Source organism: Populus trichocarpa, chromosome 2 (genome assembly GCF_000002775.5).
Source record: "Populus trichocarpa isolate Nisqually-1 chromosome 2, P.trichocarpa_v4.1, whole genome shotgun sequence".
Taxonomy (NCBI): Eukaryota; Viridiplantae; Streptophyta; class Magnoliopsida; order Malpighiales; family Salicaceae; genus Populus; species Populus trichocarpa.
The window spans coordinates 3,875,034-3,946,159 of NC_037286.2; the positions used below are offsets into that span (position 1 = coordinate 3,875,034).

Below are 71,126 nucleotides of genomic sequence, written 5' to 3' on the forward strand. Positions count from 1 at the left end.
TTTTATGTTTTAAAATTATTTTAAAAAATATATTTTTTAAAAAAATTAATATTTTTTGATGTTTTTATATCATTTTGATATGCTGATATCAAAAATAATTTTTTTAAAAAAAAATATTATTTTGATGTATTTTTAAACAAAAAACAATAACTATCAAACTCTAAAACATCTTTTTTATTTGTTTGTGCGGTTTAAAAAGAAACTAATAAAACCATGTAAAAATTTAGGATCTATTTATTGATATAATATTTTTCCTTTTCAAATTTTTTTTATTATTTTTATAAAATATTAAAAATCTTGTTCACTTGTCATTAACGAATACAAAATTGTTCATCAAATTTTTAAAAACAAATACATCAAAATCATGGCTATTCATCATAAAAAGTCAAACTATAATTTATAACAGTCATACTAATATTTTATACCCATGGTAGTCTAATTATAGAATATTAATTTTATTTTATTCAAATTATCATGAAAAGTTATCAAAATATAAAAAATTTAACTATAATGTTTTACATTGCCCAAAGGTGTTTGTATATATATATATATATATAAATGTATTGTCCGTGTCTTTTTTTATTTAAAAAAAAATGAAAAAGTTGTAAATGAAAATTATAAAAACTTTAAAATGTGTTTTTCAAATTCATTGTAAATTTAAAAAATTAAAAAACTAAATTTTCAGTTTTCTAAATAGAAAAATATTGTATCTGGATAGAGAGTTCTAGTTTTTCCTTTTTCTAGCTCCAATTTTCTAGAAGATTTAAATATTACTATGTTTGTAAACAATTTCTTAATATTTACAAATTTCCCCAGGTTTCAAAAATTTAATGCTGAATTGTAAAGTCCTTGTGATAAAGATAGTCATCCTAATCGCTGGGAAATTTCCTCCCGTTCTAACTTTGAAAACTAGTTGGAATCCTAACAGCACTGCTTTGTAATAATTCTTATCGATTTTTATACCATCTCTCTTTGCAGTCTTTTTGGAATGTGTTTGACTATGCAGCCACGTGTTTTTTAATTATTTTTTTAAACTAATTAGTTTTTTATATTATTAAATCATCTTAACATATTGATATAAAAATAATTTTTAAAAATTAAAAATATTATTTTAGTATATCATAAAAAATATTTTAAAAAATAATTATTACCATAATAATAAATATTACTTAATGTAATAGGTTAATAATCCCTGTTGGTGTAAATTTTGATGTAATTAACTGGATAAAAATTAGACAAGTATTTTTCTATCCAGACATGTAGGGTTGTATTTTAAAATGATTTTTATTTTAAAAAATTAAAATAATAATTTTTTTATTATTTAAAATTTATTTTTAACACTAGTATATCAAAATAAAAAAAATATATAATTTTTTTTAAAATAAAAATAGTTTAAAAGTGACAGGAATAATAGGTAAATAATGCCTGCAGACTCTTCTCCCATTTGTCAACTGCAAAGACTTGACAATGGATCACCGGTGACCGTAGCTTCTGCTGTTCTTTTTTTTTTATTATTTTATTTGTTTTTATATTTTAAAAATATTTTAAAAAAAAAATTATTTTTTTATTTACTTTAAAAATATTTTTTAATTTTTTTATATATTTTAATGTGTTAATATTAAAAATAATTTTTAAAAAATTAAAAAAATATTATTTTAATATTTTTTAAAATAAAAAATACTTTTTAAAAAAAATACAATCATAACTTTAATATCATTATTATTGGTTGGATTATCGAGGAGGAGGAGAATTAGCCTACCACCATGGACTTCTTCATTCTTCCAGCGCCACCAGCTGACGCGACCATCGCTCACGGTGCCTGATCATTTACAGTAGAAAAAAATTAGTGTTAGAGTCAACATGGCGGTTTTAAAAAATATAATTTAAAAAAACAACGACGACGACTATAGTATAAAACAGACTCTGCGATCATGGGAAGAGTTATTATGAGAATCAGAAAGCTTCTTGACGCGAGGAGAGGCAAGGGGGCTGTGTGGAGCAATTTGACATGTAGCCAATTTTAACGTGGGTTTCGTGTGAGATGCATGCCTGCACTAGAAATGTCGAAACAAAACAAAACAAGTAATTATGTGATTTATGCCACTATATGTATAGCTCTTGGTATTTGTCCTGTCAGTCCAACCCATGCACAATAATATAGCATGTGGCACTCGTCATCTTTTTTTTTTATTATTATTGCCTATCCGGCCAGGTCTCCCTTGCAGAATCTATTATATCTAATAAAATTATAATTTTTTAATGTGCTAGAAAGTGAATATCTTATCCTTTTTATATAGAAAAAGTATAATTTTTATTTATTTTTATTTGCCTTATATGGTATTCTTTCAAAATAGCGCTATGGTTATGATATATAAATTGTGTATATTAAAGTTTAGTCAATACAATCTTGATATTTACTATAAAAAAAACTAAACTAGTACAAAGTCCATCTTGTCACATGTAATTAAAAATAAAAAAATATTAATAACAAGTTGAAAAAAATCATGAACTTTTTTTCAACTAGATATTTTGGATAATATTTTATTGATGTAAATTTATTTTATACTGTTTTTCTTAAACCAGTAAAAAGCTTATATTATAAGTGCATGAGTTCACTTTTACATTATTTTATTTGATTCTTTATTATTTTCAATTATTTTTTTAATAAAGTTATGAAATCAAATAATACAATAGTATTTTTTTTAGAAAACTGAGAATAGTTAAGAATTTAAATTTGATATATCACGTGGTTTTTTTTTTTAATTTTTTAACCTTTCCTTTTTTTTTTTAAGTTAAAAATTTTACGAATTGAATTTTAAAAGATAAAAAGAAATTAAAAAAATAAAATGCAAAAAATTTAAACCAAAAAATTTTAAAAAAATTTAAATTAAATTTTTTTTAAAATTATTAACCTTTGCTTTTATTTTTTAAGATAAAGATTTTACGAATTGAATTTTAATAGATAAAAAGAAATTAAAAAAATAAAATGCTATAAATTTATAGCTATAAATTTATACAAAATCTAGATTAAATGTTTTATGAATATGAAATATTTGATATTTTATTCAAATATATATAATTATAATGAATACGATAATACACAAACAGGATTAAAATAATATAATCAAATTACTCAATAATTAATTATATATAAATAATTGAATCCCTCTCTCCACTGGACTCTCGAGTGATGAGTGGCTATCCTTTTTCTATTCCAATCAGTAATGTCAATAAATCACAGTATTTCTAATCAGTAATTATATATAAAACTGATTATGTGGTTTTTCTCGCATACACATCAGTGAAGATGCATCGCTGGCTGGCTGGCTACTTTTCCACAGGCATGACCATTGATCCTTAACGTGGAGCCAGCATGTGTACAGGAAATTTTATTTATTTATTTTTTGTCTGTTTTTTAAAGCTGGAAAAAAGGGTAGAATAGGAAGATTACTACAATCACCTTTTTTTGTTTTTTTGTTTTTCGAGAATTACAACCCACCAACATGTGTGCGGGCTGTGCAGCTCCTAATCCTATACAGAAGTAAGCTTGGCCGTTGCTGTCACTTTCATTGCTTTTTTCTCTGTTACCGCAATTTCCAGCCACATCTTTTATTTTTTCCTTTTAATTAGCAAAATAAATAAAATACCATTTGCTCTCGCCCACGTAACAACACCGCAATGCGTGGATTTGAAAGTGTTGGAAATAATTGACTCTTGTGAAGTATGAACAAATTTGAAGAAGATGCCTAGGTTATGTTTAACCGATTTTTTTATTAATTTTTTTTTTTTTTTGTTTTGACTTATTTTTTTTAGTGATTTTTTATTATTATAATGTGTTGGTATTAAAAAATAAAATTTTAAAACATATTATTTTAATGCATCTCAAAAAAAAAATCAAAAAATAACCCCCAATTAAACTCACATACATGCCACTCTAGGCCTTAATTAGAGGTTTATTGTCACCCCCAGGCTTCTTCTAGAGTCTTATCCTTTATTAGAAAGGTTCGACTCCTATTTGAACAACTCAATTTACTGCTTCGATCCAGAATGTCCTGGGCATTTTGTTCTTGGAGAGCATGCTGCAAGCCTCCAACCAGAAAAAAAGTAAATTTGATGAGTGTTTTTAACAAAAAGACAGCAATTTCTTTGAATTTTAAGGACATCCTAGTCATTACATTATACAATTAAAAAAGAAGAACACATTCTAAACCATAGTTTTAAAACCCGATCCGATTCAAGACCCAGGTTTCGGGTTTTGACCGAGTCAGTTTTTTTTTAAATCAAAACGACGTCGTTTTAGTAAAAAACAAAATTCAACGAGTTTGCAACCGGGTCTTGATCGGGTCTTGCCGGGTTAATCCACCGAGTCACACCGGGTTTTTCTTTCCTTTGTTTTTTTTCAATTCGGTCCGGTTTTAGCCCCGGGTCGAGCCGGGTTTTAAAACCATGTTCTAAATCCCAATCAAAATAATAATGACCGATTAATCCCTGTACAATTACAATTGACCCATAAAGGCAGTTAAATGAGTTTTTTTATTTTAAAGCAAAATAATAAGTATACCATTCCCGTTCAAAAAGTACTGAGGAGTTTGTGTGTGCACTGTGCAGTAATTTTCCCGCATATTTTAGTTTTTTTTAAAAAAAATATAAAAGAAATTTGATAACAGGCCTACGGGAGCAGAATCGCAGAAGCCCACCCAAAGTTCCAAACAATAGTAAAGGACATATGACTATATGAGGGTGGATGCACAAAATTGTTCTTTGCCTTGCTTTCTTGAAAACAATGGCATAGCATATCAATATGGAATAGAAAAAAAAATAAAAAATAATAAAAACCGAGATAAATGATGAGAGAATATTTGGGATTGTGATTTTTTTTATTTTTTTATTCAATCATGAAGAAAAACTTGTTATAATAAGTTAAATAATTTTTGTTTTTTTACTAGATCTCGTACTAATTATATTTTAAATTTTGATATTATAGAAGCTAAAATAATATATATTTTATTTATAAAAACATGTTTTTTAATTTATTTTACATGCAAAAATCTATCTTACAATATTTTAAATCAAACATATATTTTTCAAAATCTACTTTTTAAAAACCACAACTAAAAATATTTTTTTAAAACTTATATTTTTTAAGCGTAATTGCAAAAGTCAGTGTTATGCCAAATATATTAAACTCAAAGTTTATTAGCTTCTGCTTTTAAATGCGTAAACGCTTTTAAAAGCTTTTAAGAATGCATTTTTTTTTGGAAAAAATTAAATGAAAAAAATCAAATTGATAACTTTTATAGTATTTTTAAGTGATTTTAATGTATTGGATATAGAAAATTAAAATAAAACAATTTTAATATATTTTTTTTAAAAAATATTTTTTAAAATAAACTTCACTAAAATACCAAATAAGCACTTAAAAGACTAATTTAGAAGTTATTCCTCGAAAGGAAAATTTGCAATAACACACCTCACACCCTGTGACGTCCATAATAGAGAAACACCCGCTCTTTCATCACAGGGATAATCCCGTAAATTCCAAAAACAAAATATCACAACCCACCAACGTGTCATGATCATGAAGCGAGTAGCACCATCATTTGCCTACCCATCAAGTACGGGAAACACTCAAAAACGTTTTCATTTCGGAGACCAGAAATCTTTCCCTCGTTTGGTTGGTTTCAAATTTCAAAAACAACCCAACAGCTATCTCCCCCCCCCTCTCACACCCTGATTATAAACCCCACAAGAACGAAAGAAAAAAAAAAGAAGAAAAAGGAAATAGATAGATGACAGTAACATGATATGTGCATCGTTGAAGCGTGAAATTGGATTGATTTTGGGAAAGGTGTTGCGGTTTCTTTTTAGATCGTTTTTAAGAGCTATGGGCTGTTTCTTTACCTGCTTCCGAACCAAAGACGATCGCTCTAATCGGTCTCGACCGCACGCCATCTCCTCCGATTCTCTTCGATCCAAACCTACTCTTGTAATCTTTCTTTTCTTTTCTTCCACTTTCTGTTTTGTTCCCCGTAAATATATATTTCTTAAAGCTGGAAAGAAGCGTTTCTTTTCTCTGTTTCTTGAAACTGAATTTTAGGTAATTGTAATCTTGTTCTTAGTTGGTTTTTAGGATTCTCTAGGATTTCTATTAGTTTTTTTTTGTTCGAGACGTGTTGGCTGAAATGGCTGCGAATCGATTACTGAGCGTTTAATTCCTTGATATCGGTGTTTTTTATGAGATAAAAGTAAAACAGAGAATTATCGAATTATATGATATTTACCGTCGTCGTCATTTTTTTCCTGGCTGAGTTGAGAATGGGAAGCAGGAAACCATGGTATCTAAAAATCGTTTAGCATCTCAATCTTTCTGTTTGGTTGCTGGGAATTTTTTTGTTTGATTGGAAGCTGAATTTTAGAAAAACAAGCGATTTCTTTAGTCTAATATTTTATAGGATTTTTGTTTTTGTTTAATATCTGTTTTGGTTGGATAGAAAATAAGTGTTTAATTTTTTGGTGTAATGTTTGCTAGAGATTAAACAGGTGATTATTGAATGATAAGATATTCACAACTTTTTTTTGGTGAGTGGGAAGCAGGAAGCTGGGGTGCTTAAAAATCGTTTATCATCTCTATTTTTATCTGAAGGTAAATAGCTGTTTAATATCTTTAATCATGTTTTCACTCTGATTTTTTCTTTTTTTGGTTTCTGATTTGTTTTTAATTGCATTTGTTTCCTCTTTGATAGAGAAAGAAGAATCTCCGCGTGGTGATATTGAGAATCCGTGTTTAGGATCCCCACAGATCAATAAGGGACTCAGGGATGAGGTGTGTACTGTTGTATCTATCAATGAGAATTTGTTTGTGCTATTCTTGCTACTTTCAAGCTGTAGTTTTAAACATTTATTTGTGATGATTGGTTTCTACATTACGTTTTTGAGACCGAAAGATGCGTTCAATCATGGGGCTTTCTTTTTAGCTCTGGGTAGTGGTTATGAAGAAAAGGATCAAACCAGGAATAGGGTTGAAAAGCAGTAGCGTTAAGAGCTTTTTATCTAGTATTAGCTCTGCTGCAGGGCCTCATCCTCCCATTGGGATAGGTCAGAATGTATTCATCCGTTGAACTATAAATTAAAGTCGCTTACAATTGTTAGAAAATTTGAATTAATTTTTTTGAATCGGGACTTAACAATTGTTGCTTGATCTTCAATCAGAATCTGTTTACCTTTTCTAAAACGGCACCCTTATGGCTTCCGAATTATCATTCTCAATGTTTAACTTCTATTACAAATAAAATGCACAAAGCCATTTAAATGCGAGAATGATTTATGATGATGTCTATTGTTTGTAGATGGTCGGACCTTTTAGAAGATGATAGTTGGGCATCCCATGGTAGATCCTATTATAAGATGATTATACAGTTTACATCAATATATAACATCCCGAAATACTATAATTAGTGTTCATATTTATGAAGGACAGTTGAACTCTTCATCTATTTGTTTTTCTGGATTTATCTTTCAGTTGTAAGCTCTTCAATAACATAATCTACCTAAACTTTCTAATGAGAGAGTTCGTTAATTAATTTAATTATTTTGGTCGTGACTTCTCTCTGCAGGCTAAATTTCTTAAAGCTTGTGGTACTTTGCCAGAGACTCCAACTGAAATTCGGAAAGCTTGCGATAAGTTTAAAGGTTCACCAGGGCTTGACAAATATTCAGAATCTTCAAAGTTCCATTCATGGCTTCCCAACACATCGATGGAGAAACTTCAGTTGGATAATCAAAATGAAGACTCCCGTACTCCGGTTAAACTTTGGGAAGAATTGGGGAAGGGTTCATTTTCTTCTGAGCAGACACCTAGCAGGTTGAACTTCTAATTACTTCTGTGAGTAGTCAAATGATTCACATGTATTTAACTTCTCTCTGTGCACATGGGACCTGGAAACTAAATTTGTCTCATTTTTCAAGCTTAAGAATTGCTTTGCAATCAGTTTGAAAACTGTTTGTAAATCTTATTCATTGACTCTTTTATGATGGTCTTGAGGAGTAACATGGCCTGTTGAAGGATCTGCATCTAATAATTGCATTTTTTTTCTTGGCTTGATGAGATCCATTAGAGGCTCATCCGGTCATGCAATATGTTCCTTTATTGTTTGCAATACTTGGAACTCATCCATGAAAGTTTTAGAACGGCTAATATTTCATGTCTTCTTTTCTGTAGCTGCATGACAAATGTACAATCCAGAGAAGATAGTGAGTCAGGGAGTCATAAAAGAATGATCAAGGTTCAACCAGATGAGATTGATAACGTTGCTACTGGTGCTCCTTGGCTTTCAGCTACAAAAGTTCAGAGCAGGAACAGGTCTGTTCGCTTTGAATGTGATTTTGATACATCTTCCTCTAAAGGGTCGTCTGAAAATGGTTGCCAAGTTCCTAGGAAATATGAATCTCCAGGGAATTTGAGTGTTTCAAAGCCTTCTCCTAGACCGACCCCGTTAAAAATTTCAGACGACATGCAAACTCCCGGTACTGTTTTTCCTGCAAACTTGGAAACTCTAGCAAATGGAAAGACTAGGATCAGGTCCCAATATGTTTATTCGGTCTTGAACCCTGTTGAAAATGCCTCTCAATGGAAGTTACTGAGGGAAGATGATTCTAACTCACATGAACAGTCAGGTGAGCTGTTCTCTCTTGAGCAGTCTGAAAGTGCAACTCCTAAACCAGAATGGGGAGTAAAAGAAACATCCTCTGGGAAAGATTTGAAGGTGGAAGCGAGCTTGTCTTCTTGGGTCAAACCACCACAATCCACAACTGGTGAAGATAATCCAAATATTGGCACTGCTGCTGGCAAAAATTTTAGTTCTGGTAGAACTCCTGGGGACAGGCCTATAATTGGAATGGTTGCTGCTCACTGGAATGAGAATGAAGCTTCTCGAATCTCCCCGAAGTGGTGGGATGGAAATGGAATTCCAAATTCGACAAACAAATATAAAGAGGTAAACTATATTTATTCTTCTCTCACTGCGTGCACTATTAGCAGCTGCATACCAGTAACCGTCTTTTGTTTTCAGGATCAGAAGGTAAGTTGGCATGCAACACCATTTGAGGAGAGGTTAGAGAAGGCATTGTCTGAAGAGAGTTTCATCTCACAAAGGTATTTTTATTTTCTGAGCCTTGTGGTTCCTGCCTGTGTTATTGACTATTTGTTGGCTATTGGAGTTAAACTGCCTTTCACCAAAAAAAAAACTGTGTCTGCCCAGTTTTATTACGATCTAACTTTCTGTCTCCTCCGAAAACATCTTCTTCCCCAGAAGAACAATGATTTGGCAACTGTCTGATTGGCGGCGCATCTTTTAACCTGATTTAGTTTAGCATATGGAGTCCCGTAATTTGTTTGTCTTGTAAATTTAGTAAGATCTGCGAGTACCTCTCCCCCGGCCAATGTTATTGCAGTTGAGTAATGATGGTGTTTGTACCTTCCCAATTGAAACTTAAACCAGGGTAGGAATCAGGGTAGTAAGATCAGACTGAAAAACTAGCAGTCTATTGGGTTAATCAAACGACGAGACAGTCACATGCTGTTTTTTAAGACTTGCAACAGCTATTGTTAATACTTTGTTGATTGTAATTTGAAATTTTAGAGCATGTATCCCTTTCATACAAGTTCTAATAAATTATTTGTCTGATCCACAGGAAGCCTATCAGCGGGAGACCCATAGTTTTTGACGAATGCGAGGAAAGTGACACTGCTCTATCTCGTTTGCAAGCTTCAACACAAGCCAAGTCAGTTGTTTCGTTCTGATGCTTGGTGGTAGACTGGTGGTTTTGTCTCTTTGCAATCTGTTTTTGGCTTGCAATTGATGTACTGCGAAAGCCATGTAGTTCTTAAACCTGAATCACTGTTTACACACCGTCACCATCCTTGGTTTGTATTGGGAGGCTGAACGATCAAACTGATAAAGAAATGCTCGAGGCTTGGCAGTAATGTCAGCAGCCGGGAACTGCTTGTGATGTACATCGGTAATGGATATTAGTATTGGTCCATTGGATTAACGATGCTAAGATTTTGGAATCTTTGCCAGTTTTTTTTTTATACCCTCGTATTGTTTTCTCCGCCGTTGAAATAGCACAGAAGCAACCCGTAGGGTCAAAGATGAAACTTTTACCGTCCCTAAAAGAATAGGGTAAATAATAATAATAATAATAATAATAATAAAGAAAAGAGAAAAAAAGAGTAAACTGAAATTCCAAAACCCCAAGATATAAAGAAGAGGTGCTCTTCCGTTTAGCTGATATGAAGGGGAGCGAGAGCAGTGCTGTGTGTGAGGGAGAGGATATGCAAGAGAAAGACTGGAAGCGGCAGAAAGAGAAGCATGTGGAAACGAAAACCTGAGGGGATAATCATGATGTCCTTTTTAGTTTTATATTAGTTTTCAATCTGAATTGAAACTCGTTTACTGCTCGTCTTTGTTCTTCATTCTCCCTCTCCCACCGCAGTTACTGCATGCCGACTCCTTTGGAGCCTCATGATGATTACAGATCTGAAGGTTCGACAATCTTGGTTTTTTTAGTTGTTCTTTCCAATTCGAGATCTTATGTTGTCGAAAATCTTCATATTAATTCATGGTTTTATCGAATTGTAAGAAAGTGGCAATTGAATCTTTTCATTTTTGCTTTGGTTTCTGGTTTCAGGTTTTTAACTTTTTTCTTTTATGAAGGAATAAATTCATCCATCATCCCTACAATGCAATACAATTTTTGTGTCTATCTATAAATTCCACCTTTTTCACAGAACTCAGAAAACCTGGCACTGTCCTTTGCTTCCTGGAGGATTTAGGTGCCGGTTAACCCAACCGAACAGACTGAATGAATAATCTTCCTCGCAATTTCACCATATGAAGATTTCGTTGCCTTGTTTATCCTCATATTCCTCTCCTTCCATGTGTTAAAAAGTTTAAGATCGCCGAGCCCATCTTAGCACATAGCCTGAAATCCATTTTTTTGTTGGCAATATTCCTCCTAGTCCAATTAAATTCTGCCCACCAATTTCCTACCGGTCTATCAATGCCAAAAAGCTGCAAAATAGGGCCCCAGATGTTCTTAACAGCAGCACAAGAGAACAATAAACGATCCCATTCTCCATGCTGGATGCACATTTCTGACAAGTCTGCAATGTTGCTCCCCAGTTTTAACAACTGTTCTCGTTGAGCATTTGATTTCACTAAATATGTCCCTCCAATCTTTGCCTGATTTGTTCCATTTTGGTAGCATCTGTTTTGCTTAGTTGTAAATGGGCTCCATGATTCGGCTGTTGAGAATTCGGAGAAAGTTTAAATTCTTAGCAGCCCGAATTACAGGCCCGGATCAATTAGAGGACGTTAACGTTTACCTTCATGGTCATGGTTAAGGGGAAAAGATCTAGCTGGACCATCAGGGTTCTAATTTCAGGTTAGGCGCCCAGAACTGCAGAGTAAAACTTTCATGGATTTAGAGGGGAGAGAAAAAATGGTGATAGATCAAATCAGTAACCAGAGAAAAAGCATGAAAAGGTAGTAAACTAGCACTCAGACAAGGAATTAATTTGCTTTGAATGGAAACTGAGAAATCCACAAGGGCGCAGTCCTAATGGAGGAGCATTATTCGGCTGTTGAGCAATATAGCCTTTTCGAGGAGTTGGGATCGCCCCCTTCAGAAGAAAAGAACACCAGGATGGAGTCCTCAAAGAATTCGAACTTTATTCATTTATTCAACTCAAAACAGAACAGAGTAATGTGATATTAGCAAACTGCACTAAATGTCGTAATTCTTTAACCACAAACCAAAACATGACTAAAACTGGCATTATGAGCCCATTAGAACACGGGTGAAGACATTCTACTCTGCCACTGTGGTTCGGAGAGGAAGAGCACTCTCGACTTCCTTAGCATCAGCACTCCTCTCAGCAACAATCTTCGACATTCCAAACATCTGAAAATGAACCAAAGTGTTAGGCCAGCTACCGATTCACACGCACTCACAGATTACATGATACATTTGTCAGTTGCCACTTGACAATTGAACTTAGAAGTTGGAATTAACCTTCTTGATAGTCTTCTTGAAACAATCCTTGTGCTCATCCATAGATGCATGGATGAACTCATCAATGTGATCCTTCACATCCACCAAAAAAGTGGCATCATCCTTCTTTTTCCGTCGACATGAGGTGACAGCAGGTGATTGCTGTTTTTCTGGTTGAGTTTTCTGTGTCTCCATTTGAAATATTCCTGCTACACATGAGATTGGTTTTGAACACCATTACAGCGAGAAGTTTAGAGGAAAGTTTAACAGGTTTCCTTTATCATGAATCTGCTTCAACTTGGAAATAAACAATGCTTTTCGGAACAACGCTCAATCATCATTAATATCCAATGAATAGCACAAGCTAAAGCACCACACATTTCAACCAGGCTAGGGATTGGTATTTGAGGTTCCAGCCCAAGACTTGCCTAAATATATTCCACTGCAATTTTTTTTGCGAGATATATATAGGAGTCGTGGTACATTTCTAATGGAAAATGTCATGCTATGATAATTAAGAGATTCTTAATTTGGAGAATGGTAACTTGACAGATGGACTATGTGGATCGTTATCTACTAGTAATCTCACTCCTTTCTCCCTGAGCCCTTGTATTGTGACCTTACATTTCATGTTCGCATTTTTATGAACCAGAAAAGTAGTGGTATGCAAACTTCATTTTCATTCTTCAAACCTCGAAAAATCACGAATCAACATTCCACTACTATTTTCAAAAATCAGGGCAGGTTTTCAAGCCAAAACATGCGATTTTTTTATCAAAAGAAAACAGTGGCAACACCAATCTCATCCAAAAATCAATCAAAAAGCAAATCTTTAGCTGAAAATCATCAGAATCATGAAAACACAAGCAAAGCACCTGTTTTTGTATCCACAAACAAATCAATACATGCGTGAACTCGTCATTGGAGATATCAATGTTGGTCTCAGTCTTGGGCCTTTGAGAAAACCCATATCACATCACAAAAACTCTCAAAACCATGCAATATTATCACTAGAGATGAAATCTTAATTATCCATGATCCACATCCCGATTGCTAAAAAATTCAGCACAGATAATCAAATTAAAACCACACCAATCCATGAAGTAAAACACGGAAGCAAGCAATTGAAGTTTTTTCTCAGCTCTAATTTGGCATCATTTTAGGCCAACATCAATTTCCCCTCAAGATTTTCACCAGAACAACACAAAAAAAGAAAAGAAATAAACCGAACACACAAACAAGCATGTTTCACATCTCCACCTCAAAACCAGGTGGCATGTGGACAGAAACAAAACAACAATTTCTAGCCTAAATTATTCTAAACTCTAAGTTTCAAGCTTTAACTTAAGTATTTGGACCCAAAAACTCGATCATTCAACACAAGACCCTCACACCGATTCGCAATTAGCCTTAAACCTTTGCAGAACTCACTTCTGTATGTCAAACCTCAAGCAAAGTTTTCTCGTTCTTTTTTTGATGGGTATGAACCCTCAAAGATATAAAATAATCTCTATTAGGTACCGGTAATAGGACTCATGAATTAGCATTTTCAAGCTTCCAACCAGTAAAGCATGGACATTTAGCAAACAAATAAAGGATCAAGGAAAGAAATGATACCTTCGAGACGTTTGATTAGTCAAGCGATTTGAACCCTTTTATCTCCGATGACCTCCTATCGCTTTAAAATATCACTCCTATCTCCCTGAACCCTCAGGTTGCAGCTGCCGTTGACAGTGGCTAGTATGGTGGTGCTAGCGAGGGTAGCGTCAGCGTTGTTCGTGCTCAAGGATGGCGGTGCTTTGGTGATCACTAGCGTCCGATGGTGCAGTGGTCGTCTCTGGTGATCTGAGATAGCGGCAGCCTCAAATCGCGAAGCTATGCCGTTATGGGCAGTGGCGCGGGTTTGTGGGGCGGTTGAGGAAGACAGAAGCGGTCTCGAAATGGAAAAACCTCAATTTAGTCCCCCAATATAACATTATTACCAATCGAGTCAAACACTTCCTGACTTTATCGATTTGGTTCCAAATATTGTCATGGACGTTAGACAAGGTCCCTTCATCCTTCACTATTAGTGAAATTTAAAAATCTCATCCAATTCGCATCTAATTGTGAGATACTCACATTAAAGGTCGATGAAGGGATTTATTATGATTCAACGCTAAGATTATCCTTCAGGATAAATTGACGAGCACCTAATGTTTGGCGATGGAATGATTGGTCGATGAAGGGATGATATTGTTAGGTATCGATTATATTTGGAGTAAAATTGATAAAATAAAAAAGTTTGAAACTCAATTAATAATGACGTAAGACTAACGTGGAACAAATTGAACTAAATGATTTTGTAATTATATTATTGGTTAAAGTCAATTGAAAATTCCAAAAAAATGGAGGAGTTTGGTTTCGGTTTAAAATCTTAAAAATAATAATAAAAAAGAAAATCCAAGCCGTAAATTATCTCAGGTAGCAGCCTATTATTGATTGAGCATGGAAAACAAAATATCGGTCCAAGCACACGACCAAACGGACTGAGTTAAAAGCCACTCTATTTGGGCCACAGCCCAGACGGGGTGAAAGAAGAAGCCACTCTATTTGGGCCACAGCCCAAACTGAGTGCAATAGAGACTGGAATAAAAAACACCCTTCTCCCATTCTCAGCGCAAAATGCACCCTTCTTCTTCACCTTTGCACAATTTTAATTCACTCCGTTCACTCTCTCACCCTGCACATTAATTGACGTATTCTTTGATATTTTTTTTGCAAGTAAATATTTTTATAAAAGGTTGATGCTATTTTTTTTTTTAGTATATTGCAAACATGGATTACATTCAATGCAAATCAAATAATCATATTATTGATAATCATCAACATATCCTCCAATTCAGTAAAAGATACTATAACCAAATATAAGCATCAATGTCTTCACTAATCAATTATTATTCAATTCTTTATTTTTTGAGGAGAGCTGCCATGATTAATATCTATAAATATTTAGATCACCAAGTAAACAAAACAAGTTCTCAAAAATCATGATTTTTCTCGGACTCTATATTTCACTCCTGTTATTAAATTTCTCATTTTTCTTTTCCATTTACTAACTTAAACATCATAAAATCCCTTATTCCACGATAGACTAATTTATTAAGGTATAATCAACCCAAACCCCAAGACCATATTCAAGCAAATACATCCTGGTCCATGATTGCAACCCGTGGAAAGCCCAAATTTCATGTGAAGTTTTTTTATGATTTCATCAATGGTTTTGTTTATGAAAAACTGAACAAAAAGATAGTTTATTTTTGTTTCACACTTTTCACCTTCCATGAAAACTCTTTCTATGACTGACGAAACTTTAGAACAAGAGAGAATAATTGATCTCTCTATCAAATGAATTCTAGTTTTCTTAAATCTCCAACAACTCACCTATCAAATGCAAGTGCACAACAATGATGTTTTGGTTATACAAGAACAACTTTACACTCTTTCATTCCACTAGCAAGAAATTCAACATATATCCATTATATGCATCAGAGGCACAAAGACAACTTCAATTTCATAAAAGAAATGAACAAAATAGCATATAAAATATGCATGATACTCCCACTCTCTTAAGGATTTGTTCTCGCCATAGAAAGCATTCCTCTACGGATCCTAGCCACAAACGTGATTGTTTCCATCAACCCTTCTCTGATTCTCACTCGCATGCTCTCTGATTAAAAAGACCTAGATACAAGACGATACCTACTTCTAAGACTAAACACTAATTCCACTAGTTGAGAGATTCTTCATTTTATTATAGAGTATATTACACACTTATTTTTTCAAAGAATATGTCTCGACGAAAGCCATCTTGGATGGTTATGATGACTTTATAGATCCTATAAAACACATATAAAATATCAGAAGCAGTTTAAAGCTAGTGACAACAAAGAATAATTTCATATTGTGCAAGAGTTTTTCTGTAATTTTTCATGTATTTGTTAGGGTGAAGCATCATGCCATATATTATTAATTATTTTTGTTTTGCTAAAATAAAAAACCATATTAGAAGATATTGCGTGATTGTTATTGAACATAAACAAGAAAAATGTTTCTCGTGTCGGATCAATCCATTTTAAAGTCCCCTAAGTTATTTAAAGCTTTATTTTTATTGAGTTTCAATTATTTTTGAATAAAATCCTTTATAGATAAAAGCATCTAATCATGTGATATAGCTTGTAGTATAATTAAGAATTTCAAACGAATAAGCATTGAACATATATATATTTGAAATAACACATCTATCTGCCCAAAATGATTACTTAGTAAAGATTAGTAAGTTTTTTTTTTATTATTATTAATGATTCATCTTGCAACTGTTTTAGTATTAAGCCAAGGCAATGTAATGTTTTAAGTTACATGTAAAGGTCTCTGAAAAAATAATCATTCCAAGTTATCTATAAAGATCGATCTTTACAAAATTCAAAGCGTCGACGTTCTAAGACATGAAATGTAATTATTTCTATCTTCCTATAATTACCTTTGATAAAAATATATTTAAAAAATGATTTTTCACAAATAGTTTACTAAAACAATATATTTAAAAAATGATAAAAATGATTATCTATCATCATAATCTGAAAGGAAGCAAGTTGTTTTTCGATGCACGAGTTTGGCCAATATGAATTGAAAATTCCCATAAGAGGGTGAAAGTCGTCCGAGCAGGCAAGCGCTGGCATTATTAGAAAACTTTTGGAAGGATTTGCTTGCCTCCTTTCACACACTACGAACCATATCCTTCTCATCTTTAAATCTTATCCCCTTGATATTTCTCCTTTAAATTTTTATTTCTATACCAAAATCCCAGCATTTATGACAATGAAAATAGAAGTTTTGTTTGGTATTGTCAGAATTTATTGTTCTTTTGACTTGCTGTGTTATGGTGCATTAATACAAGTTCAATTAATTTTAGTAAAAATAAAATAAAGCTATACGTGTTACAAAAACTGCATTAGGAAAATAAATTACATTTAAAAATGTATTAACTAACAACAACTTGAGTGATGAAATAGTTCAGAAGAGGATACGAGTCTTACCAAAGTTCATGGAAAACTGGGTTAACTTATTTTCTATGTTCTTGTCTAGATCTAGGTTTGGATTTTAAGAAGATTTAGTGTGTGTGCTTGTATATAGTTATAAATTAGGTAGATAGTCTATGTTACGCTACAAGTCAAGCCAAATATTTTCTAACATATTTTTTTTTCAAACGATACTATTATTTTTTAAAAAATAAGAAAAATAGACTACTGACTTAACTTGGTTCAATAACCTCGGTTAATTTAATAATATAATTAAAAAAAATCATTGACAATAAATTAAGCAAAAAAAAATAGAATTAATTAACTATAAAAAATGAGCTGTCAATATCATACTCAAGAGAAGAAAGAAAAAAAAACACATTGGAGACTCATCTTCGCTCTGCCGTGGACACCGCCCCACCACCAAAAATAGTTCATTGAGGTGGTTCTAACGTTATTGTGAAATGTTGTACAACAGCACCAAAAGAGCTCACAGGCACCATCATAGCAACGACTTGGAAATCAAACTAAACCAAATATCATGAAGTGAACATCTCATACTTATATTTAATCAATTAATTTGATTTAATTGAAAAAGGAATTCTTTAAAAAACAAATTAACAAAGAACAAGAAATAAAAAGACATAAGATAACTCATATCATATTCAAAATTATTGAAAAATCCTATAGAATTCAAATAAGAAAAATAACGGAGTCTAATCTTTAATTAAATAAATGCTGAAGGATGAAACTAAAAAAACATGAGCTTAAAAAAAAAAAAAAAAAAACAAGCAAATCCAAGCAAATCATTTTAACTTGAGTTAATATCCCAAACTTGTAACCCGTGAAACCCTAAATCCGGACTCAATCAAGAGAATGAGAATCAATTTTGATAGAAAAAAAATTGAAAGAGGATGAAATCGTAAAAAAAATCAATTTTAAAAATGATCTCAAATAAAACAAATACAAATTAAAAGAAAGGGAATCAAATATGACAGATAAAAAGAAATAAAAAAAACAAATAGTAATTAAAAGAACAATGACCAAATCTGAAGGAAAAACAAATTGAAGGGCTACTTTAAAAATTTAGAAGGTCAGACACATAAATCAAGGAAGAGAGAGAGAAAAAAAGACCGTCGACACCAAACCAGAGATCAGTCAGCCACACACGCCGACTAGGGATGGAGGTACTGTTGAGATGATTCGAATGCTGCCCTGAAAGCCACCATTTGGCTACAGAACACCTTCTAATTACACGTCACTCGAATGATGTGACCACAACCCACGCAAATGCACAAGTCAACTATTTTGTTTTAAATAATATTTATATTAATTAAATTATCAAATTGTACTTTTATCAACTTGATTATAACAAACAAAAAAAAGGGTAAGAATACAAAAAAAATCCTTGGATGTGAGTTAAAGAGATTTTACTTTTAAGAGTAATTTGATTATTTGATTCGGCTTCAAAAAGTGAAAATACAAAAAGTTATTTATTTATATTATGCTTTAAAAAATAAAAATACAAAAAGTCTTATAGAAATCAGTTTAATTTTTTTACTTTTAAGGATAATTTATTTATTTCATAGTGTTTTACAATGTTAAAAAAACCGATTTGTCCCTTAACAAATCAATTTTAAAAAGACTGATTTTTAAAAGGATATAATAGTTATTATATTGTTTCAACCTACCGTCTAATATATGATGATTTGCTTGGAAGGAATGAGCCATATTAGTTTTTTGTTTTTTAATTTAATATATGGCCGGCTTAAATAATAAGAAACAAAAGACGATGTCTTGGTGGAAAATAACAACAACACGTGAACACCAAGATCACACGTTAAATTAAAAAAAAAAAAAAGCAGAAAAGACAATTTTGGCATAGCTAGCAAGCTTGATTTTCTTGCCTCCTAGTCTTTATTTTTAGTAAAATGTAATTTTATTTTATTTTTATATATTGAATCCATCTTCACTTTGACTAGGATAAGTCTTGTAATTATTAAACATGTGAAATTAAATCCTAAAAGCAAGTACAACGATTTTAAAATTTTCGTTTAAAAGTTCTCTACATGCTATTTGACTCATTATTTTTTTATATAGTCCTTTTAATTTATTATATTTTTCTAAAATATATATGTTCACTGCTTCATATATGTTATTATTATTTTTTTGAAAATATTTCAACTTTGATCATTTTCTTTTTATTTATAATTGTTTTTTTTAGCTTTTTTGTCAAAGTTTTGCCTATTTTTTATTTAGCCTTTTAATTTCATTTTTTCATAATTTTTTTCTTTGACCATTTTATAAAGATTTTATTGGTTTTTAATTTTATCATTCAACCAAAATTTATGTTAAAGTTAATTTAGTTCCTTTTATATAGTTCTTATTTTTTTTTGTTAAAGTTAATTTTCTTTTCAATTTAACCATCCAACCAAAAGTTTTTAGTTGCTCTCAAATTTATTTTTTATTTTGAATTTTACTATCATTCTTTTAATTATTATTATTTTTTATTTTAGATCCTTTTATATAATTTTTTTTTTTCAGATTCTTCAGCATTTGATTTACTAGGAATTAGGCTTCCAATTGTTGCTTAATTTTTTTTTATCTTCTAATTAAAATAAAAACTAATATATTAAATTCAGTCAGGGTTATAACCCAAGTTGTTGTTTTTTCTTATTATTTTGAAATGCATTTTCAACGTTTAAATATAGTTTTTTATGGAAAAAATTTGGACGTGCTGCGTAGTGTGTGTGCCGTGTCTAATTTAAAACTAACCATAGTTTACTGAAATATTAATCCAAATACATTAATATTATAAAACCCTTTTTTTTATTATAAAAACATAACGAATCAAATGAATATAATGAACGAACAAATCTAAATCGCCACGGGTGAAGGTGTGGGGTAAAAAAATGGATACTAGTACTGTTATCAAACATAATATTCATGAATCAAATCCAATTTGAGGATTTGAGTTAGAAAAAAATACGAGTTGGGTTAAGCGTTTTTATTAAAATGATCATAATGTTTAGTTTTTTTCTTTACTGTAAACTTGATCGGGTTTGAATAAAGGCTGACCAGTTTAAACGAATCACTACAAACTTGTATGGATTGAACATGTATTTCCAGATCAATTAATTACAAAAACCTCGTCCCCATCAAATCTCGGGTCCTAAGTTTTTTTTTGAATTAATTACAACTATGCATTTAATTACAAAAGATATTTGAATTTGAATTTTTATTTTTTAAGACCAATATTTATTAAATTATTATGAATATATATATATCAAATAGATATGAGATGTGTTTTTAAAATTGTTCATAAAAAAGATTTAATCTTGAACTATGCATAATTTGACTTAAAAATATTCTTTATTATTGAATAATATTGTTTTTTTTAAATGATTGTATTTTGGCGAAAGGGTGCATTTTTTATTTTTAATAAAAAACTCAAGAGAGTTTTTTTTTTTCATTTTCACATAAATATATTATGAAAGAAAAAAATTAATTAATTTTTAACACTATTCGTTTCCTCTTCTATTTCATCTCCAAGTTCGTCATCTTGTTTTATTTTTTTTTATTCTTCGAGCTCCTTAAATTGTCACGTAGTTTTAATTTAATAATCATAGTAGATACACCTCACTATTTAAAATCGATGAATAGCAATATCTTTGAAGAAATCGTGAAGGTTTGGTGATTACAATTTTCAAAGAAAAGTTTCTATGTTCTTTACTTTGAATCCAATGCTAATAGTAGACAGTACACCTCACTATTTTCAAAGAAAATCTCCTATATTCCTTACTTCTCCAGTCTTGAATAAGTTAGGCTATCCAAACTTTGAAATCTATGATGTTGCCATGTTCCTTCTCGGGAGGGAAAACAATTTCCATGGTCATTTTGCTTCGCCAAACTTATTCTACTGTGCTTTTCGTTTTCGTTGTTCGTTGTTCGGTTGATTTCCATAAATGAATAGATTTCTTCTCTCATGCTTCCACAATAAGCAGGAAAATAGCAATCATTCTGTGACCTTTTCGTGATACAGATCTTTCCCAGATTAAAAAATAAAATTGTTTAAGTTTCTTGTCAAAGTGGAGGCAGACGACATCATGTAATTTCTCTCGTGCACGCAACAGGTTTTTCCTCCTTTATTTTATCCATATGAATCTTGTGTTTAAGCGAATTGAAGGTTTTAATTCGCTGAAAATTCGTGTCCCACAAAAAATAAATAGGAAAATAAAATATATTTGATCTCACGTCTACCCCCTAAAATCTTTAGATATCCTTTTACTAATGCATGCTGTTACGTTCCTCTTAAAATGCACAATATTTTCTTTAGGTGTGTTCTTGGCGAATTCCATTTCTGGATGAAGTATGGGGATATGAATGAAAGTTAAATATAATATTATTATTTTTATAGAGAAAGGTACGAATAAAAACAAAAAATATGGGTGGGTTTTTTAAAATAATATATATTTTTTCATTATATATATTAATTATTCATACCATCCTAGTCATCTCGCCTATTATCTTTGCCGCCACCATTGAGTGATGTTGCTGCTAGCTATGGCTGCACCATCACTCTTCCACCTCCATCATTTTCTTCCACCGTCACATTTCTTGAGGGTGACTTTCATGTTTAAATATTATTATTATTATTATTTCCATTCACTTCTCCTTCAAACCCATCATCACCGTCACAATTATTTTTACTATTATATATGATAGATCATTGATGAAATAATCTTTTAATCCATAATTATTCATTTTTATTTAAAGAAATAGGGTATTAATATAAATCTTAAATTTCATTCTGATTTCTTGTTATATAGTATTTCAAACAAATTATTACAATTAGAATAAGTTGTTTTGGTCTTTCAATTCTTATAATAATTTCTCTATTTCTATTTTAGGTATTTCATTCACAATAAATTAACCAAGCGGCAACCTAAGAATCTATTCGAGATGTTTCTATATATTTCTATTTTAGATATATAAAGATTTGGAACAATTCAGCATGCAGGATTAAAAAATATTATCGATAGACACCGAGGTTTGGTGTGATGGAGCCATGGAGGAGAGAAGGTTCTCAAAAGACTGGACTCATTGATTTGTTCCTTCCTAAAATTCAAATCATGGACTTTGACTGAATTTTTTGTTTAATGTCTCACGTAGTGCATAAATAAAAATATATTTTCTTTATTTGGTTGACTTGAATTCAAGTTTGGTGGCATGTACTAGTCGTTGCTACAACTCCCGATCTCACTCTCACAGCTCTCTCCTATTTTTTATTTTATTTAATTGATTTTGAACGGGTGATGATGATGTTAATATTAACGAAGATATAAATTCGACAATAATGAATAAAAAAAATACCCATTTAATTGTGATAAAATCTAGATTTAGAACAATTGTACTCAATTTAATAAAATTAAAAATACACATACTCAATTTGTTTGGTTAATATATTAGGTTCTTTTTCTTATAAAATAACGATAATAGCCATGACTGAGTGACTCGGTCTGGTTCTCATAATTTTTATTTATTTATCAAGTTTAGTATCTAAATTGTCTAGTCTCGATCGACCGTCAGAGTTGACTCACTCCTTTTTCAGAGGTCATTGGCTGATTTGCTTACTTGAAATTCTAGCCATAATAATAACAGGTCAACAAACTCAGCAAGAATCAATCAGGAGGTGCTTTTTATGACAAGTTCTATCGCACGCCAAAGCTATTGAATCTTCGTTCTTGTTTCACTGTGTAATGCGACAAATACTCTAATTAAACCCTATATTAATTTACTGATTATGACCCTATTTTACATGTATTTGTGTATTTTTTTAATGGAGTTATACTGTCACTGTCAAAAATCAAAGCCACGCTGTCTAGCTCACTATCTTCTAGCACTGTCATGAAATTAATACCATCTTAGAACACCCATATGATCACCCCTGCAGGATACCTTTCATGCCTAGAGGAGTATATTAATGCCACAACCGATCGCTTTCCTGATTCTGAGCTCCTAACTCCGCCAAAAAATCAGCACAGTACTGGTTCCCTTCACATAGAATATGAGAGAGTATGCACTTCCAATCTTATCTAAAAAGTATTCTAATGTCCTCAATGATGGCAAAGTAAGGATGACGAACATGTAAATGATATATATGGAAACGTGAGTCTTGAAGATTATCAGCAGGATAAAGAGATTGCAGAAGATCATCACAAGAGATTACACTAACTGAATCAATCTCTAACTCCTAAGTAATGATATGAATGGAAACTTGAAGATTATCAGCAGGATAAAGAGGTTGCAGAAGATCATCACAAGATTGCATTCACTGAATCAATCGCTAACTCCTCATGTGTAGCTAATTAAAGATAATTACCCAGGACAATGTTTAGGGAATGATTGATCTCTCAAAATCTGTAACTATTCTTGGCACTGGTACTTGTGCACTTCTTTTCTTTAGAAGCATTCTGTAAAACAACACAAAGGGATAGAAAAAGAAAAACAACTGTTCTTCCATCTTTTCCCTAAATTTCTACAAAACATTGGAAACATCCATGATTTGCCCGAATAGTCTCCTGGGAATTGGTCTCAACCATCACCTTCCTGCTGTAACCCAAAGACCAAAGCAATTATAAACCAAAACGAACAGCAGAAATTAAGCTCAGCTAGCATATGAGAGGCTCGACCCAAAGAACACCGAAAACAAACAGTCCATAAGTCCTAACTTACTGGATGTCTCTCTGGAAAAATAAATCTGCTTTATATATGTACAAATGATGCTAAATTATGACCACCCATATGGCAACTAGCCCTCAACATCAATTTCATCGTAATTTCAGGCCGGGCATCCTCCCCCTTCCTCGTGCGTTTCTAATTCTGAATCCACACGTACAAGATTAATCATTGACCGAATATGATATTATATTATAATCAAAATATGTTTTGTGAGTATTTTGATTTTTTTAAAAATATACTTAGAACGTTTCTTGTTTCAATTAATTGCAATAAACGGAAAAAACATGTAAATCTATGAGGGTTAATTTGCTTAATTTCCTTGGACAAAATTATGATGTCTTGGCTAGCTGCATGCACCTATGATACTTTGAAACATGAGTTTTTGATTGCGTAAAAAATTTTGCCACGCACACAAAGAATTAAGGAGGAAAAAAACGAGATTGCTTGCCTAACTAGCAGCATCTCCTGATCATTTCTGTGCATCTTCGAAGAACGAAAATTAAATTATTGACTGCCGTGCCGGCACAAGATTTTCTAGTTTTGAATATATAGAAATTAGTTTTCCTTTGTTGTATAACAAAAAATATATATGGAAATAAAATTTTGAGCTAAATTCCAATATTGCAGAGATCATGCATTCAGAACATTGGAGCTATGATCATAAATGATGAAACTGAATTATATATATACGTGCGCGCGCAAGCGATCTATCTGCTATGGGACAAGAACTGTGATGTAGATTCATATATTTCTAAGCATATTAAGAAACAATTATATATTTTTAATAAGACGAGGATGCTTCCAAGCTGACAATTCGTGTGGTATATATACTGGAGATTTCAAAGCTTTTGATCGATTCATAGCTTTGATGAAATCCGAATTGGTCCCCGTGCAACTGTACCTCAACACTAATTAAGCAGCCATTATTCGTTGATTGGATTATTATTTACGATAAATCATTGTTTAAGGTCTGAAAGTCAGCAATCTATCGTATATATGCCCTTCCCATCACTCTCCCCGAGCCTATCGATCTTGGAAAGAAAGACGAGGTCTTGTCGAGTATTTTGGCCCTTTTTGAACCAATGTTTTCAACCCAACGGTACTGTATACATACGTATTCCACCGGAACTGTTTGATGATAAATTTCCAAGGCAAGAAAAAGAAAAGGTTGCTAATGATATGTGACGTCTGTAATTACTGTCGTTTGTAAACAGACTACTGCTAACGCTACTGTTTTTCAGAGGATCTCGGTCCTTTTTATCATATTGGTAATTTTGATATTTGAAAATAAATTGTATAAATAATTTGTAATGTCATGAAAGATGAAAAATTTTATATATATATATATATATATATATATATATAGAGAGAGAGAGAGAGAGAGTGTTATCTTCTAATCTTTTTTTATGAAAGATTTTCAAAATATGATTGTTATCACAGCTCATCACTACATAAATTCTTGCAATAACAAATTGTCCTACGAGATTTAAGTGATGAAAGATTTTATATTTTTATAATGGTGAAACAATGTCAATTCCTTTAAAATTATAAATATAATCAATACCAATTTATTTAAAATAAATTTAAATATATTCAAATAAGATAACAAAAGTAGTATGTTTTTGAATGCATGAATCTAAAATCATCAGCAAAGTCAGAAAATTTGACATAAGGGGATAAAAAATTTATATAAAAAAAAAATAAGTGTATATATTTGACATTGTGATGCATGTTGTTTCTTTAAAATATTTTTTATTTAAAATATATTAATTTTTTTTATTTTTTATGATTTTTATTCAAAATCATAAAAAATTAAAATATTAAAATATCAAATCGATATTTTTATATACAAAACTCAGTCTTAAAACATATTAAAAAAATAAAAGCAACTCCACTAGTAAACATTTACGGGCTAAGAAGTTATAAGATAGGAATGGTAAAAAAAATGATATTTTTAAAATTATTCTTAAAATTAATTAATGGTTGATTTTGTTACATGTGGACCCTATCTAGTGGGTCTCACACGGAAAATTCTATCATAACTCCTTCAGCTGTCTTCGAGAACGAGAACTTCGGGACCCAACAGTATTAAAGGAAGGATACGTACGAAGAATTCCTATGAAGTAGTCGTTATGCAGAAGTCATGCTTACATAAGCACTTTCTACAGTTCGTTATATAGAAATCAAACAATTATGTGGTGTTTATTTTTTAAAATTATTTTTTATTTATAAATATATTAAAATAGTATTTTGTTTATTTTTTGAAAATTATTTCTGATATTAGCATATTAAAACGATCTAAAATATAAAATATTAATTTTAAACAAAAAAAAATTAAAACTTTCATGAAATGTCATTTGGAATGTCATTTTAAATTGCTTATTTAGTCGAAATACTAAATGGTTCAAATTAATTGTTTTAAAAAAGTTAAAATGAATATTAAAGTATAGCTAAAGTATTTTCAAGAAAAAAAAATTAATTATGTAGTGATTGATCTAATGTGACCTAGTTATCTTCATAGGTACAAAGACAAAACAAAAATAAAAATAGTTGCACTAAAAAAAAATTCAATACAATACTTTAAAAAAAAATAAGATAATAATATATTGGATCAAGCCAGATCAAATTAGATTAACATGTAAAATTTGTGACTCATGTCATGAAATAATAATAACCTCATAAAAAACAAATTAAAAAATATTTTGAAATCTAATTCTCAAACAACACAATGTTGAATGAGTAAATTTCAAAAGATTAATAAAAAAATACAAAAAAATGATAGAGTCGACCTAGATTAACTTGGCAAACACGGATTATGAGACCGAGATAACTCAGGAGAAATTAAATCAAAACAAATTATGAAACTCAATTTTCAATCAATCAAATCTTAAAAGATGAAATTGAAAAACATCAATTAAAAAATGACATAAAAAATACCCAAGTCAACCCGAGTTAACCCACTAAACCTGTGACTTAGGCCATGAAACTAAGATAACCTTATAGAAATCAAATCGAAATAAACTATGAAGCTTAATTAACTATCAACCTAATATTAAAGGATAAAATTGAAAAACAATCAATTACAAAAAATGACCAAAAAACCCGACTCAACCGAATTAACCAGTAGAAGTCGCGACTCTGGTCATGAGACTAAAATAACCTCATAGAAAACAAATTAAAATAAATTACATAACTTAATCCTAATAAATTCAATGTTAAATAATGAAATTGTAAAGATATACTTTGTAAGAATGAGACATTTATTTCTCCGCCTAGCTCTTGTTAATACGGTTGCTTATCCGCTAAATTTACTATTATAAGTATAATTTAATTTTAATTTTAGCTATTTTTGATATAAATTGAATTAATTTTAAATGATTTAGAGATTGGCCGGAGATAAAATACTAAAATGATATTATTTTTAATAATAATAATAATATATTTAAGTTGACCGCATAATTCATAAATTAATCTTTAAATCAGATTTTATACCTCATCAAACCACTACAATTCACGATCTGGGAAATGGTGAAGTAGGAATAGCTCCTTGCCAACATACAGGACACCCGTGATTAACGGTAGATTAAGGTTTTTAATTTTCATGCACTAATGGTTTATTTTTGATTGATTGTACTGAGCTTGTAATTTATTAGTAATTTTCAACACAAAGAAAAATCAGTGTTTTCCTTAAATTTAGTATAATCCTTTCACTGTTTCTGTACAATTTCAATTTTATTTATTTTTAAATCCCTAGTCTCAAAATCCTTTCTTACACTGCTCTCAAGGTCTAAGCAATCCCCTGGATATTTTGATTAACAGAATAAGAATTTCATTATAGAAGAATCACTCGATTCTCATGAACCACAACATTGATTAGTAGCTAGTTTGTGCAGTGAGTTCCTAATCCGAAAGGCCGACTTTTTCAATATATATATATATTATCGGTTGGTGCAATGACATGAAGTGATAGGATTGATTTTGTCCTTGTAAACAGAGATGATCGAGGCCAACAAAAATTGAAAAGGAGAAACAATTGGTGAGAAGTCAAATCTTGAAAGATCTTTGCCTGTCGATGAAAGTCAACAATATGTTCTACTGGGAATCCACCTGTGATCGTTCGTGTTTCCTTTCTAATATGAGGGTGGGTGGCTTCTTTTTTTTCCGTGTCGATCGAAGGTTTGAGCGCACTGAACAACAATGATGTAATTATCTAATCTATCTCTTCAAGTTCAATTAGCCTTTTAATGTGTTTATTAATTGATTAATGTGGTAGGGTATGTTATTTTTGTTTAGAAGTATACCAAAATATTTTTATAAATTTTTGACATTCTACGTCCTAAACGGACAACCTCACTAACTTATTTTATATATATAACTTGGTCTACAAAGGGGGCTAAAAACTATCCCGTGATGCATTACTAGACTTCAGGGAAAAAGAAAAATAAAATGGTCAAGAAGGCATAACCTGAGCTTACAGGGTGGCTTTTATATATATATATATATATATATATATATATATATATATATATAAAGAAGAAATTATGAATGCTTTCCGAATCGAATTGATGGCGGGGTTGAAATTGTCCCAAAAAACAAGGTGTAAACGAGGAATTTCCGTTTTCATTAGTCAAGGGGTATGCTCTCCGAGCTGGACTTTTAAATCGGTTCTTGTGATGCAGAATTTAAAACTTTCAAAGAAGTCCTGGGTCCCTTTGTTAACCTTTGGACCCCGAGATTTTAGTAGACTTCTTCCAGGACAGATCATTTGCCCTCGAGTACCTCCTTATAATCAAAGTCATGCCTTGACCGAACAAGCACAAAGTACGCAAGCATTCGTCGAAGGCACTGTGTGTTGTTTGTGTGTGTGTATATATAATAGCCCTCAACTTGGAGAGCAGTACTCTCGCGTGATTATACATGGTGTAAGAGAGAAGAAAGAGAGAAATAGATATAGAGATATGGAGGCCTTGTCAAAGATGAGTAGTTCTGATATTGATCATAACGAGGATGAGGAAGTGATGCTTCCAGGTTTCCGATTTCACCCCACTGATGAAGAGCTTGTTGGGTTCTATCTGCGGCGGAAGGTGGAAAAGAAACCACTTAGGTTTGAACTCATCAAACAGATCGATATCTACAAGTACGATCCATGGGATCTTCCAAGTAAGACGTCGTGCTCTTTTCAAGTGTATATATTTACCTAGTGATGTTCATCCATCACCTTTTTAGAGTTTATTCTTACCTAATTAGCTAGTGAAACCACAGAAATCTTTCGTTTCTCGCTTGTGATCAATCGCATCCGTGTTTGGTGCACAGAACTAGAGCTTCTTTCTGCCATTCAAACCCAATCTTAAATCTCATGGCCTCTTTTCTGTTCTTCTATATATATATATATACTTCTGGTACAACATTCAAAAAAGTACTTACGATAGATATATTCAACTCCTTTATGCTAATTAAGATCAGCACATGCTGACATATGTATAGTTCATGAGGTGTCCAGCTGCGGAAACTTCAACCTGATCTCACCGGGCCTGACCGACAGGAATGGTGTGTGTGTGTGTGTGTGTAGCTAGAGAGAGAGATCTTTTTTTTTTTATGATATAGCATGAGATCTTAGGGATCATAAGAACTTTGGAGTCACTATACGGTAATTATTTATCCAAATCTAATTCATTGTGTTTCAGAAAAGTTGCTTCCGTTACCAATATTAGCCAGTGCCCCGGAGGACCAAAATCGGAAACATTCATGAGTCTAATACATTCGATATGTGGCCGGATATGATTCATTTACTTTAAATATGCAGTACATCGATCCGGCTGTAATTGCAAAAATAAATAAATAAACAAAACAATTATTTATCATTCCATATATAAAAATGTAATTAAAAAAATTTAGAGTATGTAAGCTTGCGGAAAATAAGATTTCCTCCATAAAGAGGCATCTGCATTCAGTTCTCGGTGTAACAGTATGATTTCAATATTAGCAGATCATCATATCGTATTTGAGTTCATTAATTACATCCTGATAATGTCGTTGGCTTTGCCTCTAACCTTCTTTTTTCTACTTTTTTTACATGAAGAAGTTAGCAATGCGGGGGACAGGGAGTGGTACTTCTTCTGCATACGAGGGAGAAAGTATAGGAACAGCATAAGGCCTAACAGAGTCACAGGATCTGGATTTTGGAAGGCCACCGGCATCGACAAGCCCATATATTCAGTCAAAGAACCACATGAGTGCATTGGCCTCAAGAAATCCTTGGTCTACTACCGGGGAAGTGCTGGAAAAGGCACTAAAACTGATTGGATGATGCACGAGTTTCGCCTTCCACCAAACGGGAAGACCACAAACCCTAAGAACATTGCACAAGAAGCTGTAAGTTTCTTCATTCCACGTTATTCCTCATCGATATCACTTTCCATGGTTATTCTCGCCATTTTCATGTCGACGAGAATTCCCCCTCAAAATTAAGGGAGTCATCACCAATAACCTAGTTATCTATAACGTATAATGCATATTAATTGATCAGTGCATACATGCATCATGGTATGGATAAATTAAACCGACGACTAGCAAGTTTGAGGAACGAGTAACTAAGAGGAAGGGATAATATACAACGTTAAGCATCCATGATTTATATACGGCAAGCATACTAACCACTTCTACATTGATAAATTTGCTTACAGCCTAATATTTCTAAATTACAATGTGTTTTTCCCCGTCTAAATTAAAACGAGATCTTATGGACCTTAATTAGGTTACATGTATATAGAAATGAACAATGTTTTTCGAAACAGCAACAATATTAATTAATGTTACTACTCAATCATGCATGTAGAGTATCGACAATTAATTAATATTAACTTCTAGATGTGATTATATGATTAAAAATTTCTTTCTTGGCATGAATATATCTGGTTATAGCCATCACAATGTCGACTCTCTCATCACGATGAACATACCATGAACCAAGGAGTGGAAATTGTCAGGTTTTATGAAATATATGCCATCTTTTTATTTGTTTATTGTTGCTTTTATTAGTTTAAGTACTTTATTTATTCTTTATACATTAGAAAACATGGCATCAATTGTTAAAAAATTATAAGGGTTTTTTTTTTGTTATAAAAACAAGCTTTAATACACGAGACTTTTCGAGGAAGAAAGAGCATAATATCAGTTGAATTGTAAGCTTGATTGCGAAACAAGAAAGAAAGAAAGTTGAATAGTAAGTTTAATGGGCCGGGTGACATGTGGGTCTCCCCCGTGCCCATTATTGAAATTAATCCTACGGAATTGATTAATTGGGTGATAGCTGCCTGGTGCATCGACGACAAACTTTTTTCGTTTTTTCAAATATCACCTTCTTCTTTTTCGGAAGTCTACGGAACAAATAGTTAAAGTTAATCGGGACCATCGATCTCTTCAGAAGTTCGAAATGTGTGGTTTATTTCCATTGCCAGAGAAACAAAATTCAAAACTCTTAAATTTCCAACTGACAAGTCCTTTTCCCTGGCCATGCAGGAGGTTTGGACGCTCTGTCGAATTCTCAAACGAGTCCCGTCCCACAAAAAGTACGCACAGGCAGCAGCAGCAAAGCAGCACCCTATTATTGACTCGAATTCAAAAACATGCAGCTTTGAATCTGAAATTAGTGCCGAGCAGAATGTGAGTTTTGGAGACTCGTTCGGTCAACGAAATGAAAGGAAGCCTGTCATCATAGATAATCATGTTAACCATGAAAGGAATCACTTTTTTACGGGTGGTCAGTATGATTCGATAACTGAAGCTCCATTTACAGCAGCTTTCCAGAACTTCTGGAATCCAGATGTTGGAGATGATTTCTTTGCTAATGGAAACTGGGATGAACTAAGAACAGTGGTCGAGCTAGGCGCCATTGATCCAGCTCAAGCTTACGACTATTGTAGATAAAGTGATAGATAGATAGATATATATTTATATATAGCTAGGTAGCCAAGCAGTTATATATATAGACACACACACTAAACATATATTCCCTTTCTACCCCCACCTTGGTGGTAGCTATATATTATTGTGTCCTATGATGATTGGGAATTTAGAAATCTAATAATTAATTAATTAAGCATTATGGATTAGTTTAACCTTTTGACATTTCCTTTCTTTATGTTTTCCCTCCCTTCCCGGCCGGCCAGCGGGCGTAGCTTTTGATATATATGTTCAAGGTATCCGTGCCCATTTATTCTATTCTTGGTTGGATCTCTATTTGTAAGCTTTTGATGACTATCTTCATCAAAACTAAATGCTATGATGTGTTTCAAATCCGATTGAGATTCCCGTGCCTTCTCTCCATTTTCCTGCGTAAACAAAGCCATCCTCCATTGAACACCCACTTGAAATAGAGTAACAATACAGAAACAGAAAAAAAATTATTAATAGGATAAAAAAATTGAAAAAAATATATATAATATCAATTGTTGTTGTTGTTGATAATTGATTTGATTTGAAGGGTAAAATTAAGAATTATTATTACTATTGTTATTATCGTTACTAGATTTTTTAAAAATAATATTACTATCATCAAAGAAAAACATAATTTTTTTTAAATGATTGAAAAATATAAGAACTTGGACAGACAAGTTAAATAATAATAATAATAATAATAATAATAAAATTAATATTATTATTATTATTAAAATTAAAATTAATATTATTACTATAGAAATATAGAAAAAAACATAGATTGATTTTAAGAGTAAAATTTATTATTATTATTATTATTATTATTACTACTACTACTACTAGTATTAACTTGGGCCAGACGTATCTTCCAGACACAAGAAAATTGGGGTTGGAAAGAGACGCCTCACTCAAATGGCTTGGGTGTGAAAGAAGCGCAGACCCAAATTGTTTGGGTTTTGCAATAACACGTCAAGATCCAATTCGCTTGAGTACAGCCCAGTTCCAAGGCTAATGTGTCAGGGTTCAAAACCCCATGCTATCGGATCCTGCTTCAGAATCCAACTATAATAGGTCCAGCATCCGGATCCAAAAATAATGGGTCGTTGGCAAACCAAATTTGCTTGGGTCCTCCCTCAAACCAAAGACTAATGGGTCCTCCCTTGAACCAAAGACCAATGGATCCTCCTTCAAGACCCTAGCATAATAGGTCCGGCGTCAGGATCCAATTCTCGTGGATCTTACCACTAGACCAAACCTAAGGAGTCCTTTTTCGGGATCCAATTCTTTTAGGTTCAGCATCAGGATTCAAGAAAAGGGGTCTTGCGTCCAGACCCAAGACTCATGGGTCCTCAACAGAACCCAAGGCCAATGGGTCTGGTGTCATGACCCAATGCTATTTGTAAGCTTTTGATGATTATCTTCATCAAAACTAAATGCTATGATGTGTTTCAAATCCGATTGAAATTCCCATGCCTTCTCTCCATTTTTCTGCGTAAACAAAGCCATCCTCCATTGAACACCCACTTGAAATTGAATAACAATACAGAAACAGAAAAAAAAAAACATAAATTTTTTTTAAATGATTGAAAAATATAAGAACTTGAACAGACAAGTTAAATATTATAAATATTATTACTATAGAAAAAAAAACATAGATTGATTTTAAGAGTAAAATTAATTATTACTATTATTATTATTATTACTACTACTACTACTACTACTACTACTACTAACTTGGGCCAGATATATCTTCCAAACGTAAGAAAATTAGGGCCGGAAAGAGACACCTCACTCAAATGGCTTGGGTGTGAAAGAAGCGCAGATCCAAATTGTTTGGGTCTTGCAATAATACGTCAGGATTCAATTCGCTTGAGTACTGCTCAGTTCCAAGGCTAATGGGTCAAGCTTCAAGACCCTATGCTATCGGGTCCTGTTTCAAGATCCAACTATAATGGGTCCAGCATCCGGATCCAAAAATAATGGGTGGTTAGCCAAACCAAATTTGCTTGGGTCCTCCCTCGAACCAAAGGCTAATGAGTCCTCTCTCGAACCAAAGGCCAATGGATCCTCCTTCAGGATCCTAGCATAATAGATCCGGCATCAGGACTCAATTCTCGTGGATCCTACCACTAGACTAAACCTAAGGGGTCCTTTTTTAGGACCCAATTCTTTTGGGTTCAGTATCAGAATTCAAGGAAAGAGGTCTTGCGTCTAGACCCAAGACTCATGGGTCCTCGACAGAACCCAAGGTTAATGGATCTGGTGTCATGATCCAATGCTAATGGATTTCAAGTGAGAATCCAATTCTTTTGGGTCCGGCGTCTAAATCCAGTATTTATACCCTTTTTTGTTGGGTGTGTCATACATGAACTAATATATATCTTATCTATGTAACAAGGAATCAGGACATGAGCAGATTTTCTTTTATTTATTTATTTTATTTTTTATTGGATATCTATTTGTAAGCTTTTGATGACTATCTTCAAAACTAAATGCTATGATGTGTTTCAAATCCGATTGAAATTCCCATGCCTTCTCTCCATTTTCCTGCGTAAACAAAGCCATCCTCCATTGAACACCCCACTTGAAATAGAGTAATAATACTAAATGCACATCGCTCTTTATAACAGAAAAGAAAAAACAGCAAACTTCTTCAAGCATGGGCAGGTAGAGTTGTTCTGTGAACTCTCTTGGACTCCTGGGTGCGTAGGCAAGGGCCACGGGAATTAGTGTATCTGCATGCAACAGCGAGGCTAAGCTAGCTGGTGTGGAAGAATAATAACAGGCGGAAATGGAGATGATGGAGGATGGTGATTTGGGAGGCTCAAGGTTTGCTCTTTTGGAGGATGGTGATTTGGGAGGCTCAAGGTTTGCTCTTTGGCCCAACAGAGGGAACTATCGGACTACAAGCTAAGTTGAACTGAAACTGATAACTTCAATGATCCAAAATTGAAAACAATAAAGGAAGAGAGAGTTCCATTCACTGACTTTGGCACCATATCCTGAAGATGTAGAAATATAGAATTGCTGAGCCAAGTATCAAGGCAGTCAGTGGATAGTTCAACTAAATCCACGTATTTTAGCAAAACTAGCAGCGAAACTGCGCCTGGTGCAGGCAACATGATGTGCTTCGTTCAATGATTTCTATGATGACGGGAAATTTGGGTAACAAGACATTTAAATGCAACAAGAACCTAATCAAGCAACAAAAGCGGTCAGCAACTATAAATTAATTTAACAAGCTCAATACAGAAACATCAAAGGGGGATTAAAGCCCTCGATAACATTCAAGAAAAGCCGGCTGTATTCTTTAACAAAGATACAAAGTCACTCATAGATATATGATTTGGGGCTAGGCGGTTCAGATCTCAGAACTATGCTCTCTGTACACACATAAAATAGATGGACGATTTGAAGCTCTCAATTACATTCCAGGAAAGATCTGGCTGTATCCTTCATTGAAGATACAAGGTCATATAACAACAATGGCATCGAATGAGCCAGCTAATGAAAGAAATAGCTCGATAAATGTCAAGATTTTACTGTCAATTGACTTCAAATAGCATGCTGTCCCCTACCTTTAAAGATTCTATCCCCTGTCGTATGTGCAACATTGAATATCAAGGCTGATGATAGGTATTGGCTCCTTGCTCATGATGATTATTTACAGGTGGGCTAACAACAGAAATGTCCAGGCTGCTTCCTTCTGTCTCAGGGGCAACTTCTCTCACATCAGCTATTGTTGACTCTGTTGCCTGAATATCGCTCCATTCAGCATCTTCAACTGGCCGGGGGTTGCTTTGATCAACTGCCATGTGCACAACACTCTCCCCGGAGGCTGGGACAGCTCTAGAAACACTAAGACAAGCTTTATCCACATTCTCATCTGACATGTCCACATGCTTAGTCAAGGGAAGAGTTCTACCAACAACATTTGGGGTCTCCGTCTTCTCCTCGAAAACTTGCTCTGTATCTAGGTGCTGCCTGTTGAGTGAATGGTATATCAGTTTTATCAGTCTTAGCAAATTTCAAGAAATAATATTTTTCAAATTGCTCCTTCTCATGGACTAAAAATGCTGATGTATGCACAATTCATGTTTAATGCAGAAAAGAAATGATCGAGATAGATTAGCAGAAGCGGTGAGAAAATGGAAAATAAAGGTTTATGAGTCTCCTAAAAAAGGCTAACATAAGACGAGTTCAAAAGGTCAGAAAATGGAAAACGATGCAGCAATCTTCATATTGGCTTTAGATTGGATCAGATGTCAAACCTTTGAAGTTGTGCCTGTAGCACATTTGCATATGCTAGAAGCTCCTCCTTCTCCTTCACGGCAGCTGCCTCCTTCTCCACAGCCTCCTTTATTCTAGCTTCAACATCTGCTTCTGCAACTCTTGCCTTCTCCTCTGCTCTCACAACAGCTCCTTCTAATATCACAGCACGCTCTCTAGCTTTTGCAATCTCAGAACGCCACAAATTTGCCTCCTGAATGGCAGAGTCTCTCTGCTTAATCAGTTGATCTCTTTCCTTGCTCAGAGCCACAATCTTCTCTTCAAAATCTTTTAACTACACATGTCCATCAATAAAAACCCACATAAACAAAGATGCAACTGACATCCAAAATTTTACTTAGGCATAAATCCCAATTGGCAATGATATTAATCAAACTGCACGTCAGAAGGAAAATATATATCTTCTGAAAAGGGAATTGCTTTTGCTATCACATCGTGTATAGTTTACATATAGCCATTGGACTGCACAATGAACCATCAAGAAAGAAGAGATTACTGGTACCTTCAACATGGATGACTCCAACTGCTTTTCTGAAGCTTTTGATAACCGCTCAATTTCAGAACAAGCAATTCTTCTTTGTTCATCCATAATATGAGCAGCAGATGCTGCAGTCTCAGCAGCTTCCGCTGTCTCAGATAGTTTATCCGCTATATCTCTTATTGTTGAATCACGAGCACGAAGATCTCGAGCCAGATTCTGTAATTCCTCATCCTTGACTCTCAGCGTCTCCTGTAAGATATTCTTGCTTAGAAAACCAAGTCCATGTAGAATGAATAGCCAAATAAACTTAAGTTGGCATCAGGAAGCAACCAGTTGGGAACATGCCAAGCTAGGCTAGGCAGGTGTTGCACAGCATGTAGTATGCATATATTGCGAGGCTGGTTAGTTGATTTTCAAAATGAAGGGATGCATAGTTGGGTTCCAAGAGACAAGCAAAGCCAGACACTTTGACTCATAGAAAATTTACTATTTGTCATTCCTAACATGAAATTTGTACAACACTCAATAATGCTGGGGAAAATATGTTAAATCCTTTGAAAATGACTTCTTATCTGCAGGAGCAAGCAAATATAGAAACTGCAAGCTGTTTAGCAAGTGCAAAATCAATCTGCACATGGTTAAAGGAAAAAAATTGAGAGCATAATTCTCAAAGGCGAGCTTATGCATACATCCTCTGCACTGAGAAGGACCCTCTTCTTCATGCATTAGCGCAGACTCAAAGTGCATAACTCAGTATTTACAGTAAAAAGAGGTTAAAGGGAATGCAGTTTGACACACATATTCTAAGCATCAAGTGGCAAACATTGAATGGGGTGGTATACTCTTAAGTTCCAAATATTAACAGAAGGCAACCAATTTTGAGCATGCATAATGCATACCAAGGATGTAAAAGTGTGTTTGGCATTGTGGTAGCTTTTGTTGTTGTGTTTTGAAAAGGTAGGTTTAAAAAAAGCTGCAAATTGTAACTTTTTCTTAACCAAGATTTCAAGAGAGAGTTTTCAACAGGGACTCGTACAAAACTTTGGTGCACTTTCAAATTTATTGTTGGGGCAAAACACAGAACACACCACGCCGCATCACATGAACAAACGGAGCCTAAATCTGGGCAGAAAATGTAACACATAAACAAACAAAGAAACAAAATAGAATGAGCAATTTTGGGAATTATATACCTTCATGATTGTCAAGTCATCCATCGGACCATCAATAATCCTATTATTCATCATTCCTAAAGCATTTCTCAAAGAAATCTGCATTGCTGCTTCAATTTCTTTAGAGCATTCCTGTGCTATTGAATTGGCAGCAGCAACTACAGCTGCAACTGTTCCTAATTTTGCAGAACCACTTCCACTTAAGGAATCTACAGCCTCTTTGTGAGCCTTTAGAACCAACTGAGTAGCACTGGTCATTGAAAGGCCAAAAAATAATTAAGAATAGGTAAAAGCCATGTGTAATATAAATTTCAACATCAATCTGAATAATGGGGAAAAAATGGAACTCATATGAACCTAGTAAGATCGGCCAAAGTACATTAGTTGCTGAACATCATCACAAAAACATAGGCCAACTAAAAGAAAATTACAGATAGAGAAAGGAACCTAAGATGAAGAAAAAAGGGGTGCTGTTAGATTCTCATGCATTAGAAGTACTTGCCTCTTAGATTCTACCAGTGTTGGTGAGAAATGTTTTAAGCCAATTGTTTAACTTTTAGGGCAGTTTCCGAACAGTCAAAGTCATGACAGGGAATGACTTCAACATACAGCCTATATGAAATATTTTAAAGGGGACACAAAATTTGAAAGTTGCTCTAATGTTGAACATGCTCAATTGTTATATTTGTCTTTTCTTGGAAGCTCTAAAAAGCCCAATGAATGGATCATCTCCAAGATGTTACGGTTATTCAAACATAGTGTATACTGGTAGGGGAGAAAAAAATAATGCTTTAAGCAGTGTATATTTAATCCCAAAATCTCAAACCAGCATAAGGCTCGTGAAAATTTATTTTATAATATAGATCATGTCCATGGAAAAGGGGTGAAAGAAACCCTCGCAAGTGGAAGTACAAAAAGACTCCTAAAATGTTCACATAACCTAAGACATAGACCAGCAGAACGCTATTGCTTTCTTGATTTTCAGAACAAAAATTATTTCAAACTTTACATGAATAATCAACAAATCTACATATCAAAAAAACAAAAAACACATTTATAATCATAGAAAAGCATAGTAACAGAAATATATCCTTCAGCTCATCGAAAATTCCATAAAGCAAAGGCAAAACTTACTGTAAAGTTGCTACCCAAGCTCTAGCTGCACCAGGAGTCTCTGCACAAAGGAAGTAATCGTTTTTCTGGGGAGTACCAATATCTAAATTAAAGTTAAGCGTGCAACTTCAGCAAATCCCAATTCACCTACACCACAACGCTTTCAACTGAACAAAAGAATAACAATCTCAAATAGATTAGCTAACTAAGGATACAAAAACAGCAGCCATCATACTTTGGGAGTCCACTAAATCATGCACGGAAAAAAGAGTGTTAATAATCATTCAAATAATTAATAACGAAACTAATTTCTGAAAATGAGCAAGAAAACCATCATTAAAAAACACTAATATTACTGGAAGTTCACAGGAGAGGCTGTGATCGTGCTATTCGCGTCAAAGATAATCGTTCCTTTCACAGCTGGCTCATTTCTCCTAGTCCTAAAAGGCACGAAAAACAGCATAAGTTGAAGATTAAAATATAATCCCTAAAAAAACGAAAAAAGGAGCAAAATTTGCTCACTTATATTCCATTTTCCCGGTCGTCGGGTCTAAGATCACCCATCGCTCGTTCCATTTCCTCAGCTAACAATGCAAAATCAAGAATCAATAACTTACAACTCACTCCTAAAGACCCAACAATGTCAAAACAACCATAGAATTTAGTCATAGACAATCAAGAAAGCTGTAATTTCCGGGTACAAAAAAAATCTGAAAATAAAGAGATTGAAAGGGGAATTGGCGTACAGTTTCAGATCGCTTAAGGAGTGGGCCTTGCAACAGGTTTCTACCAGAACCGGACGCTAATTGCCGCTTGATCTTCTCCAAACTATTTTCTGTGTCCGCTGCTGCTCTCTGCTGTTGTTACAATTAATCATAATTACAATTAGCTTAATTACGTATGATCACTGTAATAATTGATCAAAACACTTTGTTATGGATTCAATTCATTTAGATTAAAATGAGAGAGAAGGGGTGGGGAGGACTGACCGCGGAAGCTCCATTGGAGGTCATGATGGTATTACAGATCAACGATTAAGGTTCGGTACTTCGGTCGCTTTGGATAAATGGGTTTTTGTGATGTTTTTAGAATAGAAGACAAACACGAACATGAAAATAATATTAAAAATTACGAAGAGGGCTGTTAGGTTTGGCTTGTCTCGTGGACTTGCAGGTGACGCCGTGACGCCTTTGCTCGTTTTTTTATTTTATTTTATTTTTTCTTTTAAGAGGAAAAGCAAGAGAAAAGAAAATAAAAGAAAAGGGAATAGTTGTTTAGTGGGAAAATTGATGCGAATTAATTCGGTTTTTTATTAATTTAATTTATTTAAAAAAGAGTTAACCTATAAATTTAAATAGTAATTATTTTTTTAACAAGAAGAATTGGTGTTATTTGACAAAAACAAAATCTGAATTCACTCCACAATGGTGTATAGTTGCAAAATCATTGTGTTGTTGTGTTCATATCTTCTACTGCCAGTAGAAATTAAAAATCAAATTGAATTTACGGTTTATATTCTGTTATCTGGAGTCTATATGAGAATAATTAAACAATAAATTATTTAGATGGATTATGGGATTTTTGGTTGCCCAGTTTAATCAATGTTTTAAGAGTTTATTTGTTTCTGTGTTTTAATTTTCAAAAACATTTTAAAAAAATTTAAATTTGATTGTTTTAATTGAAAAATCGTATGGGGTTAGTTACATGTCTTTTTCATAATTTATTCAATCTGCAGTCGAAATGCTTGGATCTGTTTGTCCACTGGTACAAAGAAAAAGATTGCAGTTTTTTTTTTATAGTTAATTAAGACTATAAATTATTTAATATAACACGTCCAGGTAAAGATTGTAAATTATAATTTAAAAGGTTAAAGGTGATGGGCAAGATAGTATTTTCACGGATTCAATTGATATTTCCGGATTGAATAGGAGTAAATCGATATCTTCACTCTTTTGTAAAGTTATTAAACTTCGACGGACTTGAAAAGTTAGATCTGATAGCTGAACTAATCCGGGTAAAATAAAAGACTGAGATGAGTAAAAATTTGGTAAAACTTGGTTGATTTGTGACTCGAGTAACTTGATAAAATCTGATTGAAATCTTTTTTTTAATGTGTTTTTTTTTCCTAACCAGAAAACTTTTATATGTATATATATATATATGTTTTTTTAATGTAGGGTAAAAACAAATTTTGATTTAAATACTTCAACTTGAAATGATAACATGCCAACATAATATCTTTTTAATATTGGATAAAAAAAAAATTAAATTTTTTTTTTAAACTTCATTATTTATAATATGTATAGTATATATTCACATGGATTGTTTTTAAAAAAATTTATATGAAATATTAAAATTTCAAATATATTTTTTATTTTTTCGAGGTGACCCGGGTCAACCCATGTAACCTGGGACCCGACTTCTTGGCTGGGTCAACCTCTAGGTTGAGTCTGATAACTATATTGTTTTGTTGCACGATTAAATAACCGGCAAAACCCGGTTCACCTATGACCTGAGCGACCCGGCAAAACCTGATTGAGACCTTTTTTTTTAATGTGTTTTTTTATCTCAGCCAGAGACCTTTTATATATATATATAACCAACTATATATATATATAGGTGGTTGTTAACCCTTCTTAAAATTCACTATGTAAATACTAGAAGAATGTTTTATTTTTTCAATGTGGAATTTAAAACCCTTTGATATATATACTATATGTTCACACACAAAAAATATTTTTTTAATATGGGATTTGAAACACTTTAGTATATATACTCTATATTCACAAGGAAAAAGTTATGTGTTTTCAATGTGGAATAAAAAATCTTTTTGACTTGAATACTTCAACTTGAAAGGATAACATATCAACATAATATCTTTTCAACGTGAGATAAAAAATATTTTAAAATAATATTTTAAACTTCATTATTTATAATATGTATAACCTATATTCACATGGATTATTTTTAAAATTTGTCATGTGAAATATTAAAATTTCAAATTTTTTTTATTTTTTCAGGTTGACCCGGGTAGCCCGGGACCCGACTCTTTGGCTGGGTCAACCCTCGAGTTGAGTCTGATAACTATGTTTTTTTGTTGCACGATTAAATAACTAATTTACCCTTGAAATAAATAATTAAAAAAATAACTATCAAGCTAACAAGGGCTTCATGGTCTTTTTGCTTTTTTTCAATACAGTTAAATGACTATAATACTCTCAAAGAAAAAAAAACTAAACATGTTATTGATGGCTTTTTTATCTTTTCATCATGGTTTTTCATCATTTTCAATATGCACAAGGAAAATTAGTCTTTTAATAAATAATAAATATTATATAGAAACAATTGTTGGCGTGTGCTACACGTGCTCGATTGAGTGAATGCCACCAACACCTTTTGAGCAGCAGGTGCAACGGCGTTTGATGACAAAAAACTATCAACCATGGTGTTACTCGAAAGCTTATGTGACGACGCAGCCGATAGGGGTAGAGTGTGTTATTCAATTCACAATAGTTGGGTTGCAATGAACTTTTTTTCTACCTTTTTTTCTTTTCTTTTCTCTTTTCTACCCAAAAAATCCATGCTTAACCTTCCAAACTTCAATAGTGTCTTTTAATTTGTATTTATTTAGATTGTGACCATCATTGTTTTGATTGTTGTTTTTGTTTATTTTTATGTATTTTTATTTTTTTCTCAATTTTATCTATGAGTATTTTATTTCATTTAATTTTGTTTTTGATTTGGTTTTTATTCTTTTGATTGTTGTTTTTTTATCATTTTCTTGATTTATTGTTATTTTAAATTTTACCTATCAATATTTTATTTCATTTAACTTTAATAATTTCGGTTTTCATTATTTTGATTTGATTGCTATTTTTTATCATTTTTTTTTATTTTGTTTTTAAATTTAGCCACTAATTATTATTTACTTTTCATTTAGTTTTTGTACTAGATTTGGTCCTCATTATTTTGATTTATATTTATCTGATTTTTTTTGTGATTAGGAATTATGTCTCATTATTTTTTCTACAAATTAATCATGGTCTCATGATTTGAGTTATTAGTTTTGAATTCTAATCTAGTTTAAGTTTGGTATTTTATTTCTATTTTACAAATTGATTTTTTTTCAAAACAATTTCTCCACATTATTTAAAATTAATTTAATTTTCACTCTTATCATTTAACATTAAATTATTGGATCTTAAGCTTTTTAATTTTTCTATTTTTTTGGGTTGTCTCGGGTTTGGGTTAGTTAACCCGGGTAGACTTAAGTTTTTTTTTGAAGTGTTTTTTTATTGATTTAACTTTTTTTTTCATGTCCTTTTTGTAATTTCAAATTGTTTTATCCTGGTCTCATTTTACACGTAACAAGTTAGTTAAGTAAACCCGAGTTAATTCAGTTTTTTTTATTTTTTTTAATTTTATTATTTTACATCAGGTTATTAGATCTTAATCCTTGTAATTATTTCTATTTTTTTTATAATATTATTCCAATCTAATATATTAGATAACATGTTAATTAAATTATCCTGAATATATATATATATATATATATATATATATATATATATATTTTTAAAAAAAATTACCTTGTGCCCGTGGCCCACTATTTAATCAATTTTTTAATTGTGATAAATCTTTGGAATAAAAAAACTTGAGGAAGTAGAAACCGCAGCGAATAAATTATAATTTACTCTGAATTTTTTCATATATATATATATATATATATATATATATATATATATATATAAAAGAAGACAATAATCGTTGAGAGAGCCTCTCGCCGCGAATGCGTAAAGCAAGCGCGCATCTTCAGGTCTTCACATCGTGATGCCTCCTAGCACCTCACCTGCTGTTTGCGACCATTTTACGATGTGATGTTTTAGAATTTTGAGAATATAATTTTTAAAATTAGTATATTAAAATGATTTAAAAATATATAAAATATATTAATTTAAAATAAAAAAATTAAAAATTTTCAAAAACATTTTCCAACCGAGCATCAAGAACATCCATATTATACTATTATTTTTCTCAAACATGCTGGCTCAATTAATCCAGTCTATTCATTTTTAGAGATCTTTGAGCTTCCATGATACTCATTTCCCATGCTCCATTATTAACGTAAAGTATCTGGTGTGGGAAAACCATTATAAATATGCTTTAATTATAATAATAAATTGATATTTTTATTCTAAGAAAATAAAAAAAATCACTGAGAATATATTTCAGGGGTAAAATAATTTTTTTTAGATTTATTTGTTATTTTAGATTTGTTCAGGACATCACAATTTTTTCACATTTTTTGCACAATACACTTACTTCATTATCCCTGCAAGCACAAAAAAAATTAACTTTGATGGCGGTTTGGTGGGTTGGCCTTTATCATTTTGATTTACAACAGTATTCTATACCATATTACAAAATATATCTTTTTAATTTATTAATTTAAAAAATAAAAAAATATTATTTTAATATATTTTCAATTAACTTTTTTTAAAAAAACACCTTACATCACATTACTAATATATATTACTTTTGTGTTTAAGTTCATTTAAAAAATTTATTTAGCTTGAAAAAATATTAAATTAATTTTTTCTAGTTTTTTTTTTGGATAATTTTGATATTATTGTATAAAAAATAAAAAAAATTTAATATATTAAAAAAAACACATAAAAATCACGTTTCATCGCAATACTAATGGGGGTATTTATTTTTCAAAATAAAAAATTCCGTGAACTGATCTGAACCACCAATTGTTAATGACTGTGATTCGAAACGTCGTTGACTTGACAGCTGAACCAAGGTCTAGCTTTTAATTTGTAATTTAATAAGATTAATCGATTAGTCCTCATAGTTTTTAATTTGTTACAACTTACTCCCTCTGTAAATTCTCTAACTGTGACCCATTTTGATCTTTCCCCCCTAATATATCTCTCTTTCTGACTAAATTCTAATAGCATTGTAATTTTTTCCCTTCTTTTTCCTCAACTTTTAAACTCTTCAACATAAATTCCATACAAAAAACCAAGAGCTATTTACCTCCATCATAAATTAGGTTATGATTGGAAAGGTAAAAAAAAAAGAATTGTAAAGAATTTTCTTGAAACTAAGAATCAAAGCAGACAAAATAAATCCACATGAGAAACAATTTTAAATATCTAATTATTATTAATGAAATAATAATCAAAGCTAGTTACAGGATTAATATATAGTTTATGAAATAAGAAGGACTGGTTAATTAATTGTATTAAACAATAGAGACTAAGTTATAATTTACTCATCAACGAGGTTAGAACTGAACGGTCTGTCGCCGCATAATCCCCTCTACTCGACAGGTGTATCTCTAAACTCCAGTCGATAAACACGAGAGCGATTAACTTGACACGTCATATAAATCCACAGGCGTCACGTTTCAGAATATCTTACTAAACACGACAAGATCTGACCATCCCCAAACCTCCACGTGTACAAGGCAATTGACCTCAACTTGTAACATTAATTTATAATTTAAAAGCCTGTCTCCTTCCCGTTGAAAAGGCAGCAAACCAGAAAAATTGAGAGCAAGTAAACAATGGGCAAAGAAAACGAGACATCGGAGACACCAGGTGGGTATAAGCTAGCTGGTTTCTCAAGCTTTGTTCGATCCAACCCACGCTCCGACCGGTTTAAAGTTAACCGGTTCCACCACATAGAATTCTGGTGCACGGACGCAACAAATACGGCTCGCCGATTCTCATGGGGACTCGGCATGCCCATCGTCGCCAAATCCGACCTCTCCACAGGCAACGCCACACACGCCTCTTATCTCCTCCGCTCCGGCGACCTAAACTTCCTATTCACCGCACCGTATTCTCCCTCCATCGCCTCCATGGACAACCTCTCCCACACTGCTACCGCCTCCATCCCCACCTTCAACCACGAAACCAGCCGCGGTTTCTCCGCCAAACACGGCCTCGCAGTCCGCGCCATCGCCATCGAGGTTGACGACGCCGAGCTGGCTTTCACCACCAGCGTCGCGCACGGTGCCAAGCCATCAGCCTCTCCAGTCCTCCTCGATAATCGTGCCGTTGTCGCCGAGGTTCACCTCTACGGCGACGTTGTGTTAAGATATGTGAGCTACGGGAATTCTGAAAGCGACGACTCTGACCCTGGTAGTTGGTTTTTGCCCAAATTTGAGGCAGTCGAGGCAGCATCGTCTTTTCCGTTGGATTATGGGATTAGGAGATTGGACCATGCGGTTGGAAACGTTCCTGAATTAGCTCAGGCGGTGAATTACGTTAAGGAATTCACCGGTTTTCATGAATTTGCAGAGTTCACGGCGGAGGATGTTGGGACTAGCGAGAGTGGACTGAATTCGGTTGTTTTGGCTAATAACGAAGAGACGGTACTGTTTCCAATGAACGAGCCGGTTTTTGGGACCAAAAGGAAGAGTCAGATACAGACTTATCTAGAGCACAACGAAGGGGCTGGGTTGCAACATTTGGCGCTTGTGAGTGAGGATATTTTCAGGACTTTGAGGGAGATGAGGAAGAGGAGTGCAGTTGGGGGATTCGAGTTTATGCCTTCGCCACCGCCCACTTACTATAAGAATCTGAAGAGTCGAGCTGGGGATGTGTTGAGCGATGAGCAGATTAAGGAGTGTGAGGAATTGGGGATTTTGGTTGATCGAGATGATCAGGGGACTTTGCTTCAGATTTTCACCAAGCCTGTCGGTGATAGGTATTTGCAGAACTTCTTTGATTTCATTGAATTGTATTCGTTGGGTTTAGAGTTCATGTATGGCTTTATAGGATTGGATAGTTTTGAGTCAATTTATTATTATCTTATTTCTTTGAATAAGTTTTAGGCCTTAGGCTTGGAAGATTTGAGGAGATTTATTTAATCTTGTGTTTTTGGCAGGCCAACTATGTTTATAGAGATAATTCAGAGAGTTGGGTGCATGCTCAAGGACGAGAAGGGCAAAGAATACCAGAAGGGTGGATGCGGAGGATTTGGGAAAGGAAATTTCTCAGAGCTCTTCAAGTCGATTGAGGAATATGAAAAGACACTTGGAGCCAAAATAATTGCAGAAACAGCTTCAGCATGAATTGTTTTCTCTCTTGGCTGCTCTTTCTGAACACTCTATGCAAGAGCTTTGGTTGATGAAGCCAGGTTCGTTGTACTATTACGTCTAATTCTGCTAAGATGATGTTATGCATTAAGTTTGTTAAGTCGAGCAATTTCAATGCAAATTGTTGACGCATGGTGAAAATTTCGTTTGTATCTACTCAGGATGACACTTTACTGCAAGCTGAAAAGAATTATGAACTTCGATTGATGTTGCAGTGTTCTTTTATTTATTTATTTCCGAATCATGTAGAGCAATTGTAGTCTTGTAGAGTTGGAAATAGGAAAATCGGAGGCTAAAACTGGTCGTGCATTGCATTAACATCACGCAACCTCTCTGTTCGTTTTACTGGTTCTGTTTATTTTCCGAAAGCCATACCCTTTATGAGCTCCTTGACAATTCTCTTTAATCCTAGTTGGGAAACAAGTTACAAAGAAGAACAATCGGTGGCTTTGCTGCCGTTTGCAATGAAGTAATAACAGAGATGAACTCCATCGATATTTTCTTTCAGACGATGGCCTCGGTTTAACTTCTTTTTATTCATGGATATGGGATCACTGGCAATCTTATTTCCCACCTAAGACTGGATGAATTCTTGAAGAACAGGCTCTATTTGGGAAAATCTTGGATGATGTTGTGTCATTATCATGCCTTCTGGTACAAGTTTGATGGGTATTGAACATATACACAGATCCCTGCGAATAGGTCGTCATATCAACAGAGAAACGTTCTCAAACAGCAGGGTAAGAAGAGCAAAGGAGGAGCGAGAGAGAGAGGTAAAGGGTCCAGGACCACTATTCTTTCATTAGTTTTTCCACCAAACCTTCTATCCTGACGGTCAAAAATCAATCCCAACTCAATTTCTTCCCTGATTTCCAGCAGCTACACCCTTGTTTCTTCACTTGCAACACGTTCGCCTCCGCCATTTTGCAAGAAGCTGATATAAGCCAAAAAATGGAATCCCGTGAGATCTTGTACTGTTTGTGTCTGCAACTTGTCTGCTATCTTTCTCATTTCAACACGATTTTGTATCAAACTTCGATGGGTTCCGGTGAACCATCATCCGTTTCGACATATGAATTGAAAAACTCCAGCAGCTGTCTTCTACTCCCATGACATGGTGTGATGGGGAGCATACCGCTGGCACTTTTGTCCATGAACGCCTTGCTCGGTGCATCTTTAAAATAGAAAAGAGTGCTTTTCCAGCTCTGTCACTGTGAGTCTTAATCCATGATGTTAAATAATGCAGCTCATCGAGTAAACTAGCAATTGCCTAGGCATTTGTCCCTTGCAATAAATCTTCTATGTCCACTATCTCTTCATGAACAATTACCATATCATCGAAGCAACGAGATCGTTTGAATTTTTGTAATTCAATTACATTATAATGATCTAAAAATATTAAAAAAATATTAATTTAAAATAAAAAAATAAAACTTTTTAAAACTTTTTTTTAAAACATAAAAATAATCAAGGCTTACTCATTTTAAAAATACGGTCAATGGAAAAAGAAACCTATAGTTTAGTTGCGTCAGCTACTGGACATATGTTTTAAAAATATGGTTAATATACAGATTTTATAGGTTAGACTAGATTATTTGTCATCGATATGCTGTGGGCCATATAATTTATTTTTTTAACTTCTGCTTTCATGCCATCTCAGCCCCCCGCACCAATATTGATGGTTATCCTTTTTTTTTTAATCAAGTTTTCTATTCTCATTTCCTATTAAATAATTTAAAGACATCAATAATATAATTTAATGTTGAAAATTAAAATAAAAAAAATATAAATCCATAAGATCAATATATTGAACAATCAAATTGAAATTTTTTTTAATAAAAAATATATTAGGTTACTGAAATAAATAAATAAATAAAGCAAAAACATAATCACAAAATACTTTTTTAATAAATAGTATTTTGTGAATATAGCCACAACAATTTAGGCCCACCTTTTAATTTTTTCTATTAATTAAAATAATATGCCTTCACTTTTAAGTTAATATTTTATGAAAAATTGTACTTCAACAATAAATTATAAATAAATAGAAAATCAATCTCAAACAATTAATGGAGATCAGCATGAAAGCATGCGAGGTGTGATTAAAATATACTCGGCATTCACAAAACTGCGTGTTACTTGATGCTCAGATTAAAAATCATAAATAATCACAGAAGATATATATATATATATATCCATTAATTATAATTAAGTCTCCATTGTATATTTAAGGGTATACTCTTTTTTATTTATTTATTATTATTAATGTTGGTGTCCGGATCAGCTTGTACGTACCTCGATTAATTCTACGGGTCCTAAAATTAACAATTATATAAGTTTTCAGTGACTATCATATTAGCAATTACATGACTCAGACTTAAAAAAAAAATTACTTTGTTTGTACAAATAATGGCCTCATTAATTGTTATTTATGATTAGGATAACTGTGTCTGAAACTCATAAATTAATAAACCTGATAAAAAAAAAAGAAGCAGCAAGGCCGAAAATAATAAAAAGATGGTGTCCAGTGTAACGCTATCATTTACGATGACGACAACAACAATAAAACTACGGAGGTCCATACAAGCACGGTAGTATAATCGACAAGAAAATTAAATTAAAAAAAACCTATGTGGGGGCAATGCACTGTCCTCCGTAATAAAAATTAATGAACTAGTCTCTGGGACGAAATGATATTTCCTACTTTTTTCATTTGTTATTATTATATTAATAGAGAACAAACTAGTATCTTTACATTTTTTATTCACGATGCAATAACTTATATATCTTTTTTTTAAAAAAAAATTAAGCTCCAAGGGCTTTTAAGTCTTTTACACCTTGATTGCACATTGTAATGACAAAACTGTCCTTAAAAGTAAATTAAAAAATAATAATCAAAACTAACATGAATGAGTATTTTTGTATTTTCCTAATGATTTTTTTTAGTTATAATCAATTTAAATGAGAGACAATTCAATTTCTTAACAAATATAAATATAACTAAAAAATAAAAAAGTGGCTAGCGAGTGCGTAGCACGCACCAACAAGTAGAAGTTGCCCGTGCTTTTTGAACGGCGAGTGCGGCACCTCCTGACGATCAAACGCTGCCTTTAGCAACAGTGTTGGAAGCATCACGTCGTTTTTTTTTCCAGCGGCTAGGCGCATGTGCATAGACGAGTCGTGGTTGGGTTTCAATGGATTTTTTTTTCTCCCCTCTTTCTCTCTCATAGCCTTGAATTTTGCATTAGCCATTTTAAAAATCAAAAGTGTCATGTCAGCTTGTATTTGTATTAATTTTGATCTTTATTCTTTTGATTCCTATTGAACCCACTTGAATCAATAACCCGAATCCTAAATCTTTCTTGTTGCTTTAAAAATACTATTATTATATGGCATTCATTTTTTACGTTAAAAAAAAGTTAACTCTACCTACAACGCAGCGTGTGTCGCCTATAGAGTTTTATCTAAAAATACACTAAGTTGAAGAAAAAAACCATATAGAATTGTTTTTCAGGTTATTTTAAATGAATTACATATCAATTCGAATAAATTAAAACTTTTTTAATTAAAATTTTTTTAACAATCGATCCAGGAAGAGATTTCCTCTCATCGTAAACTATTATATGAAAATTACGGCCAATCAAGCTTCTCTGTCTGCAAGACATTAAGAAAATATAGCAAGTAAATCAGATCAACACACGTAATGTGCTATATTAAAAACTTAGTTAAGATTGAAATTTTTAATCCTCATGTAATGGACCGATGGTTAGAGTCGAGGGACAATCAAACAATTATTTTTTTAAAAAAAGAATAGTGGTACTTGTGATATAATAGAATGCAAGTGGCCTTTGAGAAGCGCGAGCACCACCCCTCTCCATCTCTATATAAAAGAGTCAAAGGAGAGCCTGGAGTTCGAGCATGCAAACAATGAGAGCTTCCATCTCTTCGACTTCCTATGTGAGATTAGACAGGGACGGGATGAGTGAGAAGATGAAGCTCGACCACAAAAAAGGTGTTTTTCCAGTTCTGGTAGGCAACGAGGGGATGATGGAGAGATTTTTGCTACCCACGAGGTTAACCAAGCATCCTTTCATTGTTCAGCTGCTCGAGATGTCAGCTCAAGAATACGGGCTCGAGCAAGAGGGATTGCTGAAGATCCCATACGATGCTAGCTGCTTTGAAAAGATGCTCAAGCTCATATCCAAGAAATAGTCTCACTATTTTTTTTAAAAGAAGAAGAAGAAGAAGATGAAATAGTCTCACTATGTATTACTCCTGGAAGATAGAGTTCCTAAACTCGATCGGCAGACACCATGCCTTTTGCAATTTTATGCTGCCATTAATCTTAATGCGCTTTTGCTATTTTTTTTGGATAATTTCTTAGACATGGACATGGGATTATTTGGGAGTTTGTTCCAAAGTGATAGATTAGTGTTTTTGCTTTTTTTAGCTTGATTTTTTTGTCTACAAAGTGTAACAACAAATAAGGTAATAACTCGGCGTCTTTAGATTTAGCTAAACGCTGAATTTAAATATGTATAATTATGATGAGCTATTAAATCTATTATTTTCGAACTCATCAAGCACTGAGTCTATGATCTTTTTTAACTCTCAAGAATCTTGGGCTTTATGATTATTCTGATATGTCAGAAATATTTTACTCTAATAAGACGTATATATATATTATCTTGATGAACAAGAGATACACGACCTACACTTTAACCTTTTCTCTTCAAAAAAGATAAGCCTCATGGGCTATAAAAAAGAAGCATGATATCTCTCAAGAGCAAGTTCTCTTTTTTCTTCACTGTTTATTGTATATCTATTATTAGCATTTTTCTTTAAAAAATGATTACATATTCTTTTAAATGATATTCATTTAAGCATTAAAGAATCCTCAAATTCATAAAATGAAATATTTTGTAGGTATCAGGTACCATAGTTATTAAACCCGGCCGGGTGTTGACTTGGCCAAGGATCCGGGTCCCGAGTTTCATGGGTCAACTCGGGTCAACCCGGAACCTGGAAAAATTTAAAAAAATATATTTAAAGTTTTAATATTTCATAAAAAAATATATTAAAACAAGAAAGAGATTTTCTTAATGGTATTTGACTAGAAAATATATGCTTTTAATTCGGTTATGTTTTATAATAAAACAATTTCCTCGTAATAGTAAATTTGAGAAGAATAAAAGAAAAAGAAGTGAACATGGTTTTTTTTTTATTTAAGAGCGAGAGAAAAATACATGGAACAAAATAAAATCAGCCAAAATTTAAAGGTCAGTAGAGTAATGGTTCAAGATTTATATTTAATAAAAAATCTCAAAAATAAATAAAATATACTTATTAATTAATTTTTATAAAATAAAATTTATCTCCGCTTGACAAAAACTCTAAGTGCGAAATAAAGTTCTAAAAATATTTTACTATGTTTATTAAAAAAATTAAGTTAAAAGTATAATATTTTCAGTTAACCCATTTTCAATGAAGAAGGGTTGAAAATATTTGACGCCGAGAAGAGCATGTAAAGTATTTTCCGAATCACTCTTAACGTAAAACAAAAAAAAAAATATTGCTCTGTCTGCACCCTTCCTCTTCGCTGCCTCTCCTCTCTTACGCCTTGGGCTCAAATTCTAATCAGTGAAGAGAGATCAACAAGTTTTCAATCTCCAGGTAAATCTTCCCCCCTCTTCCTCGTGCTCTTTCTTTTGATTTTTTATTGTTTGAGATTTTTTTTCCTTTTTTGATTCATGTTAGATCTGCGCTCCAAAACCCTCTCTTCCTTCTCAAAAGACACGGATTTGAAGCTTAAGCCATTGCTCACAACCAAACCACTGTTAATTTTTCAACCTCCACAAATCCAGACAGAGATAACATCTCAAATCTGCCATGAAGAGTCACCCGGGTCTCGCCCGGGTCATGGGTCAACCCGCCGGGTCGACCGGGTTTGGCCTGGTCGTTGAACCGACCGGTCTTTTAACAAACTCGAACCGGTCTAGTCATCGGGTCTCGGGTCGACCCATCGGGCCGGTCCGGGTTTAATAACTATATCAAGTACTATCCATTAGCCACCTTGGCTAGAAAGATCGTTTCAAATCAATAAAACTAAGAGATTAACTCATTATCCAAGATATTACCTTGGCCTTCAAGCTCATTAGGTAAGTTCGAACTTCATCCAAAGAATATAGTGGTCAAGTTTATTTCTTTGTCCTCATTAAAGAGGTAGTGTCCTCACACTATCAGGGTTATTAAAATCTAGATTTAGGGCGTGTTTGAGAGTGCGATAGATGTTGCTTTTCAAAGTGTTTTTTACTTGGAAATGCATCAAGATAATATATATTTTTTTTATTTTTTAAAATTTATTTTTAACATCAGCACATCAAAACGATCCAAAAACACCTTAAAAATTTAATTTGAAGCTAAACAAAATTCAACCAAATTTCAAAAGCAAGGTTGAACCGCAATACCAAACAGAGACCATAGGAGGGTAAAAAAATTACAAGTTTTTATAAAACCATATAAATATTAAATACAAAATACAAATATTGTATGTGTGTGTAATAACCTTTTCATAATATTATTGTAATTTAAATGAAATGAAAGTGATATATTCTATAATTAAATATCTCAAATAATGAGTATTAAAATGAATATTATAAATTATGGTTTCTTTTTTTTCGTGATAAATAGCTATATTTTGATGCATTTATTTCTTACGTGGAGAAACTATTTATTGTTTTTTTTATGGATGAACACATTTTCTATTTTTTATTGAAAAAAGAAAATAAAGATGAATAATATGTATTTTCACTAAATAGGCCTGTAATTTCATAAAATAAAATTGGCAAAGAAAAATATTTTAGGCAAAAAAAAAGTAATGTAATTTGGGATTAATTAAGAAAGATACTTGATAATCTTATAAAAGAGGACCACCAGAAATCTTTAGGATGTCAATTGGAAAAATCTTATGTTGCACGTAGTAATTATTAATATTTTATTAGTTATTTTATTAGATATATTTAAAAAAAATACACAGACATATGTAAAAGAGAGAAAATTAAATTCAGAACCATAAAAAATAAAACATAATAAGCATATCTCCATCTAAGTTTTCTCTTTATTTTTTATATCTATTTTTTTAAAAAAAACTTTAAAATAAACCTGGTGAAGTAACTAGAATGTCATCTAGGTTTACTCTTATAATAGTATTTATTGTGACTCTTTAGTTTCTGCGTAGTTCAGGGAAAGATTCTACACGATGTTGGGATTAGAGTGAGAAGGGTCCATCCATAGCCTTCCTTGTCACAGTTCTTTCCGATGACGCAACTTGGCCGGCAAACCCGTGACCTAGCATGCTTCCTCTTATGTTGCGGATAAGAACTAAGAAGGCAACAAAAATTATAAGATATTATTGATGAATACTATTGATATTGATGATGTATAAAAAAATCTAAATGGTTTGGAGATAAGATTTATATGTTAAATAATTGATTAATCCTTTAAATTTGGTAACTTAATTTATTTTTACTATCCAAAATAACTAGCGGATAATACCTGATACAGAGTTAGAGAATAATTTAAATAATATTTTGGGACCTTACCTAACAGTTTAAGTTTTTGGACTGAATTAGTTCTTTCACGTGGTATCAGAGCCTTGATGACCAAGCGATCACGAGTTCGAATCTCACCATCTCCATTTATTTGATAAAAAAAATTAAGCACAATGTAATATGGACTTGTGCAAGTTTCAAATCTAAAAAGCTTTTACTTGAGGTAATGTGTTAGAGAATAATATAAATCATATCTTGGGACTGTACCTAACAGTTTAAGTTTTTGAGTTGAATTGGTTATTTGACAAGTATTAATATTAAAATAGTATTTTGATTTTTTGATTTTTATTATGGATCTTTTATTTAATTTAAGATAATTAAAAATATTTAGATAAACGCAAGAGGTATATCTTTTTATTCTTAGTCGGTGAATAAATTGATATGAGAATATTTTGATCATCCAATAAAAAAAATTAGTAGAGAGATGACACGATAAACCAAGAAAATTTCGAGAAGATACATACAAAATATACTTACTATAAATTTTTTTTTGCAAAATGTACGTATTTTCTTGGCTGGGCCTGGCTGTATGATATTTTCCTCATGTACGCTGGGATTGAACTGCCTCCTGCGAGCCTAACGAGACCTAAATCTGGGTTCTGGAAGCTCAAGTGGACTAATAAGTGTTTTTGGGCCGAGATTAATATGCAGACTGGACTCGTTCTGGATCAGAAATTAGATCTGGGCCAAGCTGAGAACATTTTAGGGCTCGGAGCTGACCCTAACCGCGACACGAAACTAGGGTTTTACACTCTCACTTATATGCTCCTCCAAAACTTTGAGACAGGGAGGAAAGAGTTGGCGTTTGAGCTGAGGAACCCGGCTGCTTCTCTCTCAAGCACGTCACAAAATGGTTTCTTTCAGGGTATGTAACATCAACATCCTCGGACCTCCTCATTCTGCTGTTTTTCATGGCTCCAATGACAAGATGTTTGATTTTTTTATTTGTGTTTTGCGTGGAAACAGTTTCACCAGTACCAAGTGGTCGGGAGAGCACTTCCAACTGAGTCCGATGAGCATCCAAAGATCTACCGCATGAAGCTTTGGGCAACGAACGAGGTCCGTTCAAAATCAAAGTTCTGGTATGTGTCGTCTCTTCCTTTCCTAAGTAATCTATCTTTGATGGTTTTTTGAGTCTTTTGTATGTGTTTTATTATGATCGCAAATTTCTGATTCTATGATGGTTGCTGAGTTTTAGGTACTTCTTGAGGAAGCTTAAGAAGGTCAAGAAAAGCAATGGACAAATTCTTGCCATCAATGAGGTACGTGTGATCTTACATTCGTTATAGAGCGTCCGATGATGTTGTCTCATGAGTAAGATAAGAACTGATTTTGGGCCTTGAAGGGTTTTTGTTTTGTTTTATGAAGGTGTTTCTGGACGTTGAGATTAGTGAAGTGGGCAATGAAATAACATTTTCAATGTAGTAAAACCTCATAAAGTTTTGCCATTATATAGGATAGGATAACCATTTAATTCAGAAGTTGGGGGTCCTTAATCGAGATTAAACAGCTTACAAATGAAAATTAGTGTTTTAACATGAAGCCGACTTGGACCTAAAATGGGGATGAAATGCTATGTCCTCAGCGCTCCAGGTTAATGTGATGAAATTCTAGACTTAACTTCCTAGAACTATGTTAACTGATTCAGTGGGAAATTTAGTAAAGTTGCACCAATGAAAGTGTTAAACTTGTAAGGAAATTTATTTAGTTCTGAAGAATACTAAACTGAATTTTAGTACCAATAGATTGGCTCAGCTCATAATTACTCACCTCTTAACTAAAAAAATCCAGCTACTTAAATCTTTAAATCACAAAACTTATTCACATGCACCTTGGCTCAAACACCTGCATTTTCATGCATTGGTGTGAATCCTGGCAACATGGAAAAAATGCGTTGATTGCTCCCACCAACTCTATAATCTGTGCATCCAGGCTATTTGCATGGATTAGGCCTGCGATTTCAATTTTGTTTTTCTTCAGCTAATAGTATTGGCGAGTTATAACCTAAATGTTGAAACTAAACTTTACTCTCTCGAGATGTAGAACCTCTGAAAGGATATCTCAGGAATAATTATTTTTACCTGTCTTTGTTATTTTTAAATACTTCTGCATAAGTGCATCTGCATGAGTGAGATTTTGAATCTTACTTTAATAAACATTCTATAGCTCTTTTGTTTATGCTCCTGGGGTTCAAACTTCCTTTTAATTAAGGGAAGGTCACATGATTAGCTGGTCAAATCAACTCACAGGAAATGACTTTCTTCCGTGATACCCATCCATTCCAGTGCTTTCTAGTTTTTTGGTGTCACAAAATACATTTCCTGTGCTTGATTTAGATCCATCTTTAAAAGGGAAATGTTAGCAACATTTGTTATACTTGTATATGAGTCTTCCTGTGGAACGAAAAGAATCACTGGCATTTTTTCTTCTTTGCTGTGCTATTTTATTCCAGTGGTCTTTAAATAATTAATTTCTGATTGTAGATTTTTGAGAAGAATCCTACCAAGATCAAGAACTATGGAATATGGCTGCGATACCAGAGCAGAACTGGTTATCACAACATGTACAAGGAATACAGGGATACAACTCTGAATGGTGCTGTTGAACAGATGTACAACGAGATGGCATCTCGCCACAGGGTTAGGTCACCATGCATCCAGATCATCAAGACTGCTACCATCCCTGCAAAGCTTTGCAAGAGAGAGAGTACCAAGCAGTTCCACAATTCCAAAATCAAGTTCCCATTGGTGTTCAAGAAGGTTAGACCCCCAACCAGGAAGCTCAAGACAACATACAAGGCATCCAGGCCCAACCTGTTTATGTAAATTGGTTGGTTTAATTTGTTGGTTCTTCGATCTGTGACCTTGTTAGGCTGAATAGATTGTTGAGCTAGAGAGGATTAGAGCTAGATCTCTTTTATGAACCCATTGCTTCCAGGAGCTTATTCTGCATCTACTGCTGTCCACCCTTTCAAGTTTTGAAGCTCATGTGTTTTGTTAAGTTGCCTGATTTCTTTTTGAATTTTGTGCTCGTGGAAACTTTCTGGTGCCTTCCTTGTATTGGCGCTGTCAAAACTTATGAAAATGTTCTTTCCAGTTTTGAAGATTATGTGTTCTGAAATTGGTGCTTCTCGTATTGATTTTGATTATGGAGCAACTAGAATATTGGCTTGCACTTATCGAATCAATTTTTTTAAATATAAAAAAAATATTAAGAGTTTGAAGGATTTTTTAACAGGGTTATTAAACCTGATTAAGGAAGTTAATTTTGAAAGTTTTTGGCTTAATTTTTTATCTAATTTAAATTTTTAATTAAATTGTGTGAAAGCTGATTTGGTTGATTTTATATGTTTTAATGTAATTGTGAAGATTAATAAAAATATTATTTGATTTTTAAAGAAACTTCAAATGATAATTTTTTAAAAATATTGAGTCAATGACATATTGGATCAATCTCGACCTTCCGAGATTCGGGTTATGAATTCTATTAGATCTAATAATTTGTTTTATAATTTTTTTATTTAATTATATAATAAAAATAGATGCTCATAAAATTGAGATAATTATTCTAGAAAGTAAAATAAAAAAATCAATAATGTAGTCTATTTCTCAATCAATCTAATATTAAACGATGAAATTAAAAAAGAATAAATTAAAAATAATTAAAAGATAAAAAAACAAAAACAAAGCATATCTTATTGGTGAGTAAACTCGTTAAACTTGTGAATCGGGTAAGTCGGGCTAATACATCAAACCTGTGAATTGTATTATGGACTCTACTGTGATTATAATTTGTTTTTTTAAACTATTTTTTATTTAACTATATGATAACAAAAATAGATTATTGTGAAATCAAACACCAACTCAATACCGAGATGTTTTTTAGATCGTGATAACTTCATAAAAGACGAAACAAAACCAATTATAATACTGAATTCCCAGTTAACCCATTATCTAAAAATGAACAGAAAACTAATTTAAAAAGAGTTAATAACATACCTTTTTTTCTAAAACTATTTTTTTTAACTATATAAGAAAAAATAGACGATAAAAAAAGTCAAGTTCAATAAAAAAAAAACACCCCACCAAATTCATAAACGAGGGCAGTCTGGGTTACCCTGGTAAATCCGCAAACTATGTTAACCTTATAGAAAGGTAAAATAAAAAGAAACAAATTATGAAGTCAAATTCTCAACTATCCCAATATTAAAAAATAAATTTGACAAAAATAAATTTGAAAAAGAATTATAACAAAAATTCAAAAAGAACGATAGCAAAACACTATGGATTACTATTGTCATTCATGGTATAATGAGTGTGTGTGAACAGTGGTTTCCTTACATCCTTTAATTTTTATTATTTTATAAAGTTTAATAACATGGTTTTTTCTAAAACTATTTTTTTAACTACATAAGAAAAAAATAAACTACAAAAGAGTCAAGTTCAATTAAAAAAAAAAAAAGACAACTCCTTAAACTCGTAAACCGGGATAACTTGGGTTACTTTGACAAACTCGTAAATCATGCTACCCTCATATAAAGAAAAAATAAAAAGAAACAAATTACGAAGCTAAATTCTCAACAATCTCAATTTTAAAAGATAAAATTGACAAAAATAAACTTGAAAAAAATTATAACAAAAATTCAAAAAAAAAAAAAAAAGCAAAACATTGTGGATTACAGTGGTTTCTTCCACATCCTTTATTTTTTATTACTTCCTAAAGTTTAATAATATAATTTTTCTCTAAAATTATTTTTTTAACAATATGAGAAAAAAATAGACTATAAAAAAACCAAGTTCAATTAAAAAACCCCATTAAATCCATAAACTGAGGCAATTTGAGTTACCTCGACAGAACAATAACTATATAAAAAGATAAAATAAAAAAAAATTACAAAGCTAAATTCTCAATCATTTTAATATTAAAAAAATTGATTTTTTTTAAAATTATATAAAAAAATTATGTTAAAAAAAATAATATAAGAAAATACTATGGTATCTACAATGTTTTATTAAAAAAAACTACAATCCTTTCACCATGTATTTTAGCTTTTCTTATAATAATTTCAAGCGATGCATGCTGCCTTTTAAGAGTCATCAAATTGATTATTTTTAATGCTTTTCTAAAAATATTTCTGAAAACACTCTTCATCAAAAGGCTAAACACGTACTTCATGCACTTGTTTTCTTTTGACTGGTGGGTGGTTGCCACGTGTATCGTAGCGAGGACAGAAAACCTACTCAAATGTGAGGTTGCAACGTGTTCTATCTAACATTTCGGTGTTATTAGTAATGGGACGCAAGGCAGTGTTAAATGTTTAGCGTAGGAACATTTTGTCGTAAACAGCTAGATTGGAACAGATGGCACCTCCTCTGAGACGACGGTGTTGAAAGTTTAGTTGGGTTGTTGAAGTTTGGTAATGGTCAACGGCTTTTTGACCGGAAAGCAAGACTGTTTGGCAACTCGTCAAACAAGCAAATGATATAACCAGCAAGACCGACCCGAACCCATCTTTCCTTCAAGTTTTTCCTCTTGGCGGGCGGGCGGGCGGGTTGCTCCTGTCCTGTCGATTTTCCTCCGTCGTCGGATGCTTCCTCTTGATAGTTACCGGCTAAGCTTATACACGTGGCACCTTTTCATCCTCCGAGTCCAAGAGCTATTATCACCCATCCCCGCATTATATTTTTTCTCGAGAGAAACATTTGACACCTGGCAATAATGACTCAAGTACCAAGCACCACCTGTACAACCAATCTACTAGACAACCTATTTCTGATCAAATCTTACAAATATTAAGAATAAACAGTCAAAGATTAAGCTAGCAGCAGTGTAGGAGAGGGGTGGTAGGTAGGCGGTAAGAAAATATATATGAAAATTCCTCTATTTAGAGGGTGAAAATGACGACACTCACATTTCTTTCTTTATATGCTTACCCCCACCACCACTTCTCACCCTCCCACCTACTGCTGCTGCTTCATTTATCATTTTCCTCAACCAACTTGAACTCATTTAGTAAGTGTTCTCTTCACCCTTCTGTTTATGTAATGTAATCAATGATCATATATGCTAATGCCAGCTTTTATCTTTCTGTTTTATAGTATGTAATTTGATGATGAAATGAACATTCTGTTCTAAGCCAGATTATTACTATCTTAGTAGTGTTCCCATTTTCTGAGTGAAACAATCATCCATGGTGCATACCATTGGAAATTTGTTTCATTTTCTTGAACTCTTATCCTTTGTTTGTGCAGTTTCTTGAAATGGCTCAAGAAGTTGTTAACCCAGAAGAGCAGGTATATATGCTCTGCAAGTTTCAGTTATATAAGATCCGTCTTTGTCTTTTTGGTTTCTTTACCCGCTTCCTATTTTTGTTATCAAATTACGTGTGTGTGATTTCAAATCTTTATCTATGGTTGGATTTGCCACAACTGGCGCCAAAGTAACTAATTAGTATAAAATGGGTGCTGTCGTAATTGCTATTTTAGGTTGTTCTTGGAGAAGAGATAGATCATGTTAGGCTGATCACATTGAACAGGCCTCGTCAATTGAATGTTATTTCATCAAAAGTGGTATGCTGAGTAAACTTCACCCAAGTTATAATGGCAACTGGTTCAGCTTGATTTCTGTATGTAATTGTTGTTTCTTTTACTCCATTCAGGTTTCTCTGCTGGCAGATTTCTTAGAGAAATTGGAAAAAGATGATAACACCAAACTTATATTAATCAAGGTTAGTTCTGATACCTCCAGAAAATTCAACTTAACTTGCTCTATCTGCTCAGTTGTGTCACGGGCTTACTGAGTATATCAAGCACTTAAAGTATGAAGGGTTATTAATCACTGAAGTTGGATAAAGTTCATCCAAAAAAAATAAAAAAGTTGGAGAGAAGTAAAAATAATCATGGAAAAAAAGAGAAGGATCAGATGATTAGTTTCATAAGTTATGATATGATACAGTGGAACCCTGTGGGTCAATTATCTATCTTTGTGAGTTATGAGAAAGGCAACCCTTCTGAGGGTGGGATAATCAAGTGTTGTTCAACAGTTAACAATTCCACCAGCACCAAACTAACGACTGCCATCACTGTGCAATTTTTTCCTGTTAAAGTTTAACAGCGATCTTATTCCTTATACAGGGTGCTGGGCGAGCATTTTCTGCTGGTGGGGATCTAAGAATGTTCTATGATGGCAGGACATCAAGTAAACACAGTTCCCTGAAACTAACTTTTAGATTCCCATTTTTATCTTGGCATCAATTATAATTCCTTAGCTACACATGTTCACGAGTCATTGCACTAAACAGAGTTGTTGATTTCCTCCTATTGTATGAGGTCATTCCCTTTCTTGTACGCATGAAGCTAATTTGTAAATATGGTGCCTTTTGGCAGAGGATTCTTGTCTTGAAGTGGTTTACAGAATGTACTGGCTTTGCCATCACATCCATACTTATAAGAAAACCCAGGTACTATTTTGGACTTGTTCTCCTACATATCCAAAGGTACTTACAGAATGATGAACCTCATTTCACTAACAGGTTGCTCTCGTCCATGGAATTTCAATGGGAGGAGGTGCATCATTGATGGTCCCGATGAAGTTTTCAGTCGTCACAGAGAAAACTGTGGGTATTTTGTCCTTGTTGGGGTATTTCTATGCATAGATTAGCGATTGTAGCCTTTGTGGTATAAGGCTTGGAATTTCGTTCTGATTTGGCATACTAAATCTTTCTAGTTTCTACAATGAACAAATAGGTTTTTTCCACTCCAGAAGCAAGTATAGGATTTCATACTGATTGTGGTTTCTCATACATACTATCTCGTCTCCCTGGTCATTTGGGTGAGTATTCAAATAGGGAAAGTTAAGCATTGCTAAGAGTTCTCTTTATTTTCATAATGTTTAAGTTAATGACTTGAATGCCTCTCACTTCTCTCTTTCTGATACTTCAATGTGTTAAAAAAACTCAGAAAGTCATGGTATTGTGTACAGGGGAATTCTTAGCCTTGACAGGTGCGAGGCTGAATGGTAAGGAATTGGTCGCTGCTGGAATGGCAACTCATTTTGTCCCATTTGAGGTTAGTTTGAATTATACTACTTTGTATTTGTTGATATCCCAGTCTTGGAATCGTTATTTGTTTCAGAAACTCTTTTTTATTTTTTGGATGAGAGGTAGGTTGACTCCAAAAGCAGTTGAACACAGAATCCCATGCTTACTACAAGATGGTCGCTTCCAATCCTCCTTCAGGAAGATGTCCAGAAATATCTTAGTTATAATTGAATAACTAACTAGAAATAATAATAAAAATAAGAACTAAAGGAGCGCTGACCTTTCTATTTCATTCACTGTAGTGGTTCACTGAAGTACTTATCTTGTTTATTTTCTGTATGTCAGAAACTGCCTGAGCTAGAGAAGCGTCTTATAAGCTTGAACTCTGGTGATGAGAATGCAGTGAAATCTGTTATTGAAGAATTTTCTGTGGACATACAGCTTGATGAAGACAGCGTTTTAAACAAGTAATAGTTATGGAATAGTAAAGCATATATTCTCTTCCTTCATGAATTCTTCTATTTCATAGTGATGGGACTTATTACAATTTGTTACTTTTTAAGGTTGTCAATTATTGATGAGTGCTTTTCAAAGGATACTGTGGTAGATATCATCAAATCATTTGTAAGTTCCTGCACCCTCCACCCTCCCCTCTCCAATTTAGAAATTTCTCACAGAATCCACTTGCAAATTATGATCATAATGAATGTGATATGTATGATATTCCGCTCCAGGGACTTGAGGCAAGCAAGGATGGAAATGGATGGATAGGTGCAATACTGAAAGGGTTGAAAAGATCATCCCCTACTGGATTGAAAATCACTCTCAGATCGGTAATCACTCAATATATGATTCGTAATAGATATCATGCATGGAAGCAGGCAGCCTCCTACTACATTGAATTTGAATTTATCAGAAATAATAGTCCTTGGCGAACTACTTGTCTTTCAGACTCCTAAAAATGCAATGCTTACCCTCTGGTCTTACTGAGTCCTAGTCGCAAAGGCTCAAGCACCTTGGGCATGTGAATCTAACTAGATCACCAGATTCTATTGTGGAAGAAATGGCTTGCAATTATCTAACCATCAATCTTTGAAACATAAAGCCCTTTTAAAAAGTTCAGACTGACAGATGTGTATATTTTAATTTGGGACATGCGGAAGGAGATCCTGATTTTTGAAACAGGATTACCCTTCCAAATATGAGAACATTCATATTCCATTATCGGGATGGAATCCTGCAGAGCTTTCTTTCTGTTTGAATGCAACTCTTTGGTAGATCTTTTTTCAAATTGGATTTCTTACTACAAGTTGAGGAAAAGAATTTTGCTGACTGCTGAATGACACAAGTTTTCTTGTAGACCACTGTTTGATGTTCTTGTAGCTTGCCTTTTATTGTTTTAAAGTTCATACTCCAAGATTGCCTGAACTTTTCATCTGAGCCTCCTCATCAGGCACAACAGATGATGCTCTTCTCTACCTCTGACATTTATATAACTAGGGAATGGCTATTGACTTTAGATTAGAATTGCAAGTATAACTGGTCTTCTCTAGAGATGATTTTTAGATCCCATGCTACTGCAACTAATTTTCTGAAACATCTCCAGATTCGTGAAGGAAGGAAGCAGACACTGGCTGAGTGTCTTGAGAAGGAATTCAGACTAACAATGAACATACTCCGAACCACCATATCTGCTGATGTCTATGAGGTAATGACTTGTGTTGTTTTTTACATGTAAAAAACATCTGACAATCAATAACTCTCCATAACAAAAAAATTTGTCACATTTTAATGAGCTATCCTTTTTTTTTTTGTGAAAAGGGTATTCGGGCTCTCACCATTGACAAGGATAATGCTCCTAAGGTACTCCCCCCCCCCCCCCCCCCCCCCCCCTCCTTTGCACGCGCGTTCACGTGTGCATGTGGCATATGCTGGTATTGTTAAGATCAAATCAATCTGGCCACTGTTTTTACTTTTGACCCTGTGGAGGTCAGGTATAATTTTAGATAAATGACAGAGAAACATTTAGCCATTTTGTAAACGTATTCAATCTTTTTGGCTTTTTGCTTCTTTTCTTTCCCTGATAAGGTGGTAAAGCATGAAGTATTAGTTATTTTTCAAAAAAAGAAGTATTCATATATTTATATATTGTATTTATTATCTATATCCTTTAATATTTGCAAGCAATCAACTTATACAGTGGGACCCACCAACTTGTGACGAAGTGGATGACTCTAAAGTGGACCTGGTATTCCAGCCGTTCAAAGATAATTTGGAGCTCCAAATTCCTGAAAACGAAAAGCACAGGTCAGCATGATTTCAGAGTTTTAGTTCAGAACTACCTTCACAATTTTTCAATCCCCAAGTCATCAGTAGTTTGCTGAAGCCTGATAATGTTTCCGTATTAAAAATGTAATTGTCAGGTGGGAAGGCAAATATGAACACTCAGCCTATGCTGCTCTAAATGCAACAGAAATAGCAAAATAAATCTCTTTTCCCAGCTCAGAAGCTTGTTGTAGGCCATCAATTCGCATTTCAGGCAGCTGGTTGTGTTTTTTTTTTCTCCCTGTCTTTTTTTTTCGTTTTGTATTAAGATGACTAGTGTGACAATATCTCATGACATTTTATTCGAATTTCCTTGCTCTGGAGAAATTTCATAGCACAAATTGCATTTGAAATACAAAATCAAGCTGAGAAGATAGTTGGAATAAGCCTTGATGTTATGTATTCCAGGGGAAATAAAATTCTCAATATTGTGCATGTTATCCGGAAGAGATTATGTGACTTATGTATCATGAAAGTAGAGCCTATGACAACATTCTAGTAAAACGTATTTGTTTTACCATAGATTCAACCGAGTCCAAGACTCCTATTAATTCCGACATCATTATCTACCACTATCTAGATATTAAAACTTTAACACGGTTAAATTAGTTTTTGGGTTGAGATGATATTTTAATTTGGCATTAAAATTTTGTTGATCAAGTAATCACAAGTTTAAATCTCATCACTTTAATTCTAATTAATAAAAATTAATCACAATGTAATGTGATCATGCGCAAGTTTCAAGCTCAAAAGCTTTTCACTTGAGAAAGGGTTAATGAGTAATATAAAACTATTTTTGAAACCTCACTTGATAGCTTAAGCTTTTGGGCTGAGAAGGTTCTTTGACATGATATCAAAGCCTTGTTGATGAAGTAGTCACAAGTTCAAATCTCACCACCCTCATTCTAATTCATAAAAGTTAAGCACAAGGTAATGTAAGCATGTACAAGTTTTATAAAACTAGATGGGTCTATAGTGTTCTGCTCAGAGGCACATACTTCTAGCTTGTCAGGTTTCCTTTAGTGTCCTCTTGGTCATGGAGAAAGATTATACTCATCATAGATTGATGTAGAAGAAAATTTGTCTCCAATATTGGTGATGAGACTACTACCTCTTTGTGGTTAGACTATTGGTTACCAAATAGGTAACATTATGTGATCTAGTGCCTTTTAGGGTGCTCACTTCTACTGGGCTGCCATGAAATGTTAAGGTCTCAGACATCATTGAGGGGGATACTTGAGCTTTTTCATCGAGTAGTCCGACACTCCAACCTATTTGGAACATGATTACTTTTAACCCCAGGAGTGCCTTATAAAAACACTATGTCTGGAATGGTCACTCATCGAGAAGGCTCTCTATTGACTCAGCATAAAAGATTCTTAGAGATTCTAGACCCACATACTCTATATACCATCTTCTCTGGTTCTTAGGTTTCATCCCGAGACACTCCTTTATCTTGTGGCTTGCCTTTATAGGTCATCTCAACACTATGGAGAGACTATATTCTTTTTAGATCATTCCCTCTTCAACATGTATCTTTTGTGGGTGGCAGGTTGAAACACATGAATATTTATTCTTTCAGTGCCCTTTCTCTGCTGCAGTTTGAGGTATCATGAGCATGATTTTTATGGGTTGACCTTTTTCGACAAGACATCAACAAATTTAGTGGGCATACACGCACTTGAAAAAGAAGAAGGAATTTATGCATCTCTTTACTCGGCTAGCCCTCTCAACCTCGATTTATTTCATCTGGCATGAGAGAAATAACAAAGTCTTTCATCAAATTTACCAATCTCATCAGGATGTTTGCGAGGACATTTATTATTTGGTCTGGTCCTGTTTGGTAGAGCTCAAACCAAGGTTTCACATCCTAACTACTTTTAGGTCCCTTTGACACTTCCAAGAGTCATGAGATACCATTGCTTTGCTATTTTCGAGATTGTGTTTAGTATAGTTTCATATATAATCAATCGGTTGATCGGTTAAGGAAATTTTCAAAACCAATCGACCGACTCATCTGCTATTTGTCATCACAATCTGCTTGTCTTTTTTTTTTTTTTAGTTTCTTTTTTAGCTTTTGCTTCTTTTCCTTGTTTGGCTAGATAGACCAGGGTAACAAGCTTTTGTACTTCTTGGGGTATGCTCTTTACACTTTGTACAACTTTCTTCTTTTAATACAATTACTCTTATTTATAAAAAAAAAAGTTTTATAAAACTGTTCTTATGGGCCTATGACCTTACCTAACAACTTAAGTTTTTGGGTTGAGATGATTAATTTACACTAGCGGTTCATCAATTAAAAAGCTTGAATGAAAGCTCATCTTGTTGAAGAATATGTGAAAAACAATTCTTATCCTACAACAAAATGACTTTGTATCGCTTAAACAATAGAAATAGCTAGCTATTTGACCCGCGTTATGTTGCGGGTTGAATATTTTTTTTTCCAATACAAATAAAGAAACATCCAGGTATAGCTAATGTTTTTCTAGTAGATAAAAATTAAGTCATCTGAGAGTTGACGTGATATGACCTGGTTGACTTGACGGGTCTAAAGACAACTTAAACAACTAGTTAAAACATAGTTCGACTATAAAAAAAATAATTCAGGACAACGTCATTTTTTTTAAAAAAATATTGATGTGACAATATATTGGATCAACCTGGATTAACCTTTCAAGTCCACAACCCGGGTCATGAGATCATGACAACCCTATATAAAACAAATCAAAACAAATTATGAAGTTTAATTTCCAATTAAACCAATGTAGAAGAATGAAATTGAAAAAATAATAATTAAAAAGGAACAAAAAACCAACCCATATCGATATGCCAAATCCACGACTTGAGTCATGAGAACAACCCCATAGAAAATAAATCAATATAAATTATGAAGCCTAATTTTCCAATCAACTCAATTTAAAGATGAAATTGGAAAAAAAAACTCAATTTAAAAAATAACTTGAGTCAACCCGTGTTAACCTCTTAAACTCATGACTTGGGTCATGAGACCGGGATAAATTTATAAAAAAGTATATTAAAAAAACAACCTAAGTCAACTCAGGTTAACCTTCCAAGCCTGCGACTCGGGTCAACCCGGGTTAACTAGCCAAGCTTGCAACCTAGGTCATAAGACTAAGATATATTCATAGAAAGCAAATTGAATAAATTATAAAGAACATTTCTCAATAAATACATTATTAAATGATAAAATTTGAAAAAAAATCAATCTAAAAAAAACACATAAAACAATCCGAGTCTACCTAAATTAACTAGCAAAACTCGTAACTTGAGTCATAAGATCAGGATAACCTTATAGAAAATAAACTGAAACAAATGACAAAGCATAATTCTTAATCAACCCAATGTTAAAGATGTTGAAGGATGAAACTGGAAAAAATACCAAATAAAAAAAAATTAAAAAAACTCAAGTCAGTCGAATTAACCCACCAAACCCATAACATGAGACATGAAATTGAGATGACCACATGGAAAGTAAACCACAACAAGTCATAAAGTCCAATCTCTAGTAAACTAAGAGTTGAAGAATGAAATTAGAAAAAAAAAATAGATTAAAAAAATAAAAAATATTGCAATGAATAGTATTTTGTGAGGTTATGCATAGTAAAAGCATAATCTCTTTTAGTTTTTGTTAATTAATAATAATAACTAGCTTTTTAACCCGCACAGAGCCACAAGTTGTATTTTTTTTAAATGGATGTACATGCTTTATTGACGTGCTTTTATATATAAAAAAATTTTAAGTGCAAATAAATATTTTTATGCAAGTATCTAATTAAATAAATTGATCAAATATCTGTGTAAACACATGAAAATTTAAAAATCAAGATATAAATACAAATCAAGATATTTGATCCAACAACATGAGATATTCACCTGATCATGTTAACTAAATTTATTTATGAAAATAAATTTGTTATTCGACCAAACAATAATGAAAATAGACACATGGGATATTTAAATAATTTTTATTTTATTTTTAAAAATGAAGCTCATCAATATAAAACATAAAAAAATTATAGATGAATCGTAACAATATCTTCAAAACTTAAACACATACAAAACATTTTTTTTAAAAAAAACCCTCAATTAAAAAATGGCTAAATAAACAAAATAAAAAAAATCATAGAGGAGGGATATTAACTGTAAGAAAATACTAAAAAAGATATCAACTAAAATAAAAACCAAAATTAAAATAAGAAAATAAGAAAAAAGCTAGTGATAGTTTAGGCGACACAATCAAGTTTAAAAGAAATAAGAAAAACAAATGAACTTTAGCTATAAGCCTGACCACATTAAATAAATTGGTTTTATTTTAATTAGTTAGTGAAAAAATAGGCAACGATAGTAAACAAATAAAAATTTTATAAAAATAAAGTGCACAATAACTTGGAAAAAAAAACTTGAAAGTACAAAATTAAATAAATAAAAAAAATAACCAGAGTGAACTCGAGTTAGTGTGGTAGACTTGTAGCCTGGGTGATAAGAGGCGAGTCAACTCGTGTCGCAGGTTATAAGATCAGAATAACATGGTAGAAAAGAAATTGAGGAAAACCACAAAGCCAATTTTTTTTATAAAAAAAATAATATCAAACGGTGAAGTTAAAAAAGAAAATGAGAAAAAAAGAAGGATTTTGACTCGCGTCAATAATCAAAACCCATGACTCGGGTCATTAGACTATAAGCATAAAATGATCTCAAATAAAAGAAATACAATTAAAAGAATGAGGGTGAAAATTAAAAAAAATATTGAGGGGGCGACAAATTCTTTTTGATTTGAGGTTAAATTAAAAAGAAAAATAACTTTAATAAAAGGAAAAACAAATCAAAAGAATGATGACTAAATTGGAAAAAAATAATGCACCATAAACTTTGATTGAAGAATAAAATTGAAAACAAATAAAGTTTTAACAAAAAGATCAAGGAAAAAAATTAGAAATCAAAAGAATAAGGAACAAATTGAAAAAAATAATATACGATAAATTGTAATTAAGGGATTAAATTGAAAACAAACAAAATTTTTATAAAAGGGTCAAGAAAAAAAAATCAAAAGAATAAGGATTGAAATTGAAACAACTAAAACAAAGAGGATAGTCCTCTCTTGCTAGTTCAAACTATGCTATTTTCTAAATATTTTTATAACCTATGCCATTCTTCCATAATTTTAACCGTTATTTTTAAAAAAATTCAAGATTGAGAACCAACTAAATATTGTGGTCTTTGTTTGAGATCGCGATAAGCCTATAAATATCAAACCAAAACAAATTATGTTGCTTAATTAAAAATTAATAAAATATTAAAAGATAAAATTAAAAAAAAAATTAAGCAAGAAAAATTAATAAAGATCTAATTGAAAAAAACAAGGAAAAAAAATAAAAACTAAAAACAAGGAAAAAAAGCTTAGGCACATATGTCTGGATCAACCCATAGTCATAGGCCTGGTTAATCTTTTTTTTAAAGGGTGAATGCCCTTGAATGTTTTGAAAAAAATTTAATAGGTAATGCGTTATCTACTCCGTCCAAATTCCAGCGACTAGAGATTGCTGGAAAGTAGAGGTAGAGGTGTTTTACACCTAAAAAATCTATTTTCAACCGTATTTTAACTTAAAAACACCTAAACAAGTATACACCTTGAAAAACTTATTCATGACCTTAAACAACCCAAAAATCACTATGTAAATCCAAAATCAGTCTGAAACTAAAAAATCTCTCTAACTTGTATATCTACCATCTCAAGCAAGGTTTAAAGCAAATAACACTTAGAATAAACTCTCCTCATCAAATAAAACTCATTAACACCAATATTTTTATTTTTCATGCTTGAATACAATGTCAACCAAGACCTTTTCTCTCTACCATCAAAATATAAAAACTAACTCTTTCTTCTCTTGAAACAAAGACCAAAAAATTAAAAAAATAAAGTTTTCAACAAAAATTAAATTTGAAGGATATGAAAGAACCAAAAATTTATAATTTAAAAGTTTAAAGACCAAACTAAACTTTTCACCCCAAGTTTGAAATAACCACCTTTCACCATTTCTCCACCCTTTTTACTTTGAGTGTCTATCTTTAAATCTTATCTTTCCTAAAAAAAACCCTGATTAAAATGACGATCAATCTAGGTTTATAAAAATGTAATTGAAAAAAATATATAGAGAAAAAAAGACTCAATAATTTGT

At 32.7% G+C, this 71,126-nt stretch overlaps 7 protein-coding genes across 9 annotated transcripts; 5 read left to right on the top strand and 2 right to left on the bottom strand.

Moving 5' to 3' along the window:
• The first annotated feature begins 5,660 nt into the window (after nt 1-5,660).
• LOC7480716 (protein JASON) lies at nt 5,661-10,090 on the top strand. Its single transcript, XM_024596171.2, has 7 exons — nt 5,661-5,986; nt 6,595-6,643; nt 6,744-6,823; nt 7,614-7,861; nt 8,219-8,993; nt 9,069-9,151; nt 9,691-10,090. The coding sequence occupies exons 1-7, from the start codon at nt 5,801-5,803 to the stop codon at nt 9,797-9,799; spliced, it is 1,530 nt and encodes a 509-aa protein (XP_024451939.2). The 5' UTR covers nt 5,661-5,800; the 3' UTR covers nt 9,800-10,090.
• Nucleotides 10,091-11,707: 1,617 nt separating this feature from the next.
• LOC7468723 (uncharacterized) lies at nt 11,708-14,158 on the bottom strand. 2 transcript variants are annotated; one of them, XM_024596172.2, is made up of 3 exons: nt 13,672-14,158; nt 12,076-12,263; nt 11,708-11,964 (listed from the first exon to the last, which is right to left on the bottom strand). In XM_024596172.2, the coding sequence occupies exons 2-3, from the start codon at nt 12,247-12,249 to the stop codon at nt 11,872-11,874; spliced, it is 267 nt and encodes an 88-aa protein (XP_024451940.1). In that variant the 5' UTR covers nt 12,250-12,263; nt 13,672-14,158; the 3' UTR covers nt 11,708-11,871. The 2 variants fall into 2 exon arrangements, with proteins under 2 accessions (XP_024451940.1, XP_002302133.1); XM_002302097.4 differs by having other exon boundaries at nt 12,076-12,260; nt 13,672-14,156.
• Nucleotides 14,159-28,534: 14,376 nt separating this feature from the next.
• LOC7480717 (transcription factor JUNGBRUNNEN 1) lies at nt 28,535-31,969 on the top strand. The gene is made up of 3 exons (XM_024594893.2): nt 28,535-29,012; nt 29,932-30,224; nt 31,371-31,969. The coding sequence occupies exons 1-3, from the start codon at nt 28,811-28,813 to the stop codon at nt 31,776-31,778; spliced, it is 903 nt and encodes a 300-aa protein (XP_024450661.2). The 5' UTR covers nt 28,535-28,810; the 3' UTR covers nt 31,779-31,969.
• A 3,019-nt stretch (nt 31,970-34,988) lies between these two features.
• Nucleotides 34,989-39,999, bottom strand: LOC7468724 (uncharacterized). 2 transcript variants are annotated; one of them, XM_024595925.2, is made up of 10 exons: nt 39,833-39,999; nt 39,590-39,700; nt 39,366-39,427; nt 39,200-39,283; nt 39,059-39,090; nt 38,865-38,946; nt 37,752-37,980; nt 36,580-36,807; nt 36,059-36,351; nt 34,989-35,771 (listed from the first exon to the last, which is right to left on the bottom strand). In XM_024595925.2, the coding sequence occupies exons 1-10, from the start codon at nt 39,854-39,856 to the stop codon at nt 35,408-35,410; spliced, it is 1,509 nt and encodes a 502-aa protein (XP_024451693.1). In that variant the 5' UTR covers nt 39,857-39,999; the 3' UTR covers nt 34,989-35,407. The 2 variants fall into 2 exon arrangements, with proteins under 2 accessions (XP_024451693.1, XP_002302134.1); XM_002302098.4 differs by having other exon boundaries at nt 39,590-39,697; nt 39,833-39,998.
• A 5,369-nt stretch (nt 40,000-45,368) lies between these two features.
• LOC7480718 (4-hydroxyphenylpyruvate dioxygenase) lies at nt 45,369-47,163 on the top strand. Its single transcript, XM_002300831.4, has 2 exons — nt 45,369-46,565; nt 46,746-47,163. Exons 1-2 carry the CDS (start codon nt 45,418-45,420, stop codon nt 46,930-46,932), a joined length of 1,335 nt encoding a protein of 444 aa, XP_002300867.4. The 5' UTR covers nt 45,369-45,417; the 3' UTR covers nt 46,933-47,163.
• An 8,103-nt stretch (nt 47,164-55,266) lies between these two features.
• LOC7468726 (60S ribosomal protein L18a) lies at nt 55,267-57,669 on the top strand. The gene is made up of 4 exons (XM_002300833.4): nt 55,267-55,431; nt 55,533-55,648; nt 55,765-55,828; nt 57,050-57,669. Exons 1-4 carry the CDS (start codon nt 55,417-55,419, stop codon nt 57,389-57,391), a joined length of 537 nt encoding a protein of 178 aa, XP_002300869.1. The 5' UTR covers nt 55,267-55,416; the 3' UTR covers nt 57,392-57,669.
• A 2,712-nt stretch (nt 57,670-60,381) lies between these two features.
• On the top strand, nt 60,382-65,369 carry LOC7468727 (3-hydroxyisobutyryl-CoA hydrolase-like protein 5). Its single transcript, XM_002300834.4, has 16 exons — nt 60,382-60,578; nt 60,818-60,859; nt 61,052-61,135; nt 61,225-61,293; nt 61,700-61,763; nt 61,952-62,025; nt 62,098-62,181; nt 62,312-62,396; nt 62,547-62,632; nt 62,950-63,071; nt 63,168-63,228; nt 63,339-63,437; nt 64,211-64,312; nt 64,426-64,467; nt 64,805-64,911; nt 65,028-65,369. The coding sequence occupies exons 2-16, from the start codon at nt 60,827-60,829 to the stop codon at nt 65,089-65,091; spliced, it is 1,176 nt and encodes a 391-aa protein (XP_002300870.1). The 5' UTR covers nt 60,382-60,578; nt 60,818-60,826; the 3' UTR covers nt 65,092-65,369.
• The last annotated feature ends 5,757 nt before the right edge of the window (nt 65,370-71,126 follow it).

Excerpts from the sequence above, each read along its gene's own strand:
- LOC7468724 (XM_024595925.2), bottom strand. The coding sequence starts at position 39,856 with ATGACCTCCAATGGAGCTTCCGCG. Across the intron at positions 39,701-39,832 it reads CCTCCAATGGAGCTTCCGCG|CAGAGAGCAGCAGCGGACAC; the intron begins GTCAGTCCTCCC and ends TTGTAACAACAG. Across the intron at positions 39,428-39,589 it reads TCCTTAAGCGATCTGAAACT|CTGAGGAAATGGAACGAGCG; the intron begins GTACGCCAATTC and ends TTGCATTGTTAG.
- LOC7480717 (XM_024594893.2), top strand. The coding sequence starts at position 28,811 with ATGGAGGCCTTGTCAAAGATGAGTAGTTCTGATATTGATCATAACGAG. Across the intron at positions 29,013-29,931 it reads CGATCCATGGGATCTTCCAA|AAGTTAGCAATGCGGGGGAC; the intron begins GTAAGACGTCGT and ends TTTTACATGAAG. Across the intron at positions 30,225-31,370 it reads AGAACATTGCACAAGAAGCT|GAGGTTTGGACGCTCTGTCG; the intron begins GTAAGTTTCTTC and ends CTGGCCATGCAG.
- LOC7468727 (XM_002300834.4), top strand. The coding sequence starts at position 60,827 with ATGGCTCAAGAAGTTGTTAACCCAGAAGAGCAG. Across the intron at positions 63,229-63,338 it reads TAGATATCATCAAATCATTT|GGACTTGAGGCAAGCAAGGA; the intron begins GTAAGTTCCTGC and ends ATTCCGCTCCAG. Across the intron at positions 64,912-65,027 it reads CCTGAAAACGAAAAGCACAG|GTGGGAAGGCAAATATGAAC; the intron begins GTCAGCATGATT and ends TGTAATTGTCAG.
- LOC7468726 (XM_002300833.4), top strand. Across the intron at positions 55,649-55,764 it reads CGTTCAAAATCAAAGTTCTG|GTACTTCTTGAGGAAGCTTA; the intron begins GTATGTGTCGTC and ends GCTGAGTTTTAG. Across the intron at positions 55,829-57,049 it reads AAATTCTTGCCATCAATGAG|ATTTTTGAGAAGAATCCTAC; the intron begins GTACGTGTGATC and ends TTCTGATTGTAG.
- LOC7480716 (XM_024596171.2), top strand. The coding sequence starts at position 5,801 with ATGATATGTGCATCGTTGAAGCGTGAAATTGGATTGATTTTGGGAAAG. Across the intron at positions 5,987-6,594 it reads TTCGATCCAAACCTACTCTT|GAAGCTGGGGTGCTTAAAAA; the intron begins GTAATCTTTCTT and ends AGTGGGAAGCAG. Across the intron at positions 6,824-7,613 it reads ATAAGGGACTCAGGGATGAG|GCTAAATTTCTTAAAGCTTG; the intron begins GTGTGTACTGTT and ends TTCTCTCTGCAG.
- LOC7468723 (XM_024596172.2), bottom strand. The coding sequence starts at position 12,249 with ATGGAGACACAGAAAACTCAACCAGAAAAACAGCAATCACCTGCTGTC. Across the intron at positions 11,965-12,075 it reads TCAAGAAGACTATCAAGAAG|ATGTTTGGAATGTCGAAGAT; the intron begins GTTAATTCCAAC and ends GTTCATTTTCAG.
- LOC7480718 (XM_002300831.4), top strand. The coding sequence starts at position 45,418 with ATGGGCAAAGAAAACGAGACATCGGAGACACCAGGTGGGTATAAGCTA. Across the intron at positions 46,566-46,745 it reads ACCAAGCCTGTCGGTGATAG|GCCAACTATGTTTATAGAGA; the intron begins GTATTTGCAGAA and ends TGTTTTTGGCAG.